Source organism: Enhydra lutris, unplaced genomic scaffold (assembly GCF_002288905.1).
Source record: "Enhydra lutris kenyoni isolate GAN:26980312 unplaced genomic scaffold, ASM228890v2 scaffoldscaffold12, whole genome shotgun sequence".
Taxonomy (NCBI): Eukaryota; Metazoa; Chordata; class Mammalia; order Carnivora; family Mustelidae; genus Enhydra; species Enhydra lutris.
In genome coordinates, this window is record NW_019154096.1 from 23,464,040 (window position 1) to 23,518,197 (window position 54,158).

The 54,158-nt window shown below is 41.2% G+C and overlaps 2 protein-coding genes across 3 annotated transcripts; both read left to right on the forward strand.

The window, feature by feature from the left end:
* Window positions 1-2,706: 2,706 nt before the first annotated feature.
* Window positions 2,707-14,408, forward strand: LOC111144985 (ATP-dependent RNA helicase DDX50-like). The gene is made up of 8 exons (XM_022499625.1): window positions 2,707-2,736; window positions 3,553-3,702; window positions 5,533-5,652; window positions 6,423-6,496; window positions 6,721-6,880; window positions 10,823-10,957; window positions 12,108-12,152; window positions 13,914-14,408. The coding sequence occupies exons 1-8, from the start codon at window positions 2,707-2,709 to the stop codon at window positions 14,190-14,192; spliced, it is 993 nt and encodes a 330-aa protein (XP_022355333.1). The 3' UTR covers window positions 14,193-14,408.
* A 6,738-nt stretch (window positions 14,409-21,146) lies between these two features.
* LOC111144970 (DExD-box helicase 21) lies at window positions 21,147-47,697 on the forward strand. Of its 2 annotated transcripts, XM_022499604.1 has the most exons (16): window positions 21,169-21,293; window positions 22,523-22,531; window positions 24,313-24,762; window positions 27,085-27,160; window positions 28,288-28,466; window positions 29,908-30,025; window positions 31,252-31,437; window positions 32,512-32,657; window positions 33,772-33,921; window positions 34,325-34,486; window positions 35,624-35,743; window positions 37,300-37,373; window positions 40,190-40,349; window positions 41,141-41,275; window positions 44,229-44,273; window positions 45,125-47,697. In XM_022499604.1, the coding sequence occupies exons 1-16, from the start codon at window positions 21,216-21,218 to the stop codon at window positions 45,419-45,421; spliced, it is 2,385 nt and encodes a 794-aa protein (XP_022355312.1). In that variant the 5' UTR covers window positions 21,169-21,215; the 3' UTR covers window positions 45,422-47,697. The 2 variants fall into 2 exon arrangements, with proteins under 2 accessions (XP_022355311.1, XP_022355312.1); XM_022499603.1 differs by lacking the exon at window positions 22,523-22,531 and having other exon boundaries at window positions 21,147-21,293.
* Window positions 47,698-54,158: the final 6,461 nt, after the last annotated feature.

Genomic DNA, 54,158 nt, shown 5'->3' on the forward strand with positions numbered 1-54,158 from the left:
AAGTGAGTGAAAAAGAAAAGCATGTAGGTAACCACTAGCAGAGTGGAGGTAGATTTTAGGGGTCCACTTGCTAAAGGCTGGTTTTCCTATGAGCAAGGGAAGTGGAGCAGGTCCTGACAAGATTAGTAATAGCTTTCCATACCTTCCAGAAGAAGGTGGGGGGGGGGGAGAATTCTCAGCTTTGGGCTGCATTCAGCCCTTTATTTTTGCTCCTTTCTCATAGAGCCCAGCACCTTCATGCTTCCTTTTGGCGATTCAGAGCCTCCTGTTTGGTATTCTGTGCCCTAGTGTGGTCACTTAACAGCTATTAGAATTCAATTAAACCAGTTACCCTGATCTTCAGGTTTTAAATCTGTAAGTATCTGTTTTATTCCCTTCAGCATTAGAAATTTAAATGAGTTCACATTTAGGTGTGAATGTCTGAGAGCTTCTTCTCTCATTGTTTTTGTTTCATATGTTTTGTGGGCAGTGCTTAGTAAGTATGTTTAACCATATTTTTTTCATATTAGTAATGTGCATCCACTGTTGAAAATTTGAAAAAAAATAGAGAAGCAAATGAAAGAAAATAAAACCATCCATAATCACATCACTCAGATAATTACTGCTATCATATTGTTGTGTAGATTTCTGAATCACTGTAGGTGTGCGTGTTATGTATGCATACTTTTTGAAATAGAAATTTTCCCCCAATTTTATGAAAATACTACATTTTCTACATCAGAGGAAACTGGTCTGGCAGAATCAATATCCAAACAGAACTTCACATTTCCAATCAGATGTATATACGAGACTCATTTTTTTCCCACTTGTTACTGAATTTTATACTGATAACTAGATTTAATACAGTCCTTTGGCTGCCTTTAAGCCAGAGGGAACCTTTGCATGCTTCCTCTTAGATTTTGGCCTTATGCCTGTGTGCAGGTATATTACAAAGGAATTTACATAGTTCATAAGCCTTGATAACAATTTTCTATTAAGTAGCGTTGCAGGCTTACCCTCTTATTGTTAATACAAATGCACCTGTACTATTTTTAGCAGTATCATGGCCGTATCAAAGAGGTTCCTTGAGGCAGGGACTGGGCCTTCACTTAGGTACTCCGAGGTCTGAAGTACGATGCTGAAGTCCCAGATGTTAAGCCTTTTTTGTCAGTTGGTTGATTGCATTCATGCTTGCTCCCCCTTATCCCACACCTAATACCAGGATGACTGAATTGCTTTCCTGCCTGGGCATATAGCTAAAATTCATCTCAAGGAGTTCCTTCCTCACCCCTACCCCCAACATGGCCATTTTAAAGGTCAATCAACATTTAGTGTCAATCTGTGTGCCTATGTACCAGGCGCTGTTTGAAATCTTCAGGATACAAAGATGGATAAATCAAGGCTCCTAGCTTAAAGATATCAGAGTATAAGTTAAAACATTGCTTTAAAAAACTGAAACTGTGAAACATCAATAGTTTATGTGAAACATGAAATTTTCCTTTAAACTGTCATTTAAAAATGTGCAGTAAAAACTAATAGTATGAAATACAGAAATAAAACTTAATAGCATTTTCCTTTGATTTCATTTTATGAAAATGATTATATTTTAAGCTGTCTTTCTAAATACGTACAAGTTTTAATAGCTCTCAATTATCGTGCTTTATGTCCTAGGCACTACTAAACCCTTTTCATTCATTATCTCAACGTTCTCAGCCCATGAGGTTAAGTTTGTTATCCCCATTTCATGCATAAGAAACTGATTCAGATTAAGTAATGTGTGCAAAATCACAGAACCAGCCGGTTCTATTTCAACTGATTTCCAAAAATGATATTGTGTGGAAGTGGCTCCCAATTCTTTGGATCATTAGTTCTTCAGAGAAGTTTAGCGACTTTGTCACAGATCATTCAATGGACCATTTTCCCTCAACTCCTTGAATTAGTGTATTGCCCACATATGCAAGATTTGGAGCCTTGTATTATAGAGGTTCGTGTGGTTTGGGCGCCCTTTCTACTGGTCCCAAAGGCGGTTCCGGTGCCTCCCTGTGTCTTCAGAACAGCTGATATCCGTCCATCTCCCACCAGTCTATAAAGTTTCTTGATGACACCTCTTGTGTGTTGTCCGTTACTGGGTCCTAGCCTTGTTTCTCACCTGACATCACAGTGAATGCTCAGGGGATGTCTACGTGCACGAATAAAGGAATGACCAAAGCCCGACCGAATTCTAGTTCTTACCCAGGCTTGTGAGTCTGGGCGTCTCCTCTCAGTGTCATTTCCACAAGGTGATCAAGCATACACACTTGCCGCGTCTGCGCGTGAAAGATCTTGCAAACTCCAGCAATCTAACATAAAGCACTGAAGAACACCACGTAAAAGCAACAGGTCATTTAACAGGCCAGGGCTAGGGAGAATCAGCGGTTGCCAGCCTTTGCGGTTCCTCCCAGTCCGAGCTTTCAAGTCCGGGAGCGGTGAGCGGGGAATTCACCACCATCCCTCACCAGGTGGAGCAGCCACTACTCTTCGGCGACCACGTGGGCTCCCGCCTCCCTGGGACTTTCTGCTTCCGCAGGAACTGCTTTGCTACCGGAAGTGACGAAGGTGGGCGCTCCAAACGGGTGGTACCGTCTCTTCCTCTCCACGCGGTGGACCTGACCGGTCGGCCTCAATTGCTTGCGCTGAGCGATGCCGGGCAAACTCCTCAGTGACGCGGACTTGGACTCAGACACGGCCATGGAAAAAGTGGAAATACCGCGAAAGCAGGTGAGAGGGTGCCACCGAGGGCCTCGGGACCCGGGACGCTGAGAGGAGCTGGGTACGGAAGCGGGGTGGGGTGCCGGGCTGGGAGCCCGTGGCGCGCACGCGGACCTGGCGCGGCCGGAGCCCAGCGTGGAGTCGACCGCAGGAGTGCCAGGGGGCCGTGCCTTCCGCGGGCGGGGGCCGAGCGAGCGGCCGGGGCGGTCTGGCGCTACGCTGAGCGCCGCTCGCACGTGGTCCGGGAGTTTGAGTGCCCAGCAGTCGGGCACTCGGATGTGCAGGCTCTGTGCAGGCTCGGGCCCCACGTTGCTGGCTCAGGCCCTGACCTGATTCTGGGCTTGAGCGTGTGCGGAGGGAATTGTCGGTCAAGGTAGGGACTGAAGCTTTGGACTAGGCATAGCCGCACTTCAGTTCCACCTGCACACGTGAGCGGCGTCTGCAGTGACGCTTGAGTGGTGAGGGAAGTACAGTGTTTTCCGGCCAGCAGCCTTTAGAACATGAAGTAGTCGTCTTAATGTCTACGGACCAGGTTTTCCCGTGGAAATATAAAGATGTGTTGCGGTGCTGAGTGTACACCGTATTTTTGATAGAGGTCGGTAGTGTGTAGTGGTCTTAAGTTACTTTGATCGCTGTCTACATCTTTACTGTTACTTCCTTAGTGATTCAACTTGTGACCGATTCTGTTCTGAGATAAGGTCAGTCAGTGAGAGCAAAGATTGTCCCTGAACTCCTATGGTGCATGACTTAGAATTCCCTTTCCTTGGCTGTGCATGGGTCTTTTTGATGGAGAGCTTTTACAACAGCAATATTTTGGCGTTGTAGGAAGCGGGGGAGCACAGACTTGTCCCTACAGGTGGAGAGGTCCTGGCTTACCTGCTCCGATTCAGTGAAGATACTCAGTTGTGGAATGCTCAAGTGAAGAGGCACCTGGCCAAACCCCATTACATTCCAGAAGAGACCCCTGGGTTAGGGGTGAAAAAACTGAAGTCTTGTGGGGAGACCAGATTATTTTTCAAATGTTTGAAAGATGATGATGTGGGAAAGAGTACCCTCATTAATGATTTGAGAGCAGAAGTGGGGCCTGAAATTTTAGGGGGCAGATTTTAGCTAAATGTAATAGTCATCATACTTCTGGGATTGGCCTTTCAGAAAGGCTTTAACAGAGGCTACAGCACCTGTCTACTTAGTTTCCATAGTATTAAGTAGTTAACTTTCAATAAGTTAATTATGAAAAGTTGGAAAAAGTCAGACATTTCAGGTAGGCGCTATTGTCCTGGCTTTTGTTTAGTTTGGAGGTTTCACCCATTCCATTTCCTTGTAATGGTGCTTACCCTCCCTCCCCTTTTTTTTTTTAAATTTTCTCCTTTTTTTATTAACATATAATGTATCGTTTGTTTCAGGGGTACAAGCCTGTGGTTCCTCAGTCTTCCACAATCCACAGTGCTCACCATAGCACATACCCTCCCCAGTGCCCAGCACCCAGCCACCCCTTCCCTCTCACCCTTCTCCCCTCCAGCAACCCTCAGTTTGTTTCCTGAGATTAAGAGTCTTTTATGGTTTGTCTCCCTCTCTGGTTTCATCTTGTTTCATTTTCCCCTCCCCCTATAATTCTGTCTTGTTTCTCAAATTCCTCATATCAATGAGAGCATATGATAATTGTCTCTGATTTTGCTTAGCATAATAGCCTCTAGTTCCATCCACATCATTGCAAATGGCAAGATTTCATTTTTTGATGGCTGCATAGTATTCCATTGTGTGTGTGTGTGTGTGTGTGTGTGTGTGTGTATCTATATCTGTCTGTCTCACATCTTCTTTATCCATTTGTCTGTTGATGGACATCTAGGCTCTTTCCATAGTTTGGCTATTATGGACATTGCTGCTATAAACATAGGGGTGCATGTGCCCCTTCGGGTCACTATGAAATTATGTCCTTTTTGATATATTTAAAAAAATTTTTTTTCAGTGTTTCAAAATTCATTGTTTATGCACCACACCCAGTGCTCCATGCAATATGTACGCTTCATAATACCTACCACCAGGCTCACCCAACCCCCCACCCTCTTCCCCTCCAAAACCCTCAGTTTGTTTCTCAGTCCACAGTCTCTCATGGTTTGTCTCCCCCCTCCGATTTCCCCCAACTCACTTCTCTCCATCTCCCAAGGTCCTCCGTATTATTCCTTATGCTCCACAAGTAAGTAAAACCATATGATAATTGACTCTCTCTGCTTGACTTATTTCACTCACATAATCTCTTCCAGGTCCATCCATGTTGATAGAAAAGTTAGGTGTTCATCCTTTCTGATGGAGGCATAATACTCCATTGTATTTATGGACCATATCTTCTTTATCCATTTGTGCATTAAAGGGCATCTTGGTTCTTTCCACAGTTTGGTGACTGGCCATTGCTGCTGTGAAGACCCCCCCCCCCCCGCTTAAATTCTGTTCTTGCTGTTAACCATTTTTTACTGATGCCGTATTAAATTGGTCAGAATCTGATGTCTTAGCAGATGTTAACTTTTCTTTGGATTTGAAGCATGGAATCATGCAGAGGGATTATAAAAAGTTGTCATATGAAGAGCCTTGGGATGCGGTGGATAAATATTTTAAATCCTGTTTTATCCAAATATTCAGCATAAAAGGATGTTGAAAGAGCACTAGGTTTGAAATAAAAATGTTATTATTGGTAGTAGCAGTTTTGTTATTGTTAGCGTTATTATTTCGTTGTTGGAATGACTACTGGCCAGATTTTTTTTTTTTTTTTTTTGCCAGATTTTAAAAAAGTATTGCTTCTTTTATTTTCAGGATGTTGAGTCCTATATTCATCGTTCTGGACGCACAGGTAGAGCTGGCCGGACAGGGATTTGCATATGTTTTTATCAACCCAGAGAAAGAGGTCAACTAAGATATGTGGAACAAAAAGCAGTAAGTAGAGTTAAATTATTTCAGGCTTATTATCTAAATGGTGCCTTAGAAAAGAGCTCTTGTTATATTTGTTTTCACAAATAGATGCTTATAACTTTTCTCAGTTTAAGCTGCATTTGGATGTGAAGCATGTGGAGAGCTAAATTTATATGAGCTGCAAGACTTTGTTTTGATACAGCTTTTATTGTGAAGACAGAAGAGCTGACTTTCTCATTTTTCCCTTGAATTTCTCCCTTGATTCTAAAATCAGAAGCGCATTGTGATTTCAGTATCTCATAGTCCAGTATTATAAAGGGGTGACTGCCATAGTCTTGGTGTATTTTTTAAGATGATATTGAGTTAAGGTAAAAACGGCCAGTTTCTGTAAGAAATTGTATACGTTTTTTGTGGCCTGTATTTTTTTTGTGTATGTGATATTTGACATTTTCCCCTATTTTCATGATGTGTGTTTTTAAATGCTATTTCGTCTACTTTGTAAAATGAGATAGGGTAATAAAAAAAAGTTGATAGAGGTGATCAGCATCTTTTTTCCTTTTTTAGAATCAGCTTTATTTTGCAGTGAAATTTCATGACTGTAACTAAGGGCAATTAAATTTTTTTTTCTCTTCCTAGAATTTGTAATTGATGATTTATTAGAAAAAGCAGGTCTTTTGATCTACTGGGGCTTGAAATCTTTAAGTCCAAGAAATGGAAATTCAACAAACTATATGAATTTAGGAATTAATTGTAAAGACTTCCATTTTTCTTTAATGTAATTCTTTCATTTTCAGGGAATTACTTTTAAACGTGTAGGTGTACCTTCTACAATGGATTTAGTTAAATCTAAAAGCATGGATGCCATCAGGTATGCTTTCTGACCTTGCTGAATAAGTTTTTCTTTTGTATTAGGCTATTCATCTTTAAGCTCTCCTAGTTCAAATATCAGAAAACTTAATCACCAGTTTTACCAGCAGACTTTAAGTTATATTAAAGTACGAAAACGTTGCTCTTTCTTTTCCCATTCATTCTCTTATATTTAGTTTTTTACCTTTGTCTTGACCAAGAAAATCTACTCTTTTTACACCATAGGTCTCTGGCTTCCGTTTCTTATGCTGCTGTTGATTTTTTCCGACCATCAGCTCAGAGATTGATAGAAGAGAAAGGGGCAGTGGATGCATTGGCTGCAGCATTAGCCCACATCTCTGGTGCATCAAGTTTTGAACCACGATCTTTGATCACCTCTGATAAGGTAGAAATCTATGAGAAAATCATGTATGGTTGAGAAAAGATTAAAATTGAACCATAGATAATCCCTCTATCTGGAGAGAAAAACAAGAGACTTTCACTTTGCACAGTACTGTGTTAACTGAAACTTACACACAAGACCCTATTCTTTATTTTGTAAGTTGCCATGGAACCATACAAATCAAAGCATAGATTCTGTGCATAGATAAACATAAATCCAAGCATCGATTCGGCACCATGCAAAGTTAGGATTACCTGTATATATGGAGGGGCTATGTGTATGGGGTGGGGTGTGTGTGTAGTGTGATACCATCTGACCTAGCCCCTTGTTGGTTAGTATCAGTTGTTAAAACAAACCACACCAGACCCATTGGTTGCAAGTAGTTCAAAGACTTACTACTCATCAGGGTATAAGTGAGGAGAGTCCCTGGATGGCAGGACCACTCAGCAAGAAAGCTCTCTGATGTTTGGGTGGGGACAGAGATTGAGAGGAAGAGGGAGAGTTGGTGAAAGAGGAGAACAAAAAGGTCAGGGCAGGTAAACTTGCATGTGACAGTTTGGCATAGTATGAATGAGCACATCGGGGTGGCTGATGTTTTCCATCTGGCAAGTGTTAACAGTTTAGTCAAATGTCATTTTGCTGGGAGTGACTTCATGTGTCCCAACTCTTCCCTCCCCCTCTCCATACACTGTGTATCTTCTTTTTTTCTTTTTTTTTTTGAGAGAAAGAGGGAGACAGAGAGTCCCAAACAGACTCTGTACCCAGAGCAGAGCCTGATGCAGGGCTCCATCCCATGACCCTAAGACCAAGACCTGAGCTGAAACCAAGAGTTGGATGCCTTAACCTACTGAGCCACCTAGATGCCCTCCCCCCACAGTGTATCTTTATTTTTTAATTTATTTTATTTTTATTAAAGATTTTATTTATATGAGAGAGAGAGAGAGCATGAACTGGGAGAGGGAGAAACAGACTCCCTACTGAGCTGGGAGCTCAATGTGGGACTCAATCCCAGGACCTTGAGATCATGACCTCTGAGCTGCAGGCAGACATTTAACAGACTGAGCCACCTAGGTGTTCCTCACACTGTGTATCTTTAAAAAAAAACACCTGGATCTTCAGGGTTGTGAGATTGAGCCCCATGTTGGGCTCTGCACTCAGCATGGAGTCTGCCTGTCTTTATCCATCTGCCCCTTGACCCCTGTGTGCTACCCCCATGCATGCACTTGTGCATGTGCTCGCTTGCTCTCTCTTTAAATAAAATCTTAAAAAAAAAAAATCAGGATCAATTCAAGTTCATATGCTACATTTGGTATTACGTTTCTCTTAATCTGGAACTGTTTTCCCATCATTTTTATTAATTTTATTAATTATTTGAAGAATATAGGTTAGTTGTCTAGATCAGAGTCTAGAGTTTCTTATCTGGGTTTTTCTGGTTTTCTTTTCTTCATACATCTTTAACTTTTGCCTTTATTCAGCCTCCCCTGTAAGCTGGAAGTAAAGTGAAAGCTTGATTTTATATTCAGGTTAAACAGTTTTGGCCGAAGTACCCTATGGGTGATAATGTACTTTATACTGTGTAACATCAGGAGGTATATAATGTCAGATTGTTTTAGTACTAATAATGCTTAGTTTGATCACTTGTTTATAATGGAAAGTTATATTCCAATTGTAAAGGTATCTTTTACACTGTGTAATTAGTAATATGTGGGGTAGTGCTTTAGCAGTGAACAAGTACCCTTTTCCTAATAACTCACCTAATACTTTTTTTCTTTTAAAGATTTTATTTATTTATTTGACAGACAGGGATCACAAGTAGGCAGAGAGGCAGGCAGAGAGAGGGAGAGAAGCAGGCTCTCTGCTGAGCAGAGAGCCCAATGCGGGGCTTGATCCCAGGACCCTGGGATCATGACCTGAGTGGAAGGCAGAGGCTTTAACCCACTGAGCCACCCAGGCGCCCCTACTTTTTTTTTTTTTTTTTTTTAAGATTTTATTTATTTATTCGAGCGAGAGTGAGTAAGAGAGAAAATACAAGCCACGGGGAGAGGCAGAGGGAGAAGTAGATGCCCCGCTCCATCCCAGGACCCTGAGATCATGACCTGAGCCAAGGCCAGACGCTTAACCAACTAAGCCACCCAGGCGCCCCTACCACCAAATACTTAAGAAAATACTTAAGCCTTACCTTTTAGGAAAATACTAAGATAGCCTTTAGAGCCAAAAAGTACCTAAGAGATCATTTGTTCCCAACCCTTATCTAATAAAAGAATCCCTCTTTGGCAGATGGGTCATCTAACTTCTGATTAAATATCTTAAAAACTCTATTAGTGGGTTTGAAATTTTCTTTTATAGTCCAACCAAAATCCAAAGCCTTTACCACAAAGGTCCTACAGGGTCATCCCCATGGTACTTCTCTGACCTCATCTCATCACTCTGCCCGTGCTTGTTTTGGCTACCCTAACCTACTTGTTACTTGAACATAAATATACTTCCACACAAGACCTTTGCACTTGCACTGTTTCAGGTGTTCGTTCTTTGTACCACATGGCTTCCTCCTTCACTTTATTTAGGTCTCTTCAAATATCACCACATTACAGAGGTCTTTCCTGATCACCCTGTATAACTAGCTTACCTTTCTTTCCCTTTACTCTCTGTTCCCTTGCCCTGCTTTATTTTTCTTTATGATGCTTATTACTATTGGGCATTTTATTTTATTTTTATTATTTTATTTTTTAAAATAATTTATTTATTTGACAGAGATCACAAGTAGGCAGAGAGGCAGGCAGAGAGAGAGGAGGAAGTAGGCTCCCTGCAGAGCAGAGAGTCGACGCTGGACTGGATCCCAGGACCCTGAGATCATGACCTGAGCCGAATGCAGAGGCTTTAACTCACTGAGCCACCCAGGCACCCATCTATTGGGCATTTTACATATTTGCTTATTCATTTACTGTCTATCCCACCTCATCCCCACCAACCCCACCCCCAGCACTAGAATGAACCTGCATGAGAGAAAGGACTATTTACTGCTGAAACTATAGCACTTACTATAGTCTCTGGCACATACATAGAGGACACTCAGTAGGTATTTGTTAGATGAGGGGCTTCTGGCTGGCTTAGTCAGTAAAACATGCGACTCTTGATCTTGGGGTTGTGAATTCAAGCCCCATGCTGGGTGTAGAGCTAACTTAAAAAAAAAAACAAAAAAAAAACCAGAACAGAATTATTAGATGAATCCCTTCCTATATCTTCTTCATGTTGATCTTTTTGTTGTCTGGTGAAGTTTTATAGAACAAGCAATTTTTAGATATGTAATAGTCCTTTAAAAGTTTAGAGAGATTTATGTCTTCTTGTTTTTCCACTCAAGTTAACTTTGACTCTTTCAGCATTTCCTCGGTTTTCACTACTTTATCTTTTCTCTGATGCTCCAGTTATCTCTTAAAGCATGATGGTTAGAATGAAATATATAGTCTTTACAGAAATACAAAGAAGAATGGTTCTTTCAGTGATCTGTAAACATTAGTCTTCTATTAATATAGTTTTAAAGAAGTTATTTTTGGGACCCCTGGGTGGCTCAGTCGATTAAGCATCTGCCTTCAGCTTAGGTCATGATCCCAGGTCCTTGGGATCGAGTCCTGCCTCAGGCTCCCTGCTCAGTGGGGAGTCTGCTTCTCCCTCTGCCTGTGGCTTCCCCTGCTTGTGCTCTCTCACACACACACTCTCTCTGACAAAATAAATCTTTATTTTTAAAGAATTAAATCTCTAAAGATTTAAAATGTTAAGTAAAATCTTTATTTAAGAAAAGTTACTTTTTTTTTTTTTTTTGGCAGCCACGTTATACTGATGGCTCATGAGAAATGTACAGTGAAGTCATGAAGGGCTGCAGAGTTGGAACTTCATTGTCCTCTTGCTGCTGCTTTTTTTCCAAAGATAATGTGACTTTTATTTCTTAAGGGGTTTGTCACCATGACTCTGGAAAGCCCAGAAGAAATAGAGGATATCAGCTGTGCATGGAAAGAACTTAACAGAAAGCTGAGTAGTAATGCTGTGTCCCAAATTACCAGAATGTGCCTCCTAAAAGGAAATATGGTAGGTTTTTCTAGACAAGTCAAAAGCTTCTCAGTCAGCTACTGTAAATGTCTCTAAAGACATTAATTCTTTGTTTAAAAAGATTCTATTCTTTCCTTTTTTTTTTTGAAGTCTAATTGGATGAATAATGCAGTTTTCTCTGAGTGATAGTTTGTTTCCTCTTGTAAATTTGGCGGAGTTATATAAGTTACCCCTTTGGGTAGAAAGCTGTAAATCATCCTGCTTAATTTGTGTAATAACCAAGTTATCTAAGTTTCTGCTCTTGGATACATATTGTGTGATTGTGTGTGGTGTTTTATTCCATGACTAAGTAACTTATGATTTCAATAGCTAAACAGCTCTATTACTCAGAGAATACTCAATATTGACTTTTAAGTGGCCTGCTCTTGGTTATTAAAGAGGATAATTAAATAAATTAGTATTTTAATACATTTTTGAAACAGCAAAGATTTCTAATCTTAGTGACTCTGTTTCTTTAATGGATTGAAAAAAGATACTATATTTATTCTTCTAAATTTACTACATAGGCTTATTCTAACCTAGAGTTTGTTTATTAGATTGTTTATTAGAAAGAATCATTTCTTTCAAAGTTTACTATTACCACAAGAATGTTTTGTGGCAAGAGTGAGACAAATATATGCATGAAGAAAAAAATGTGGAGGGGAGGGAAAAATAAAACAAGAAACTTAGGCCAAACTAATTGCCATAGTTGAGAAGTAAATTAACTTTCAATTTATTGGCAGCCAGGACCAAAAAAGAAACATCATGTTTTATACCATTCTTATTATCTGATAAACACTGCAGCTCTTCAGGATAGAAACTTTCCGGTACTAAATTTTTCAAGGAATTTATACTTTAAACATTATAGTGTCAACAAGAACTTTTATAGAGAACACTCTAGATTCTAGGTAGTAGTAGTAGTAGATTCCTATTAGATATTGTGTTTACTTTTCAGATTTAGAAAATACAGTAAGCTGCTACTCTGTGTCATGCATTATTATATGTTAGCTGTTTTAATCTTGTAAACATTCATGGGGCGTGCCCTATCTTTTCTTTTTTAGCTTCTATAAAATTACCACCAAGTATTAGTGTATTGGTAAAAAATCAACCCATCTGCATTTGAATAAAAATGTTTTCATTTTGCTTTTAGGGTGTTTGCTTTGACGTTCCCACAACTGAATCAGAAAGGTTACAGGTATTTTTAAAATTTTATGTTAAATTGAGTAGGTTTCTCTAAAAAAGAGGAATTTTTAAAAAGTGACAATATCCTTATGATGTCTTAATCAATTAACATTCCTTAATGTAATATATCTAGTCTATATCATAATTTAAAACATTTTTTATTATAAATAATTTCAGATATAAAAAACAGAATTGTGTAATGAATATTCATGTTCCCATCACTCAGCTTCAACAATGATCAGCTCATGGCCAGTTTGTTTCGTGGTTTCATGTCACTTCCATCCATTTTCCCACTCTCCTATATGTATTCTTTTTTTGCCCCCAAATTCAGCTTTGATTTTCTCTTCCATATTATACTAGGAGAAAGTGACAACAATATTTTATTTAATGCTTAAATAAACTTAAAAATTCCAGTATAGTTAACATGCAGTATTATATTAGTTTCAGGTATTCAGCACTTGCATATGATACCCAGTGTGCTTAAATAAGTTTTTATAATTTTTTATTTTACACAAAATAAGATTAAGACAAAAACAAATACCATATGACTTCACTCATACTGGAATTTCAGAAACAAAACAAATGAACAAAGGAAAAAAGAGCCAGAAAAAAACAGATCTTTAAATATAGAGGCAAACTATTGGTTGCCAGAGGGGAGGTGGGTGGCAGGTTAGGTGAAATAGATGAAGGGGTTTAAGAATTGTATGTGTTCTTTTGAAACAAATTGTAGGTATTTTATCATTTCAACCATGAATATTTCCATATACCTAACTATTAGGGGCACTTTTTTTTTTTTTTTTAAGATTTATTTATTTATTAGAGAGAGCGTGCGATCAGGGGGAGGGACAGAGGAAGAGGGAGAGAGAGAAACCTCAGGCAGACTCCCCGTCGAGTGTGGAGCCCAGCTCGGGGTTCGATCTCACAACCCTGAGACCATGACCTGAGCCGAAATCAAGAGTCGGTAGCTTAACCACCCAGGCGCCCCTTGACAGGGTATTTTAATATTCACTTTCCTTAGCAACTCATGATCACAATGAATAATAGTTAATTTAGCAGGACATAATATAGTGATGCGCTTATGAGCGGCTGATTCACATAATCTTGAGTTGTTTACTCTGATACCAAAGTATTTCCAGTGGTTACATATTTTCGACAGGTTTTTAGTCCCCAGCATTAGCTCTCACTTCTTGCTTCTGTCACTGTAACCACTGAAAGCCATGCACTAATTAATGGCCTGTTTGTTTCATGCCAAGAAAACAATGCTCTTTTATTTTTTTAATTTTAATTTTTAAAAATATTTATTTATTTGAGAGGGAGAGAGCATGTGAGAGTGGGGGTGGATCAGAGGAAGAGGGAGAGAGAATTTCAAGCAGACCCCCCCTGAGGGTGGAGCCTGATGCAGGGCTTGATCTCATAACCCTGAGTTCATGACCTGAGCCAAAATCAAGAGTTGGATGCTCAACTGACTGAGCCACCCAGGCGCCCCAGTGTGCTCTCTTTTAAAATGTATAAATTGAGTATGAAATTATGAGCCTCAAACTGAGCCTGAGAGTTTCTCCTAAGACTAAAATTTAGGAACTTTAATGAATGAGCTTCGAATATGTTTTTGTTTTTGTTTTCTGGTTTTCAGTTTTGTTTCAGATACTTTGAATTTAAATGGATAGGTGGCCTTTAGCTAATAGATGATGGATATTAAAAAAGAATCTTCTGTACTCATATGCTTGCTTATGGTTTCCATTTTGCATTTATATTAATCCTCTAAATTCCCCCACAGGCAGAGTGGCATGATTCAGACTGGATACTTTCATTGCCAGCCAAGTTACCTGAAATTGAAGAATATTATGATGGAAACACATCTTCTAACTTCAGGCAGAGGAGTGGCTGGTCAAGTGGCCGGTCAGGCCGGTCTGGCCGGTCAGGTGGTCGATCTGGTGGCCGGTCAGGTAGACAGAGTCGACAGGGAAGTCGGTCAGGAAGTCGACAAGATGGTAGACGACGAAGTGGGAATAGAAATCGATCAAGAAGTGGGGGCCACAAACGGAGTTTTGACTGAGTATTTGATAGTTAAGCTACCAGTGTGAGCTTGCCTATTTCTGCCTAATCATGTACATATCCACCCAAATTAGGTCATCATAGTTGAGGTATGTGTCTGCTCTTTGCAAAGAAGTTGGTCATATTTTTTTAAAAAGTATTTCACAAGAATGGTTGTAAACAAATCTACTTATCCAGTTATACCTTTGAATAAAAAAACTCCTTTTATTGTCTCTTTTCACTATGCGTTAAGAATTCTGTCAATGTAATCTTCTACAGGTTCTTCTAAGACATAACAGTTAAATTAGTCTTAAAATTTCTCGCATTTTGCAAAAGGTAGTGTATTTGTATTCAGATCATTCCTTCCATAGGATGTGTAGTAGAAAATAAGAAATCTCTTCTACATTAAAGGGCTATAGAAACTGGTGACTTGATTGGTTAGGTGTAGTGTTTAAATTCTATATATAGTTCACTAAAAGTGTGTGCAAGCACTGTACACTCAATAATTTATTCACCGATAATGACTGAAGTCAGTGTGCCTATCACTATGTTAATTATAAGGGATATAGTGGTGCACAAGGCACAGCACTATCATTAAGGAACTTACAGTCTAAAGACAATCAAGCAATTACGAGTGAGATTAACATCTAAAGGGTAAAATAGGTAGGTATGGAATGCTAAGGACCTATTTGGAGAGTACCAGACCAGTCTTGGAGATAGAAGGGCTTAGAAGTTTAAAAAAAGAAAAAAAGGTCTTAGAAGTGGTGATACCCAAAAGAAGTTGTTAAAAGTATCTGTTGATCTAAGCAAGTATGTGTATGGTGGGAAGAAGAGTTTAGAAGAGAGGTTTGCAGGCAGGGAGAACAGCATATGCAGGTATCCAGAGCCAAAGAATACCATAGGAAGTCTGAGGACCTACAGTTAAGTGTGGTTTGCATATGGCAGACAGAGGATGGGAATAAGAGAGAATGATTAGTATTTAACAGGGACCAGATCTTAAAGGTCTTGTGTGCATTGTTAAGAAGTTTAAACATTCTCTTGAAAAAAGATTTGAAGTAAGGAGTAACATGATGAGATCTGTGTTTTAGAAAAGATGACTGGCTGCACTGAGACTGGATTGGAGAAGGGCCAGACTGGCGGTCAGGAGGCCTCTTAAGATGATGTTGGAGTAATCCAAGGTAGAGGTGACGTTCTGCACTAATGTCAGGGAACATATTTTGACTGATAAGAACTGAGGCATTTGAGAGCTTATTACTTGTCCAGAATCAGAGCTGGATAATATGTAGTGGAATGAGGATTTAAACCCTGGTAAGTGTTGCTTCTGAACCAGCATTCTTAACCGCTGTGCTAAATAGCAGCGGTGATATTGAGAAACATGGATCGATTTCCAAAGTTTTGTTTGGTTTTCACGATTTTATTTATTTATTTGACAGAGGCATAGCAAGAGAGGGACAACAAGCAGAGGGAGTGGGAGAGGGAGAAGCAGGCTTCCCGCTGAGCAGGGAGCCTGATGCGGGTCTCAGTCCCAGGATTCTGGGATCATGACCTGAGCCGAAGGTAGATGGCCAATGACTGAGCCACCCAGGCGCCCCAAGATTTCCAAAATTTTTTGTTTCTTTTTTTTTTTTAAGTTTTCTTATTTTCTTTTCTTTTTTTTCTTCTTCTTTCTCTTTCTTTTCTTTTCCTTTCTTTTTTCTTTTCTTTTCTTTTTTTCCTTTCTTTTCCTTTCTTTCTTTCGTAATCCCTACACCTAATGTAGGGCTTGAACTCAGTGACCCCAAGATCAAGAGTCACATGTTCTTCCAACCAAGCCAGCCAGGCCCCTCCAAAGTTGTAGGAAATAAAATTGTTAGGACTTAGTGCTTGATTGAACTGGAAGATAAGAGAGGTGCAAAAGAATGAAAGAGATTTTTGTCACTGAGATAAGGTAGTAGGAGAAAGAACAAAGCAAGGGGAGGGGGGGTATGGTTAGTTCAATATCAGATATATTTTAATATTGAATAGCCCATGAGATAATAAAAGAAGATTTAAGAGGAGATAAAGAGTAGTCAGTTGGATTTATAGATTTGAAGGAGAGACATCTGTTCTCAAGGTGTAAAGATTTGGACATAGTTTTGAAAAAGGTTAATTGTAAGAAAAATTTAAAAAATTAAAAAGGTTAGTGTAGTTAAGGCAGTGGAAGAGATTATCTAGTGAACATATAGGAAGAAAAGAGGACTAGGGAGGAACTCAGAGACAGAAAAATGTATTTACTGCATAGCAGAGGAAGGGAATCCCATTACCATCAAGAAGAGGTGAGAAGGCAGCAGAAAGCCCAGGAGTATGAGGCTTTCCAAAGAACCAGAAGATGAACCTGAGATGCCCACTGGACATGTGACATGGGGAGCAACCATATTAATAAAGTATGGAGAGTAGAAACCATTTATCAGTGGGCTCAGCAAGAAATGAGAGAAATGAGAGAAAGCACTAGGGAGAGCAAATATGTCTTCCAGAAATTTAGCTGTGAAGTAAGGAAGAATAAGCTAAAGCTGGATGTAAAAGAAAGGACATGAGATGACAGTTTTTTGTATGTGTGTGTTGGGGGAGGATGAGGGAAATCAGAGGATGAACTACTAATATGGGAAGGAGTTAGAAAGGAGGGATGAAGGGAAAGAATATATGATGGAGCAAGATCCTATGAAGACCTGGAAGGATGAGCTTTAAGCACACACTGGAGATTTTGATCTTAGGTGGTAGAAGCACATCTCTTAACATTTTGCCAGGAAGAAATGTTTATCATGTAGTTGAATTTGCAGATGTTAAGGTAAAAAGTTGACAGATTCCTGCCTGGTGTCTTTTTTTTTTTTTTTTTCCCTGTGGTATTCTTTCATGGTCGTCTGCTGAGGGTGGAGAGAAAAGTAGCAGGCTCAGAGATCTGAGGAGATGGGAGAAATGCTGAGGCAACAGCTGTAGAGCAAGATGGAGACCTTACTAGGCAAACTGGTGTTAACAGGCAGCTTTGAGGGTCTGGGTGACATTAGAGACTGAATGTGTAGTGGCAGCAATTAGAGCACTTGAGGGATTTCCTGTGGTGATACTCAATATTCTGTTGTAGGGGTGGAGATGGGAGATGATTGATCTAGGATTGGGGTTTGCTCTGGGACATGAAAGGATGACAAGGTGGATATATTAAGGACTCTGGCAAAAGTTACTGGAGTAATGGGCTATGGAGTCTAGACTGCCTCAGAACTGAAGTGGAGGTGGAGTTGATGACAGGGAGAATGTGGAAGGGACGGGGGACTGAAGGTCACTGAGAGCTGTCTGAATTTGAAATTTCAAGAGTGGAGCACTTCGGGACAAGACAAGTGTCGGGTTTGGTAGTAGGCTGAATGGGGGTGTAGGTCATTTCAGTTGAGATGGTCAAAGAACAGAGAAGCTAGCGTGGGTGGTTTTATGGACAGTGAAGTCTCCAGACCGAGGAGGGAGGGGAAGAATAAGCCAGGTGCCAAACTATCAATGAATGGTGGAGGTTAGGTTACCAGAATGAGGACCCTTCCTCATAGGGTGATATTGCCACATGTCCTCAAAGGGACAAGGGCGTTTACATGATACTGAAGGAGTATTAGTTTGGAAATGGTTTGGAGGAGAAGAAGGCAGTAATACCAGGGTACACGGGATGTAGGGAATGAGCAACATATGCATGGGAAAGTTGCAGGAGGAGTATTTTTCAAGAAGGGCCAGATTGCAGTTAAGCCGGGGATTTGTGGGGAGGACTCAGTTCTAGATAAGATTAAGAAAGGGAGAAATTTTGATTATGGGCAATGGGGTTCCAGATAACTTTCTTTGGGGGAAGAAAGTCTCACCTCTGCATCTGAGTAGTAGTGAGCTCTGGATATGTATGAAAGGTGAAAGGGGCTCCATTCCTACAAGGGTGCACGAGTACTGGTAATTTAGTCTGGGTAAGTCGTATACCTACAGTGTCCCAGGCACTGTGTTTGGGGTACAAAGGTAAGGTGTGTCTGGTCTCTGGCCTCAGGAGCTTAGAATCTAGTGAAATCAATGGACACATAAACTTAGGTCCACGGCAGTGACTAAGTGCAATAATTTGAGAGCTCTACACAAGGGCACCCAGCCCAGTCCAGGAATGGGGGTGGGAGTTTACAGAAAGCTTTCTGGGTGTGATGATTGAACATGAATTCAGTCAGGTAAAAGAAGTGGGAAGTGGGAATGGACATCCAGGAAAGGCACAGAATAGCTAATAAAACAAGGTCTAAGTATGGGGAACCATAAGTAGCTCTCATTGCTGGGATGCTGGCTCTGAGGAAAGCAGTGATGAGAACAAGACAAGAGTCATATCTTGCAAGGCCTTGTAGGCCTTGTTTAGGACAGACATTGAAGAGTGTCAGGGAAGTGAGTGAAAAAGAAAAGCATGTAGGTAACCACTAGCAGAGTGGAGGTAGATTTTAGGGGTCCACTTGCTAAAGGCTGGTTTTCCTATGAGCAAGGGAAGTGGAGCAGGTCCTGACAAGATTAGTAATAGCTTTCCATACCTTCCAGAAGAAGGTGGGGGGGGGGGAGAATTCTCAGCTTTGGGCTGCATTCAGCCCTTTATTTTTGCTCCTTTCTCATAGAGCCCAGCACCTTCATGCTTCCTTTTGGCGATTCAGAGCCTCCTGTTTGGTATTCTGTGCCCTAGTGTGGTCACTTAACAGCTATTAGAATTCAATTAAACCAGTTACCCTGATCTTCAGGTTTTAAATCTGTAAGTATCTGTTTTATTCCCTTCAGCATTAGAAATTTAAATGAGTTCACATTTAGGTGTGAATGTCTGAGAGCTTCTTCTCTCATTGTTTTTGTTTCATATGTTTTGTGGGCAGTGCTTAGTAAGTATGTTTAACCATATTTTTTTCATATTAGTAATGTGCATCCACTGTTGAAAATTTGAAAAAAAATAGAGAAGCAAATGAAAGAAAATAAAACCATCCATAATCACATCACTCAGATAATTACTGCTATCATATTGTTGTGTAGATTTCTGAATCACTGTAGGTGTGCGTGTTATGTATGCATACTTTTTGAAATAGAAATTTTCCCCCAATTTTATGAAAATACTACATTTTCTACATCAGAGGAAACTGGTCTGGCAGAATCAATATCCAAACAGAACTTCACATTTCCAATCAGATGTATATACGAGACTCATTTTTTTCCCACTTGTTACTGAATTTTATACTGATAACTAGATTTAATACAGTCCTTTGGCTGCCTTTAAGCCAGAGGGAACCTTTGCATGCTTCCTCTTAGATTTTGGCCTTATGCCTGTGTGCAGGTATATTACAAAGGAATTTACATAGTTCATAAGCCTTGATAACAATTTTCTATTAAGTAGCGTTGCAGGCTTACCCTCTTATTGTTAATACAAATGCACCTGTACTATTTTTAGCAGTATCATGGCCGTATCAAAGAGGTTCCTTGAGGCAGGGACTGGGCCTTCACTTAGGTACTCCGAGGTCTGAAGTACGATGCTGAAGTCCCAGATGTTAAGCCTTTTTTGTCAGTTGGTTGATTGCATTCATGCTTGCTCCCCCTTATCCCACACCTAATACCAGGATGACTGAATTGCTTTCCTGCCTGGGCATATAGCTAAAATTCATCTCAAGGAGTTCCTTCCTCACCCCTACCCCCAACATGGCCATTTTAAAGGTCAATCAACATTTAGTGTCAATCTGTGTGCCTATGTACCAGGCGCTGTTTGAAATCTTCAGGATACAAAGATGGATAAATCAAGGCTCCTAGCTTAAAGATATCAGAGTATAAGTTAAAACATTGCTTTAAAAAACTGAAACTGTGAAACATCAATAGTTTATGTGAAACATGAAATTTTCCTTTAAACTGTCATTTAAAAATGTGCAGTAAAAACTAATAGTATGAAATACAGAAATAAAACTTAATAGCATTTTCCTTTGATTTCATTTTATGAAAATGATTATATTTTAAGCTGTCTTTCTAAATACGTACAAGTTTTAATAGCTCTCAATTATCGTGCTTTATGTCCTAGGCACTACTAAACCCTTTTCATTCATTATCTCAACGTTCTCAGCCCATGAGGTTAAGTTTGTTATCCCCATTTCATGCATAAGAAACTGATTCAGATTAAGTAATGTGTGCAAAATCACAGAACCAGCCGGTTCTATTTCAACTGATTTCCAAAAATGATATTGTGTGGAAGTGGCTCCCAATTCTTTGGATCATTAGTTCTTCAGAGAAGTTTAGCGACTTTGTCACAGATCATTCAATGGACCATTTTCCCTCAACTCCTTGAATTAGTGTATTGCCCACATATGCAAGATTTGGAGCCTTGTATTATAGAGGTTCGTGTGGTTTGGGCGCCCTTTCTACTGGTCCCAAAGGCGGTTCCGGTGCCTCCCTGTGTCTTCAGAACAGCTGATATCCGTCCATCTCCCACCAGTCTATAAAGTTTCTTGATGACACCTCTTGTGTGTTGTCCGTTACTGGGTCCTAGCCTTGTTTCTCACCTGACATCACAGTGAATGCTCAGGGGATGTCTACGTGCACGAATAAAGGAATGACCAAAGCCCGACCGAATTCTAGTTCTTACCCAGGCTTGTGAGTCTGGGCGTCTCCTCTCAGTGTCATTTCCACAAGGTGATCAAGCATACACACTTGCCGCGTCTGCGCGTGAAAGATCTTGCAAACTCCAGCAATCTAACATAAAGCACTGAAGAACACCACGTAAAAGCAACAGGTCATTTAACAGGCCAGGGCTAGGGAGAATCAGCGGTTGCCAGCCTTTGCGGTTCCTCCCAGTCCGAGCTTTCAAGTCCGGGAGCGGTGAGCGGGGAATTCACCACCATCCCTCACCAGGTGGAGCAGCCACTACTCTTCGGCGACCACGTGGGCTCCCGCCTCCCTGGGACTTTCTGCTTCCGCAGGAACTGCTTTGCTACCGGAAGTGACGAAGGTGGGCGCTCCAAACGGGTGGTACCGTCTCTTCCTCTCCACGCGGTGGACCTGACCGGTCGGCCTCAATTGCTTGCGCTGAGCGATGCCGGGCAAACTCCTCAGTGACGCGGACTTGGACTCAGACACGGCCATGGAAAAAGTGGAAATACCGCGAAAGCAGGTGAGAGGGTGCCACCGAGGGCCTCGGGACCCGGGACGCTGAGAGGAGCTGGGTACGGAAGCGGGGTGGGGTGCCGGGCTGGGAGCCCGTGGCGCGCACGCGGACCTGGCGCGGCCGGAGCCCAGCGTGGAGTCGACCGCAGGAGTGCCAGGGGGCCGTGCCTTCCGCGGGCGGGGGCCGAGCGAGCGGCCGGGGCGGTCTGGCGCTACGCTGAGCGCCGCTCGCACGTGGTCCGGGAGTTTGAGTGCCCAGCAGTCGGGCACTCGGATGTGCAGGCTCTGTGCAGGCTCGGGCCCCACGTTGCTGGCTCAGGCCCTGACCTGATTCTGGGCTTGAGCGTGTGCGGAGGGAATTGTCGGTCAAGGTAGGGACTGAAGCTTTGGACTAGGCATAGCCGCACTTCAGTTCCACCTGCACACGTGAGCGGCGTCTGCAGTGACGCTTGAGTGGTGAGGGAAGTACAGTGTTTTCCGGCCAGCAGCCTTTAGAACATGAAGTAGTCGTCTTAATGTCTACGGACCAGGTTTTCCCGTGGAAATATAAAGATGTGTTGCGGTGCTGAGTGTACACCGTATTTTTGATAGAGGTCGGTAGTGTGTAGTGGTCTTAAGTTACTTTGATCGCTGTCTACATCTTTACTGTTACTTCCTTAGTGATTCAACTTGTGACCGATTCTGTTCTGAGATAAGGTCAGTCAGTGAGAGCAAAGATTGTCCCTGAACTCCTATGGTGCATGACTTAGAATTCCCTTTCCTTGGCTGTGCATGGGTCTTTTTGATGGAGAGCTTTTACAACAGCAATATTTTGGCGTTGTAGGAAGCGGGGGAGCACAGACTTGTCCCTACAGGTGGAGAGGTCCTGGCTTACCTGCTCCGATTCAGTGAAGATACTCAGTTGTGGAATGCTCAAGTGAAGAGGCACCTGGCCAAACCCCATTACATTCCAGAAGAGACCCCTGGGTTAGGGGTGAAAAAACTGAAGTCTTGTGGGGAGACCAGATTATTTTTCAAATGTTTGAAAGATGATGATGTGGGAAAGAGTACCCTCATTAATGATTTGAGAGCAGAAGTGGGGCCTGAAATTTTAGGGGGCAGATTTTAGCTAAATGTAATAGTCATCATACTTCTGGGATTGGCCTTTCAGAAAGGCTTTAACAGAGGCTACAGCACCTGTCTACTTAGTTTCCATAGTATTAAGTAGTTAACTTTCAATAAGTTAATTATGAAAAGTTGGAAAAAGTCAGACATTTCAGGTAGGCGCTATTGTCCTGGCTTTTGTTTAGTTTGGAGGTTTCACCCATTCCATTTCCTTGTAATGGTGCTTACCCTCCCTCCCCTTTTTTTTTTTAAATTTTCTCCTTTTTTTATTAACATATAATGTATCGTTTGTTTCAGGGGTACAAGCCTGTGGTTCCTCAGTCTTCCACAATCCACAGTGCTCACCATAGCACATACCCTCCCCAGTGCCCAGCACCCAGCCACCCCTTCCCTCTCACCCTTCTCCCCTCCAGCAACCCTCAGTTTGTTTCCTGAGATTAAGAGTCTTTTATGGTTTGTCTCCCTCTCTGGTTTCATCTTGTTTCATTTTCCCCTCCCCCTATAATTCTGTCTTGTTTCTCAAATTCCTCATATCAATGAGAGCATATGATAATTGTCTCTGATTTTGCTTAGCATAATAGCCTCTAGTTCCATCCACATCATTGCAAATGGCAAGATTTCATTTTTTGATGGCTGCATAGTATTCCATTGTGTGTGTGTGTGTGTGTGTGTGTGTGTGTGTATCTATATCTGTCTGTCTCACATCTTCTTTATCCATTTGTCTGTTGATGGACATCTAGGCTCTTTCCATAGTTTGGCTATTATGGACATTGCTGCTATAAACATAGGGGTGCATGTGCCCCTTCGGGTCACTATGAAATTATGTCCTTTTTGATATATTTAAAAAAATTTTTTTTCAGTGTTTCAAAATTCATTGTTTATGCACCACACCCAGTGCTCCATGCAATATGTACGCTTCATAATACCTACCACCAGGCTCACCCAACCCCCCACCCTCTTCCCCTCCAAAACCCTCAGTTTGTTTCTCAGTCCACAGTCTCTCATGGTTTGTCTCCCCCCTCCGATTTCCCCCAACTCACTTCTCTCCATCTCCCAAGGTCCTCCGTATTATTCCTTATGCTCCACAAGTAAGTAAAACCATATGATAATTGACTCTCTCTGCTTGACTTATTTCACTCACATAATCTCTTCCAGGTCCATCCATGTTGATAGAAAAGTTAGGTGTTCATCCTTTCTGATGGAGGCATAATACTCCATTGTATTTATGGACCATATCTTCTTTATCCATTTGTGCATTAAAGGGCATCTTGGTTCTTTCCACAGTTTGGTGACTGGCCATTGCTGCTGTGAAGACCCCCCCCCCCCCCCCGCTTAAATTAGATACATCTCTTTTACACATGGAGTGATATATTGTGGGGTTTTATAGATTTTTGGTTCGTAAAGTGTCTCTGTAAATTCATTTGCACTTGTCAGATAACTAAGACAGGTATTAATGGATCCCTGTTTACCTGTACGGGAATTCTAGCAGAGAAAGAAATGTGTTGTCCATCTGTGGAGGTATATGGCCTTAATACTCTATTAGAAATAAAATGTACTTGATCACTTTCTGTAGTCATAGATATGTAGTTTAGAGCCTTGAGGATCCCATGAGCCACCCCAAATCCCCTATGAAAGCTTGACAACTTATTTAACCAACATGAATTGAATAGATAACAAGAGGCATTCTTTTCTAAGATGATGAAATCATTGATATACATGGTACTTATTTCCAGATAGCTAAGAAATGATACTAAAAAGCAGTGTTTTGACTTAATTACAAGGTGAAAGTACAGATGTTGAAAAATGCCCCCAAATTGTGTTCTTCATAATTATGTGATCTTGAAATAATCCAGAATTGATGTGTCCTACAAATGTATACATGCTTTGCTCAGTAGTTTTATTTTCTTTATTAATTTTTTTAGAAAGGTAGAAAAGAGAAGCCAAAATCTAATAAGACTGAAGAGGCAACAGAAGTAAAGGAAGAAATTATTTCCCCCAAAGCTAAAAAAGTTAAAAAGAAAGCCGAGTCTAATGAGGTTGACTTGAGTTCTCCTAAATCCAAAAAGGCAAAAAAGAAAGAGGAGCCATCTCAGGATAATATGATTTCTCCTAAAACCAAAAGTGTGAAAAAACCAAAGGAGACCATCGAAAAGAAAGTTGTTTCTCCTAAAATCAAAAAGGCAGTAAAAAGTGAAGAACCTTCTGAAGAAGAAATAGATGCTCCTAAGCCCAAGAAGATGAAGAAAGAAAAGGAAATGAATGGAGAAATTAGAGAGAAAAGCCCCAAGCTGAAGAATGGATTCCCTCATTCTGGACCCGTCTCCAACTCCAGTGAAACCCCAGGGGAAGAAAGTAACAGTGAAGTAGAGCAGGTAGGTTGTATTTTAGTGTGTAGAATGTATCTTTCATTATTGTTTCAGATAAGCAAGTAGATAATTGCTAGTGGTTTTATTTAAAAGTGGGAGAGGGAGGGGCGCCTGGGTGGCTCAGTGGGTTAAAGAAAGCTTCTGCCTTCGGCTCAGGTCATGATCCCAGGGTCCTGGGATGGGCTTCCCTCCTCTCTCTCTCTGCCTGCATCTCTGCCTATTTGTGATCTCTATCAAATAAATAAATAAAATCTTAAAAAAAAAAAAAGTGAGTGAGGAGTGCCTGGCTGTCTTAGTCAGTAGAGCATGCAACTCTTGATCTCCACTCTTTTTGGTTTTTGTTTTTTAAGATTTTACTTATTATTTTAGAGGGAGAGAGAGTGAGTGTGTGCTAGCGGAGGGGAGGATCAGAAGGAGAGGGAGAGAGAATCTCAACCACTTTACCCCACTTACAAATATTAAATATTTTTATGCTTTCATAATCCATCATATAAATGTTTAGAAATCACTTAATTCCGCTATTGGACATTTAGATTTTTTACTTTCGAATAATGCCACAGTGACCACTTTGTCATAAATGTTTGTTCCTTATTTTCTGTGGATGGATGTGAAAGATGTGGCTGTGGAAAAGAGTTAATGACCTGTGCAGCAGTACAGTAGTCCCCCCACCCGATCTGATGTCTTGCTTTCTTGGGTTTCAGTTTCTTTTCTTTTTTTCTTTTCTCTTCTTCCCTTTCCCTTTTTTTTCTTTTTGAAAATTTTATTTATGTTAGAGAGAGATACAGTAAGAGCATGAGCGGGGTTGGGGGTTTGCAGAGGGAGAGAGAGAATCTCAAGCCAACTCCTTGCTGAGCACAGAGCGGAGGCAGGGCTCCATCTCCTAACCCTGAGATCATGACTTGAGCTGAGATCAAGGTCGGATGCTCAACCAACTGAGCCACCCAGGCGCCCGCTCTCCAGGGTTTCCATTACTTCCTGTCACCGTGTTCAGGAGCAGATGGTTCTCTTCCTGACACACTGTCAGAAAAGGTTAATAATGCCTGCCGTGGCATGGCGATGCCTGTGTCATCCACCCCACTTCATCTCATCACTTAGGCATTTTATCAGCTCACATCATCCCAAGAAGGGTCCATGTTGCACAAGAAGATACTTTGAAAGAGAGACCACAGTCACATAATTTTTATTATGGTATATTGTTATAATTGTTCTATTACTATTGTTTCTAGTCTCTTACTGTGCCTAATTTATAAATTTATCATGGGTATGTATACGAGGGCATATGAAGAAGCATATGAGAATTTGTTGCCAGCTGTCTTTCTATTATAAGAATGGCCAAAGGAAAAGATGTCCCAATTCATCTTTCTTTGTTGCTTATATTTGCTGTCCTGTTAAAAACTAAGCAAATTTACCCTATGTTGAAAAAAACTCTGCCCCTAGTGTGGGGCTCAGACTCATGATCCTGAGATCAAAAGTCACATGCTCTATCCCCTGACCCAGCCAGGAGCCCCTGACCAAGCTTAAAATAACTGAAATCAGTCTGTTCCTGAAAATAGTAATCAGACTAGAAATAACAGTAAAACAACAGAAATCTCTGAAACATTTGTAAAGCAAGCTATGTATTTGTAAACAATCTATGGGTCAAAAAGGATATCTTAAGGGAAATGTAAAAATACAGAGATTTTAAAAATATTTTTTAGTTATTTATTTGAGAGAGATAGAAGGGGAGAGACAGAGAGAGAGAGAGAGAGAGCCCAGGTGAGCACCAGCAGGTGAGCTGCTGAGGGAGAGGGAGAAAATGGAAAAACATGCTCCCGGCGGAGCAGGGAGCCCAATACAGGGCTCCACCCCAGGACCCCACATACATAATTGTTCTATTATTATTGTTGTTAGTCTCTTATTGTGCCTAATTTATACATTTATCATGGGTATGTAAAGGAAAAAACATAGTATATATAAAGGTTTCATACTCCTCTGACGGTTTCAGGGGTCTTAGAACAAATACCCTGTGGATAAGGTGTTGGGGGATACTCTATATTGTTGCTGTGGGTTGGCAACGGAATAGTTCTTGGTTGAGACTGAATCTGCCTTCACTAGCCACACATAGTATATGTACAGTATGTATTTGCTACAGATTTTTTTTCCTTAGGGTTTTACAGATTATATTTCTTTTCAGATCTTGATTTACCTACCAGAGTTTCTGTGCCTTTTTGGTTGACTTACAGCAGATGTTTTAGAATTGGTTCTTTTGTTTCTTTCTCAGAAGGCTTCTCAATGATTACCTGTAGGTGTGAAGTTACTGATTTCTTTCTGTGGCCCTTTCCTTGATAGGAAGTACCTGTGGAACAAAAAGAAGGAGCTTTCTCTAATTTTCCCATATCTGAACAGACTATTAAACTTCTCAAAGGTAATATTTTTGGGAATATTGTATAATGTTAGAATATTTATCTGGAAGTACTCCACTGTTTTTGTTGAGATAAAGGACAATATATGCAACCATACAATGCAGTAGATCTGTATAGACAGTGTAGGACTGTACTAATGATGGCTTTGCTGCCCTTTTTTTTTTTTTTAAGATTTTATTTATTTGAGAGAGAGAAAGTGAGAGAGCACTAGTGGAGGGGGAGGGATAGAGGGAGAGGGAGAAACAGATTCCCCACTGAGCAGGGAACCCGATAATGTGGGGGCTCTGATGCAGACTCAGTCTCAGGACTCTGGGATTATCACCTGAGCCAAAGACAGACGCTTAACCAACTAAGCCACCTAGGCGCCCCTCCTTACTGCCTCTTAAATAGGTGATTCAATTTTATTCAAACCAGTATGTGTATTCAGAGATGTGAGGACTGATTGTACTGGTGCAAGTAAACGGTTCCTGCCACGTTCATATTTTCTTTTTATCCTCTCCACATGGTGAGACATCTCTTCATGATACCAGCCTTGGCCAGCACTCAGCCTGGCAGTGTGCCCGTGACTGAGCTAGTTAGTCACAGACGCTTGAGTAGGTGTTTCCTGAATCAGGTGTGGCATAGTCTGGACTGCAGAGCACCTGATCTGGGGGTTTCTCTTGACCTATGGATGAGATTCATGACAAGTGACTAAACTCTTAAAATAATATTTACTCTAATTTGGTGCTTTAAAGTTTGTTGATATTCTTTAGTCCAGCAGATTCTTCACTACCAGAATGCGTTGGAACCTGACTTTGTAGATTTTTATTTTATTTTATTTTATTGATTTTTTTTCTTCAAAGATTTTATTTTTTTGACAGAGACAGACACAGCAAGAGAGGGAACACAAGCAGGGGGAGAGGGAGAGACAGGCTTCCCGTTGAGCAGAGAGCCCGATGGGGGGCTCGATCCCAGGACCCTGGGATCATGACCCAGGCCGAAGGCAGACACTTCATGACTGAGCCACCGAGATGCCCCTGACTTTGTAGACATTGAACAGAAGGTAGAATTCCTTAATTCTGCAGGACCAGAAGCATGGTCGGGATTTTAAGAACTGCAGTGTCAGATAACATGGTTAATTTGTTCACAGCCCGTGGGGTGACCTTCCTGTTTCCTATACAAGCAAAGACATTTCACCATGTCTATAGTGGAAAAGACTTAATTGCACAGGCACGGACAGGAACTGGGAAGACATTCTCCTTTGCCATCCCTTTGGTTGAGAAGCTTCAGGGAGAACTGCAAGACCGGAAAAGAGGCCGTGCCCCTCAGGTAACTATCTTTAACGTAGACCCCAGGCTCCATATCTGCACAGGAGAAAAACTTTTTAGGCATTGCTTACATCATATACTATAGTTTTTTATTGGGTTCTCCTTAAAATCTTTTTTTTAATCTGTTACAGATTTTTATTTTAAGTTAAAGCAGGATTGTTCTTTTAAGATTGTTGGCCACAAACCCTATATATTTAAATACTATAATCTGCCCTATGGTTGTGATCACCTGTATTATTAATGCTTATTGTGTTCCCTTTAAACTATTAGATGTCCCTGGGGCTTACAGGTTTGCTCAGGTGTCTTTGACCATTTTTACCTAGATGGTGAAAGCAATTTTAGTAGACAGGCATGACTAGAAGGAGGCATACATCAAGAGATGAAGAGGCCAAGCTTCCTTGTCAGGATGGTACTCGTTGGGTTCATTTCTGGAGAACCTGGCATTTGGCAAACCTTAACCTCACTGAAATGCCTGTGTGTTCCTCTTGGTTATGGGTTCGTGCACTTGACTTTCAGGTCCCGCCTCGCTTGTTTACTGGCCTGCCACCCCTCATTCATTCATTGCTTATTGCTCTAAACAAATGCAGCGTTAAACAAATGACTTATTCCAGCACTGGGAATTATTCCAGCTTGGCACATAGTGGGTATTCAGAAAATAGCTGTTGGATGAATTATCTGATGAATCTGTGAATATTCTGAAATCATACTTGTTTCATGCTGTTACCATACTTAAGGATCTGTAGTAGTTTCATATTGTGTGTCCTGTTGGGTCAAACTCAGACTGCTCTGGGATTCAAAGCTCCTCACCATTTTGCTCTTGCCTTAACTCATCTTTGTTCTACTTTCAGTTTACTATAGTGTAGAGGTTAGTCTATTGGTTTTGGAGCCCAACTGTCTGATTTTAAGTCTAGGCTTTGCTTCTTAGCTTTTTGGTTCAAAATCTTTTGTGTGTTTATTGTAGGTACAATTGTACAATACAATTGTAGGTGGGTCAGTAACTTGTGAGAATTAAGTGAGAATAATGCACAGTAAGCATTTAGTAGAGCCTGAGATGGTAAAAGCTCAAAGAATAGTTAAGGTTGTGTCATCAGCAGTGTTACTCCTTGCTCAAGTTGTTTCTTTCCTGGAATGCTATTTAAGTAGTAGCAGCTCCAGAAAACTCCCCAGTTCCTTGGGCCTGCTCTGTGCAACCCTCTTGGAGCATGGCATGCTGGGGCCCTATGTCCCTTGGGGTTGGTAGGATCACAGACTTTTCTTCTGAGTGGATTTGTCAGGGACTGTATTACATTTATGATCCTTCCCCACACAAAGTACATTGTGAAGCATATAATAGATTTTTTAAAAATACTTGGTAGGATGAGTTGAGCCTTCTTGTCATTTCCAGATTTGTGAAGAAATACTGCATAGTACTTTGAATTCAATAATTAGTTTTTCCTTTCCAGGTGCTGGTTCTTGCACCCACGAGGGAGTTGGCAAATCAAGTAAGCAGAGACTTCAGTGACATCACAAGAAAGCTGGCAGTGGCTTGTTTTTATGGTGGAACTCCCTATGGAGGTCAGAGTAAGTAAATCCAAAAGTGAGGGAAGGAAAAATGCCAACCATTGTTGGATGCCCTGGTTGGATTTCTCAGACCTCAACATCTGGCTTTCCCTGGTTTAGTCATTTTTCTTTGTCATTATTGTTTAAAGATGATCCAGAACACGGTCATAACACGATGATGTGTCAAATCCCGCATATAGATACTTGGATTTTTGTATTACTTACCTATGTTTATCTAAAGGCCATAAAGATCTGTTACTGAACCTAAGAGGATAGAGTCCATTTGGGCCCTTGGCACTAGAAAGTCACGATTCAGAGTTACTCTTTTTATCTGTCAAGGACGGTGAATCTGCCTCTTCTGGGGTCTTTGTTTCTTTCTTGCTGCAGGTGGGCCTTCTTTCTTCTGGGCCCAGGGGCCAAATGTTGCAATGTAGGCTTCTATTGAAGGACTCCATTACTTAACCAATTCAAGATCTTGAAACTTCATTATGTAGAGCAAATAAATAATTTCATGAAAGGATTTAAGGCATTAAAAATGTTGCAGTTGGCACGTAAAGCTCATGATTATTTCTTCTCAGCTTTGGTTAAATGAACTGGGCTTTGGCATCAGAAAAGTCTATGTTTGAATCTAGACTCTGCTCACAGTGTAATTTTAAGTTCAGGGTGTTTGATTTTTCTGCACTTGCTCATGTGAAAAAACAAGGTTACTAAACTCATCCGGTAATGGTATTGAGAGGTTTGGCTAATGTATATAGAGTACCCAGTGTACCCCCTGGACTGTAAGGACAATTCAACAAAAAGCTGCGTCATTATCCTCTCACCTCATTATACTGGACTCCATTTTCCTGACATCTCTAGACCTTCTGGAAATACTTGCCCTTCTGCCTGGTCTCATCCTCTCCATACCTGCTTACCTTATATAAAGTTCTTTAAGATCCTCGTTCTCACTTTGTTTGTGAAACCTTGGCACTTTCCACCACCGAGGAAGTAATTTCTTTCCTGGTGCTTCCATCCTGCACCCTGTGTTTTTCTGTTATGTCACACAATTCACTGGACTGTCACTTCTTACCTCTTCCCCCTAGATTATCTTGAGTTTCCCCTTGAGTATCTTTATCTTTGATATTTAGCGTATTACCTTGTGTTTTTGGTTAATAAGTATTTTAGAATAAAAATGTATTTAACTGGTACCCCGGACTAATAAAAGGACTTAAAAACCCAGCATGTTTTATCATTGATGTTCTTTATAGTTGAACGCATGCGGAATGGGATTGATATCCTGGTTGGGACCCCAGGTCGAATCAAAGACCACCTACAGAATGGCAAGCTGGATCTCACCAAACTTAAGCATGTTGTCCTGGATGAAGTTGACCAGATGCTGGATATGGGGTTTGCTGATCAAGTGGAAGAGATTTTAAGTGTGGCATACAAGAAAGGTAAGCTCCAAATTCAGGGAGCTGCTGGAAGGGCTTAGAGGAAGAACGGTGATTAAGCAGGCTTCTAAAAATGTTAAATGAAACCTTAAATTGGGGAGTGACTTATTTTATTTAGGAAAACTTAAAGTTTTTAAAAATCATGATTTATGACGTATCTATAATGGGGACAATTTGGGAAAGTAAGAGAAGAAAAATTTCATATCTGCCAGTTGGTGTGCTTTGCTTTTGGTTTCTTTGTTCCTGACTTTGTACTATCGTACATATGTGTGTATGTTAATTTTAATTTTACTGTACATATAAAAATTTGGTATTAACACTCCCATGAAGAGGTTGTGCCATGATTTAATTCCATGTATATATTTTAATTTTGAGATGATACAAATAATTCTGCTTACAGATGTTTTTATGCATATAGCATCCTTCATATCTCAGTGTATGGAATTTGTTCTTTAGGATGGGTGTCCAGTAATGGAATTACTGAGTTTAAAGGTATAAATAGTTCGTGCTTCTCAATGTACATAGTTAATTTGCTCTCCAAAGGATTCTATCTACTTAAACCACCATTTGAAATATATGAAAATGCAGTATTATTCAAAGAGCAAACTTAAAAAATAGAGGAGCTTTTTAGTACCTGACCTTAAAGAATGAATAGGCTGAAACTCTAAAGACTGAGGAGCTGCTGGAGAGTATAGATGAGTATAGAATCTATTCTGGTGTTTATTGTAGGATGTTTGCTTAGTGATCTAAACTGGGTGGTTACTGGGCTTGATGAACAGGTGTTTTCCAGTTATATCTCATAATAGATAGATTTCCCTCATGGTTCATGAAGGCCAATGGTCAGGAAGCAAAATTACTTTAAAGTACCTTTGGTGTTTCAAGTCTCCTTCACATCAATGACTTGGGCAGTATTTCTTTGCCCATTAGGACTCTATGTCTTTCATTTTTATGTCCTCAATGCTTGGTGTGGCCTCCCATGGTCGCTCTAGCATGTTGATGGACTCTGGAAGAACTGGGTGAGGTGGAATATGGGTAGGCTGATTTCGGGTTATTCATACTGACTTTTTCCCCCCAAAGATTCAGAAGACAATCCCCAAACATTGCTTTTTTCTGCCACTTGCCCTCATTGGGTATATAATGTTGCTAAGAAATACATGAAATCTACATATGAACAGGTGGACCTGATTGGTAAAAAGACCCAGAAAACGGCAATAACTGTGGAGGTGAGTGATTCATTCAGCTGCTAGAGTTAGTAATAAACTGTATGTCATGTTTTCCCTGTGTGATGGTATTAGGACTGGCAAATATACACTGGTTTCCAGATAAACACTAAATCCACGTGAAGAGCCAAATAAAGATCTGTTTCTGTTTGAGTTGTATGTGGTATGTGTGTTTTCTAAATTTCATAATCTGATAGTCTGCCTTCAGAATCTTTTGGAATCTGTATCTGTCTGAATTATGTAAGTAAAAAGAAATTACACCTAGAACTTAAACACTCTGAGGGCAGCAGAGAAATCTAATACTTTGTGTTAAAGCCGTTTTCATTTTAGGATCCATAGAATAGAATTCCTTTCATCCAAGTAATAGAGAGACCTACAGGCTAACAGACTAACCACATTTTTAAGTGGAGAAAAGGACAAAACATTCAGAAATTTTTCTCTTGCCAGTTACTTGGTTTCCTGTAGGAATCAAGGGAATGATGTTTCTTTTTCTTCATTTTCCTAGTTAGTTCAGAAAATGGAGGAACCAGGAGCTCCTTGGTGTCTCAGTCTGTTGAGCACCCAACTCTTGATCTCAGGGTTGTGGGTTCAGGCCCTGTGTTGGTCTCTGTGTTAGGCATGGAGCCTACTTGAAAAGAGAAAGAGAAACGAAGGAAGGAAGGGAAAGAGGGAGGGAAAAGAAAGGAAATAGAGAAACCAGAGAAAGGGGAAAAAACTCTCTGCTTTTTCTTTTCTTTAAGATTTATTTGTTGGAGTGAGTGAGTTTGGGGGCAGGGTGGGGGAAAGAGAAGGAGAGAGACTTCATGCTGTGGGCTGAGCCCAGTGTGGAGCTTGATCTCACAACCCTGAGATCATGAACTGAGCCAAAACCAAGAGAGAGACTCTTAAAGGAGTGTCCCCCCCACCCCTTTAAAAAGACTGACTTTAGAGAGAGAGAGAGACGGCTCTCTGCTTCAGTGGTTTGTGTGTGCGTGTGTGTGTTGTCCCTACATGGTGGTGGCAGTGGTCTGCTCTAGTTAGGCTTAAAAATTGCTTCTAGCCGCAGTAGCATTGAGCGGGTGATTTCAGGGTCCAGGTAGGCGTCACTAAATACATCTTTTTTTCCCTCTCTCATAAGCACCTGGCTATTAAGTGCCACTGGACTCAAAGGGCAGCAGTTATTGGGGACGTGATCCGAGTATATAGCGGTTTTCAGGGGCGCACTATCATCTTCTGCGAAACCAAGAAAGAAGCCCAGGAGTTGTCGCAGAACGTGGCCATAAAACAGGTTGGTTCTTCCCCTCCCTTTCCTTTAGGGAGGAATCATCTTTCAACTGATACATTACAGTTGCCCTGGTTACATGTTAGAGCTCACCTGATCAGTCGGTCTCCTCTCACAGGTGAGGAAAGGGTGGCTCACACCCAAGGCTACATGGGCAAAGTAGGTTTGATCACTCTTGTCTGGGGTCCTTCATCTAGTGAGTATAGCTGGACATTGATTTAATGACCACGGAGTGGGAAAAAATTTGAGGTTTGTCCATGTCAGGGACATGTTTTTCCCTTTGCTGTATTTTCAGTGGAAGTATCACCAAAATACAAAGATCAAATATCTTTACAGGCCTGATGTGTGATGCTAATAGGTCCTGTATTGTTGCATCTGGTGTTCTTAGGCCAGTTTCTTTCTTTGGCAGGATGCCCAGTCATTACATGGAGATATTCCTCAGAAGCAGAGAGAAATCACTTTGAAAGGCTTTAGAAATGGTGATTTTGGAGTTCTGGTTGCAACCAATGTTGCCGCTCGCGGGTTAGACATCCCTGAGGTTGATCTGGTTGTACAGAGTTCTCCACCAAAGGTAAGTGTTCTGTACTACGATTTTACTGTGTTTTGGGGTACTAAAACAAAGAGGAGGCTGTATCACTTACTTTCATGTGGTGAGTGATAGCTGTCTCTTGAGTGCTGGGATGCTACGGTGATTTTCAGAACAAATCTCTTCTGAGGTCCTTCCCTCAGAACTGACTGTTCAGTGGAAGCATGGCCGGTGGCCACAGGTTGGAAAGATGGTTGCTGGTTGGAGGGAGTTTTGGTAGGCTCATGCAGGGAGTGTTTGAGTGGACTTTGAAGATGGGTAGGGCTTAGGCAGGGTGGGGATAGGATGAACTCATGAGCTAGAGGATAGCGAAAGGAAAGAAAGGCCTGTAGTTAATAGTCTCCGTGGTTAGAACTGCTTGGCTTTGTGGGTGATGGGAACTCTGAGGGAGGGCCCTGAAGCATGAGTTATGTGGTGAGGACAGTGCTTCGTGTTGATAAATGTTGGTCTGAAGGAGCCTGTTCTGTTCCTGTCACTTCCAACATGAGGATCCCCACAAATTGGCAGATTCCTCAAGATTAAAAGGTTGTTTACAATGATAGAGAAAAGTAACCTGATTACTCTGGAGGCTCCAATTCTTACAAAGGCAGTCCGATGGGTTTGTGACACAGATGCTGTTTAAAGGAGCCTCTTGAGCTGTGCTGTCCGGTACGATGGCCACAGCCACGTTAGTGGTCAGGCTCTGGGAATTGTCGGAATTGATGTGTGCTTGAGGTAGAGAGTACACGTTGGGCTTTTTTTATGTTTTAAACTTTCTGTTATGTACACTGGATTTTGAGGACTAAAAAAAAATGTAAAATATCTCGGTGATAAGCTGTTTCCTGTAGATAGCATGTTGAGGTGATAAAACTTGGAGATATATTAAGTTATTGATTGAAACTTCTAGCGGATTACTAGAAAATTGAAGATTGAAATTACATGTGTGGTTCTGTAGCATAGCACTATGTAGATGCCTTTTGCAGATTTGCCCATAGGTTAGGGACCACTGCTACAGAGATTTTAAAAATTGTGACAATTTTTTACTTTAGCAATGGTGGGGAACCACCATACTTGCCTCTGCGTAGACCACTCAGGTCTTTGTCTTTTTTTGTTCAGTGTCACTCATGTATTTTACTTCAATAGGACGTGGAGTCCTACATTCATCGTTCTGGGAGGACAGGTAGAGCTGGAAGGACGGGGATTTGCATCTGCTTTTATCAGCACAAGGAAGAATATCAGTTAGCACAAGTGGAGCAAAAAGCGGTAAAACTGTTTTCTTAGCCTTCTTTCAGCAAATGTCGAATTGAATTCTAAAGTCAATCTTTGTTTTTTTAATTCAGTTTACATTAACTTTAAATTGTATGTATTTCTAGCATGTGGCCATAACTGAAAACTTGTAGGTGCAATTGTTGTTGTTGTTTTTCTTTTTAAAGATTTTATTTATTTATTTGAGAGAGAGCGAGAAATCGCACGAGGGCAGGAGGGGCAGGCAGAGGGAGAAGCAGACTCCCTGCTGGGCAGGGAGCCCTATGCGGGACTCGATCCCAGGACTCCAGGATCATGACTTGAGCCGAAGGCAGTTGCTTAACCAGCTGAGCCACCCAGGTGCCTGCATGTTGTTTTTTATACACTGTCCTACAATATAAAGCCCATTTTGAAACATGTTTGCATTAGAAAGCAGTGGTTTTGTTTTCTCATATTTACAATTACTTGGGCTATTTTTATGTTTGAAGGCAGTTTTCAGACAATGATAACATGAACACACCCCAGATAGTTTAAATCCAGATTAAGGGGTTATAGGAATTGCTTAAAAACCAAAAGGATCGGGGCACTTGGGTGGCTCATTCCGTTAAGTCCCGGACTCAGGATTTCGGCTCAGGTCATGATCTCTGGGTCCTGGGATTAAGTCTGGTGTTGGGCTCAGTGGTGAGTCTGCTTCAGGATTCTCCCTCCCTCTCCCTTTTCCCCTTTGCCCCCCTATCAAATAAATAAATCTTTAAAAACAAAACAAAACAAAAACACCAAAAGGATAAATTTAAAATGGGAGAGAGGAGACTGATTTTTCTGACAGATTAATCTCTCCTCTTCCCCTTGAGCTGACTGTACTTGGTGACTTGCTAAAGGAGCAGGAGGCAGGCACTTTACTGTGCGGAAGGCAGGCAAGCACTCCCCGGCCAGGGTGATTGTGGTTAACATCAGGGATAAGCATATGCCTTGAGAATGATGTGATGAGACCGCATTTGCCTCTGGTTTTCTTCCCCCAAACCCATAATCTCAGTCTAAGCATGCAAAAAACCAGAGACAGCCTCACAGTGAGGGACAACATTTTTCAAAATACCTGACCAGCAGTCCTTAAGATCAGCACTACTTAAAACTGTCACGGGGCATGAAAAATAAGAAAAGGCAGAAACTGCCACAGATTAGTGGAGACTGAGCACACATGATACCTGATGTTGTGGTGTCACTGGAACAGAAAAAGGACATTAATAGAAAAGCTAGTGATATGTGAATGAACTCTGGAATTCAGTTAATAGTGATGTGGCCGTGTTGGTTTCTTAGCTATGACAAATGTACTGTAGTAGTAATAATAGGGAGACTCTGTGCGTAGTGTACAGGAACTCAGTGGAGTAATACCTTTGCAACTCTTCTATAAATCTAAAACCGTTCTAAGATAAAAAAGTTTATCTTTTTTTTTTAAAGTTTATCTTTTAAATGTGTAATAAGTATGTTTGGTAATATAAAAAAATTGGGGGATTTAATCTCAATGGAAACAGTTGATGGCCAGATGGTACATTAAACTATGGCTCATTTTCTTGTAGGGTATTAAATTTAAGCGAATAGGGGTTCCTTCTGCAACAGAGATAATAAAAGCTTCCAGCAAAGATGCCATCAGGTACGTTTCCAACCACTGCCGTGGTCTATGGTAGTGTTTACTCCATTTATTGCCTGACTTTGTGCAGTAATGAGATTCAGTCTTTTGGATTTTATTTTATTTATTTCTCAAAATTATTTACAACCTACTTGTTATACTCACACTGTGCTGAAGTAAAATTCTACAAAATAAAAATCCTAACTTGTACTCATCCCTACCCAATCCTGTTCACCAGAGGACACCACTACTGATAGTTGGGTTTGTCTGGGCATTTTAAGGAAGCGTACATTAGATATGGTGTGGATGCTTCCCATGTGGCGGTAGAGTTTAGGGCCGGAGATTATATTCCACGTCGTCATCGTTCTAGTCCCCCAGTTGGTAGGAACGAGTTGATTTTTTTTTTTAAGGTATCGCTGGTTGGTGAAGATTAGATTAACTAGCAGTGTTTGTCACTGGCATTGGGGGCAAGAGAACTATTTGGTGAGATTGTGCTACAAGTTGAAGGATAGTTAGTTGTTTAGCATCTCTGGCTGTGTGGTATATTCTGGAGGGGGTGTGTGGGCTTGGTATTATGAAAACCAGGAGGTGCTGACTATATTCCAGTGTTTCCAACTGGTGACCTATATTCCCTGCTTAAGAACCACTGAGTCCAGGGGTGCCTGGGTGGCTCAGTGGGTTAAAGCCTCTGCCTTCGGCTCAGGTCATGATCCCAGGGTCCTGGGATCGAGCCCCGCATCGGGCTCTCTGTTTGGCAGGGATCCTGCTTCCCCCTCTCTCTCTGCCGCCTCTCTGCCTACTTGTGATCTCTCTCTGTCAAATAAATGAATAAAATCTTTAACAAAAAAAAAAATGAACCACTGAGTCTGAGCATCACTTTTCAACTATTTTCCGTAACTATTATAAATATGTGTAATGCTTATCTTAAAAAATAGGGGGAGGGGGCGCCTGGGTGTCTCAGTCCGTTAAGCAGCCCACTCTTCTTTTTTTTTTTTTTTTTTTTTTTTTAATTTTTATTTTATTTTTTCAGTTTTCTACGATTCATTGTTTATGCACCGCACCCAGTGTTCCATGCAATTCATGCCCTCCTTAATACCCACCACCAGGCTCACCCATCCCCCACCTCCCTTCCAAAACCCTGTTTTTTTCTCAGAGTCGTGCAGTCTCTCATGGTTCATCTTCCCCTTTAATTCCCCCCCATTTTCACTTTTCCTTTCCCTCTCCTAATGTCCTCCATGTTACTCCTTATGCTCCACAAGTAAGTGAAACCATATGATAATTGACTTTCTCTGCTTGACTAATTTCACTCAGCATAATTTCCTCCAGTCCTGTCCATGTTGATGCAAAAGATGGGTGTTCATCCTTTCTGATGGAGGCGTACTATTCCATTGTATATGCAGACCATATCTTCTTTATCCATTTGTCTGAAGGGCATCTTATCTTGGCTCTTTCCACAGTTTGGCGACTGTGGCCATTGCTGCTATGAACACTGGGATACAGATGGCCCTTCTTTTCACTACATCTGTATCTTTGCGGTAAATACCCAGTGGTGCAATTGCAGGGTTATCGGGTAGCTCTGTTTTTAATTTCTTAAGGAATCTCCACACTGTTTTCCAAAGTGGCTGCACCAACTTGGATCCCACCAACAGTGTAAGAGGGTTCCCTTTTCTCCACATCCTCTCTTAATCTCTGCTTGGGTCTTGATCTCAGGGTCATGGGTTCAAGCCCTGCATTGAGCTCTGCACTGGGCATAGAAATGGGGGAGTTTATGATTAGAGGAAATGATAGACATTGGCATATTAATTAATAACTCAAGAAAGGTCTCCAAAGGAGAATAATATAACTCAGTAATTTTCAAGTTTATTTTCACATGGCCTATTTATTTATTTCAAAAGATTTTATTTATTTATTTTGACAGAGAGAGGAGACAGAGCCAGGGAGGGAACACAAGCAGGGGGAGTGGGAGAGGTAGAAGCAGACTCCCCACTGAGCAGGGAGCCTGGTGTGGGACTTGATCCCAGGACTCTGGGATCTTGACCCAAGCTGAAGGCAGATGCTTAACAACTGAGCCACCCGGGTGTCCCTCACATGGCCTATTTAAATAATTCTGTAGACAGGGTTCCTTGTGACACTAGATAAGGAAATTTGGGGTTAGGTGGCCAGGAAGGAGAAAAGAGACAAAATGCCAAGAGATATCTTGTAGAGGGGCAGCCCTTCCAAAGGAGGCTGCCTCATCTGGCCTTGTTTATCCTTGTCCTGGTTGACCTCCTCTGAAGATGTGACATTTATTATCACCAAGATAATAGTGACTCTCTAACAAATGTGTATTCTCATAAAAAGTTCATATCATTTTTAACATGATTTGGAAGTCTTTTTTCCTTTTATTTCAGAATGGAAATAGCTGTAGTGTTTTCTGGTTCTAAAAGGAATACGTGCTTATTATAAGAAATGTTCAACATTTATTAACAACACTCTCAGTGGCAGCATGGACTTACTTCTGTTGTATCTGTTCCATGGTTTATTTAATCAGTCCGTATCGATGCACATTTTATGCTCTGTATTACAATTAACACTGGTGAACATCCTGATATTTGTTCTGTTATTTTCTTGGGTTGAAACTTTTTTTTTAATTGGATAGTAAAGTCAGATTAGACATAATCAAAGGAGTGGATTTATTTGTACAGAAATGTGATGATTGTCCGTACCTCGCATCAAAATGACGTGTTAGAGATTGGAGAGATTTGAAAGTTCCTGGTTTATCTTGAAATGCTGTTGCCTTGAAAGTGCAATCTGTCCACTTCTGTCCTTTCTCTTAACAAATACACTCAATCACACCATAGGCTTTTGGATTCTGTGCCTCCCACTGCCATCAGTCACTTCAAGCAGTCCGCAGAGAAGCTGATAGAGGAGAAGGGAGCCGTGGAGGCCTTGGCAGCAGCTCTGGCCCATATTTCAGGAGCCACGTCGGTGGACCAGCGCTCTCTGATCAACTCAGACGCAGTAAGACTTCCTGTCACTCTGACCCTTGGTGTTTGAGTGTGAGCAGGGTTTGAATGGGTTCAGTTAGACGTCTCAGTTGTTTTAGCTTTTGTATGAAGATAGATGGACGTAAACAAATCCCATAAAGATAGAAGGTAGGTTCGTAGTTTTCAGTGTCTCAGTTAAGGGGGATGACATTGAGTGTGGACGGGCATGTGGTTTCTTTTTGGGGTAATGAAATATTTTGGAATTCTAGATAGTGGTCATGGTGGAAACCTTGTGAATATACTGAACTGTATCCTTCAAAACGGTGAATGTTATGGTGTGTGGATTACATGTCAATGTTTTTAATCCTGAAAGAAAAACCCCAACCATATAAACACATAAATGCATATGATACATTTAGCCAATCTCCCTGGAAACTTAGAAAGATAAATGCTTTTTTCCTTAAATGAATTTTTTTTTTAAATGAAATTTTTGAGACAATTTTAGGTTTACGTGTAGTTTTAAGAGATAACAGAGAGAGGAAGAGGAAGATCCCTTTTACACTTTGCCTAGTTTCCCCCTCATAGTAACATCTTGCAAAGCTATAATATCACAGCTGAGTTGGTACTAACATTGACACAATGCATCCATTTTATTCTGAGTTCCCCAGTTTTACTGGTACTAATTTGTGTGTATGTGTCAGTGGAGGGGAGGTATAGGCTTTTAGGAAGAACTTTTCTGGAAATATTTTAGAAACATGAGGGTAATTTTTTTTATCAGTTAGGTTTGCTTTTGAGACTGAGTTTTGTTCTCCTTTCTTCTGTAAGGGCTTTGTGACCATGATCTTACGATGCTCAATTGAAATGCCAAACATTAGTTATGCTTGGAAAGAGCTTAAAGAGCAGCTGAGTGAGGATATTGATTCCAAAGTGAAAGGAATGGTTTTTCTCAAAGGAAAGCAGGTAAGGAACGTTGGGGCCTCTGTTTTGACCTTGCTTTGGTTCAGTAGCTTAATGTGGTTGATAAAGCACCGAATGGAGGCTTCTCCCTGTTCTGTGAGGTGCTGCATCTTTCTGCTCTCTAGATAGTCTTCTCCAAGCATGTCATCCATGACCTTCAGTTGCCACTAGGTCACTGACCGCTCCCCCATCTGTATCTCTACCCTGGCCTATGCATGGCATGCCGGACGTGAATATCCAGCTGCTTCTGTGACGATTTCTACCCAGCTGGGGTTATTTGGCAACTGAAAGTTATTCAAAATTGAATGCAAAATCTTTAATTCAAAGCTGAAATTTAAAATCTTGGCTTTCCGAACCTGACGTTCTTTATTTTGAGTCCTGCTCTCAGTTAGTGGTATGCATAATAACAGCAGTTCCCAAACATTTTGGTATCCTGACCCTTTTATGTGCTTAATAAATGTTGGGGATCCCAAAAAGCTTTTATTTTTGTGGGTTATATCTGTTAATGTTTACAGTATCAGAAATTAAAACTGGAGCTCTAAAACCTAAGCCTGTCGTCCCATTAGCCATCAGAGCAGTGACACCGTCACATGTAATACAGTGTCTGGGAAACCCCGCTGGGTGCTTGTGAGAGGAGAGTGGTGAGGACACCTAACATTTTCATATTGTCACGAAAATAGTTTTGACTTTGTGGAACCTCCCTGAAAGATCTCAGGTTTCCAGCACTCTGTGGACTGTATTTTGTGAGCCACTGGCCTAGTGAACCAGGTCAGGTGTATTGTCAGCTGGCTGCATGTCTGTGTTCATCTTCTTAAGCCACTCCACGTACTGTATGAGTTAGTCTCAGCTTTCACATGGAGGTTAGGGGTCTCCACGAGCTGGCTTCTGCTCCCCTGACCAGCTTCCTCTCTGTGTCCTCACTGCCAGTACCCTCTCCTCCAGCCATGCCAAGCACACCTTGCTTTCTGTCATCCTAAGTGTAGGCTCAACCCAGTGTTTACAGTCTCTCTTTCCCCCACGTTATCCTTTACGACGTGGCTTGGCCCTAAGTCTCCCTGTGAAGCTTCCCTGGCCACATGGTGGAGTTAGGCCATCTTTATCTGTACTTCAGAGTCCGTAGGGCATGCCTTTATTGAGCTAAATCTTACCTTGCTGTGTTTGCTTTCTGACTGAGAGCCTCAAGAACACTCTGATGTACTCATGGGCAAAAACAATATTCTAGTTATCGTTGTACTCCAGTGAGTGCCTGGTGTTAAATACTTAGTAAATATATGAAGGGGTGCCTGGTTGGCTCAGTTGGTAAAGCACGTGACTCTTGATCTTAGGGTCGTTAGTTCAAGCCCACGTTGGGTGTAGATATAATAAATAAATAAACAAAAAAAATAGATGAATGAAGAGTCCCACTCATTGCAGAATCCATCAGTATCTCATGTTACCTGGGGTTATAATTGGATAGAAATGAGGTGTTCCTCACAAAATATTTTAACTAAAGGCAGCCAGGAGGGAGGAGTGCCTGTGACATGCAGGGTAGTTCAGTTATATTTGTGAAAACCAAGAAATAGGATCTCCTTAATTGGAGGTGATGGCACTGCTACTGTCCTATAAAGTGTTTTAACTTTTTTTTTTTTTTTTAAGATTTTTTTTTTTAGCGGGGGAGGGAGTGGCACCTGGGTGGCTCAAGTCAGTTAAGAGTCTGCATTTGGCCACAGGTCATGATCCTGGAGTCCCAGGATTGAGTCCCACATCAGGCTCCCTACTCAGTAGGGGGTCACTTCTCCCTTTGCCCTTCACCCTGCTCATGCTCTCTCTCTCTCTCAAATAAATAATTTTTTTTTTTGAGAGAGAGAGCATGAGTTGGGGGAGAGGAAGAAGGAGAAGGAGACTCCGCACTGAGCAGGGAGCCAGATGTGGGACTTGATCTCGGGACCATAGGATCATGGGCTGAGCCAAAGGCAGACACCTGACAGACTGAGCCACCCAGATGCCCCTAGTTTTTTTAAAAAACTTGTTTAGGGGCGCCTGGGTGGCTCAGTGGGTTAAAGCCTCTGCCTTCAGCTCAGGTCATGATCTCAGCGTCCTGGGATTGAGCCCCGCATCGGGCTCTCTGCTCAGCGGGGAGCCTGCTTCCTCCTCTCTCTCTGCCTGCTTCTCTCCCTACTTGTGATCTCCGTCTCTCAAATAAATGAATAAAAAATCTTTAAAAAATAACAAAATAAAAAAAATTAAAAACTTTTATAGCAGGATGAATTGTGAAAAACTAGAAAAGTAACAATAGAAGATAATTATTTGGGGGCTCCTGGGTAGCTCAGTTGGTTAAGTGTCCAGCTCTTGGTTTCAGCTCTGATCATGATCTCAGGGTCATGAGATCAGCCCCGCTTTGGGCTCCCTGCTGGGTGTGGAGCCTGCTTAAGATTCTCTCTCTCTCTCCTTCACCCATTCCCCCCTCCCTCCCTTTCTCTTAAAAAAAATCATTTATTTTTCTACTTTTAGTAGGTCATCCTAAAGATACTTTCTTATGGAAGGCAGCATATTTTAATGTAGACCATTGGTTTTGGAGCCATACTGACCAGATTTTTAAAACCTGCTCTGCTTATGAGCTGGGGACCTTTGATAAGTCAGCCTCTCTAAACCTCTGTTTCCTCAGCTCTAAAACGTAGCTAATGGCTGCTTGAGGAATTAGCAAAGTGTGATAGCCAAGAATGATCTCTGGTCAGTTCTGAGTCATTTTGAGTCCTTTTTTGAGGATATTTGAGTCCCAGATATTCTTGGGTTTTTGCTGTTGTGCCTTTGGGAGGTATAATTTATTGATCTTATTCTAAAGTTTATCAAAAATTAATACTGGGAGTCTTTGTTTCTGATTTTTAATGTTAATACCTGGTCTTTTGGAATATCACTTAATGTACATATACAGTTCTGGTGAAAGGCTGAGTTAACTTGCATTTGTTTTGATTTTTAGGGTGTTTGCTTTGATGTCCCTACTGCAGCAGTAACAGAAATACAGGTATTCTTATCTCTTGGATTTTGAATATTTAAATTATAAAATGTTCATTACTGGGGCGCCTGGGTGCTTCAGTTGGTTGAGCATCTGACTCTTGACTTGGGCTTGGGTCATGATCTTGGGGTTGTGGGCTTGAGCCCATGTAAGGCTCTGAGCTCAGAGTCTGCTTGGGATTCTTTCCTTTCCCCGCTCCCCTTGCTCATGTTCTTTCTCAGAAGAAAAAGAGGGAGAGAAAGAAAAAGAGGGAGAGAGGGAGGGAAGGAAGATCTTTTTAAGAAAATGTGTTCATTTCTGAAAATACAGAATAATGGAAAGAGAAACAAGAGCTCTAGTCCCTTTTCTAAAAGACAATTAGAATTAATGAATTTTAGTATTTTTTCTCCTAGCCTTTTTACTCTGATAGTTTTCTTACTCAGCCTGCCTATTTTCCTTCTTTCCTTTCTGGTGCACAACATCTAGCTTTTTTTCCCTGTGTATGTTGTATGGGGCTTACATAGACATTTTTTAAATTCCTAGATCTTCATTCAGTACTGTTGTGAGAAATGGGTTTATATGTGGTTTATTTGCATGTTTTACTCTCTTATTGATAGCTATGGATACCCGGGAGTAATTGAATTGAATAAATGATACAGTGATGAAGGTACCTCTCATAGTGAAACTCTCTTACACTGCCAGGACTGGCTTTCAGGCCATGAAGGTGGTATTTTTTCTAACCAGTGACCTTTTAAATACTTAGGTTATCAGTCAGGTTTTTCTTTAGAGAAAAAGCAAAAAAAAGAAAGGATTTTCTGTTGTTTTTTTAAATAACTGAATTCAGTAAAAGAGCAGGTAGAAAGACGACCGTCTCTCTGCAGGAAAAATGGCATGATTCACGGCGCTGGCAGCTCTCGGTGGCCACGGAGCAGCCAGAGCTGGAAGGACCACGGGAAGGATATCGAGGCTTCCGAGGGCAGCGAGAAGGCAGTCGAGGGTTCCGGGGACAGCGGGAAGGCAGTCGCTTTAGAGGACAGCGGGAAGGAAACAGAAACTTCAGGGGACAGCGGGAAGGAAATCGAGGCTTCAGAGGACAGCGATCAGGAGGTGGCAACAAAAGTAACAGATCCCAAAACAAAGGCCAGAAGCGGAGTTTCAGTAAAGCATTCGGACAGTAATTTGAAGTAGAGGATTTATGCAGCAACATGGAACCGAACACTCATTTTCCTACAAGGTGAAAAGCACATGGGTTTCCTTCCTGACCACTTGCCTTGTCCCCATCTCTCCCAGAGAGACAAGCTTTGTGGAAATTATTTCATCTGATGATAATCACTTATAATGATTGCAACTTCTGTATCCAGTTTCTTTTTTGAAAAGGTGTATGAATTCATTTTTATTCTGATACATTGTCTCTAGATTATAAGATAAAAATCAAGCATGTGTCGGCCCATATTTTTAAGTTGACCGTCTCTATACTTAAATGGTGTCCTTCCCTGGATACCTGTGGGGAAGGCTGCGGTCTCTGGAGAGGCGCTGTGCGCAGTCCAGCCTCGGCTCTGTAATTGGCATTCCTCAGCCCCCTGCCTGCCAGTGACTCAGTGTTCCTGTAGCCAGCCTGTCTTCGGAGAATTAGTCCTGAGCCATGTTTGGAGGCAAGGTTTCAAACCTAGCTGGTAAGTAATGCATTTTATGGCAGCACATGCTCTAAGTTTGGAGGATGGTGATACATTTGATGGGAGACATATAGGTTAGCCATCCTTATGTATGTTTTGATACATTTTTAACTTCTTAATGTAAGGTGTGATTCATGCTTTGGTGAATTCTTCACAGATTTTATCTATTTATATATGTATATATAGAAAATATTTTAATAAAAAGCAAGTGTCTTTAAGGAATTCCAACTGTAGTAAGAAGGCTCCAGAACTTTCTTTGTAAGTAAAGATGCTGAATAATATAGGCGCTCAATGACAAGGTACTCCACTTCCTATTGGAAGCTTAACATTATTTACCGAGAAGGAATTAAGGGAGTGGGGGGCAGAGATTTGCATCGCTGACAAGAGTCAGGAAACCACCGAAAATATTTTTGACCTGTGAGAAGGAAACCTACATCTCTGAGAGCAAAGAGAGGAGCAAGTGAAGACACATGATAAAGCATTCTTTTCCTGTTAAAAACAGCAGGTCATTAACGTTTCTAGAGATTAACTTCTATTGGGTAAACTGGGGTTCTAGGTAGAATGATCCAGTGTGGTTTCTCAGTGGCCTAGTTCCTATAACCACTGTATAGGACCTGTTTCTGTAAGACTGCTATTCCATTGAAAGGTTTTAGCTGCTTGGAGACTTCCTTTTAGGACAATCTCTATGTGGTTATTTTAAGTTGTTGCTTTGAGGGAACTGAAGAACTTAATACAGCCCCTTGCCATGTAACTCCAAGTTCTCAAATATTACTTCCTCCAAACTTCTGCACAGTGCAGGAGCTCAAGAATGGCATTGTTTTCTTGCCTTAATTCCTAGAAATTCTGTACTGAGAATCTCAGGGAATAAGCTGATAGGAGAAGTTAGAATACATGGCTGGTTCTGTTTTCATTTGATTACATTTGAACAATTGAAATCTTTTTAAGCCCTGCTTTCTCTCACTGGATCGGGTTTTTTTTAACCTAACTCTGTGTGACCTTTGCAGTAAGGCATTCGATAGCCAGCTCAACTCTCTGATGCTTGAGGCGGTGTGTCCTTACTCGGGACTTCAGTTCTGTCCCTCAGTCCTGGGATGTTTCTGTTATTTTCTTGATCAACTTGTCCATTTTACCACTTTTTCCTCCACACTCCTCATGGCTTCCTATCAAGCCACAGGGATTCAGGAGAAGTTGATGACTGACCAACCACATGCTGTGTAGATGATAATTTATTAGATTCTGGTTTTGCTCAAGTACTGAGCATATTTTAATAACAACCAAAGTATTTCAGTTTGGATAGGAATGGATAACTTATCAAGCAGATAAGGTATGGTACCTGTTTTTTAGGAAGGAGCAGTTAAAATCTTGATGTGGATTATGGATTAGCCTACAGAAAAATATTCAGGCAGAAATCGAGAGTAAGGGGAAGATTCATGAGAATTTCACTTCATACAAAGAATACATGGATGTTTCATTAAGTGAAGCTGAACTTTCTCCTGGATCCTGGAATCCACACCATATTTATAAATCTATAATCCCACTATTACTTGATTTTAATGGGCTTGTTAGCCTAGCTTGGGAAGTGTGGTTTTTACTATTTTCTACAAAGAAAATATTTTCCAATGTATCAAACTCAACGAACTTTTAAAATACGATCCATTTTTACATTGGAGCTATCTGTGCAACAGTTTCTTTACAATTGTACATAAAATGCTTTTTCTGTAAAATTGAGTTAATGTATAAAATACTGCTTTATGCCAGAATAAAGATACTAGTATTTCGTATGTATGCTTTTGGTGGCTTTTTTCCTAAAATTGAGACTTACCGTGAAAGAAAAAATTTTTAACGACTTTATTTATTTATTTGACAGAGAAAGAGACAGTGAGAGAGGGAACACAAGCACTGGGAGTGGGGGAGGGAGAAGCAGGCCTCCCACTGAGCAGGGAGCCCGTTGCGGGACTCAATCCCAGGACCCTGGGAACATGACATGAGCTGAAGGCAGACGTTTAATGACTGAGCCACCCAGGTGCCCCTGAAATTTTTAAGAGTAATTAAATTATGAGTGTAAAAATCCAAACAGGAGAAAAAGTAAATTAATAGTCACTACATATATAAACCTTTTTTGTGAGCATCTCTTCCAAGAATTCATTTAAAATTTTGAATCATTCAGTTTTGTGAATTGCTTTTTCCTTGTCTACATGTGCATGCTTTTCAGTAAGTACGGATCTTAAAACGTTTTTGATGACTACATGGGATCCCATAGTATGGGTATGCCACTTTCTATTTATTTATTTAAGGTTTTATTTATTTATTTGACAGAAATCACAAGTAGGCATAGAGGGAGGCAGAGAGAGTGGGGGAAGCAGGCTCCCTGCTGAGCAGAGAGCTCGACAGGGCTGGATCCCAGGACCCTGAGATCATGACCTGAGCTGAAGGCAGAGGCTTAACCCTCTGAGCCACCCAGGTGCCCCGCCGCTATCTAAATAGGACTGTAGATGACCCATGTTAGTTATTTACAATTTCTCACTATTATATATAAATAACTCTAAAATGAATGTCCTTGTGTAAATCTTTGCCTGCTTGTCCATCACCTGGAAATGCATAAGACCTCCCTGGGACAAAGCTTAGGAAGCAATCCTGAGGAACATTAATACTTGAAAGACAGACATTTTCATTTCATTGATTCCTTAGAATAATTCTGTTTTCCCAATGGTAACATTTTTTTTTTTTAAAGATTTATTTATTTATTTGACAGAGAGATCACAGGCAGAGAGGCAGGCAGAGAGAGAGGAGGAAGCAGGCTCCCCGCCGAGCAGAGGGCCCGATGCGGGACTCGATCCCAGGACCCTGAGATCATGACCCGAGCCGAAGGCAGCGGCTTAACCCACTGAGCCACCCAAGTGCCCCCCCAATGGTAACATTTTATGTAAACATAGTACAAGGATCAAAACCAGGGTATCAACATGAAGGATGTTATCCTATAGACACTTCTTCACACCTTGCTGTTTTTTCCTTAATGGCATATTCTGGAAATGACGTCAGTTTATAGAAATCTTAACTCTTTTCATTTCATAACCACATCGTACTCCATTGTGTGGAACACTGTAGTTTATTTAACCCTTTTCTTCTTACTAACATACGGGCACGTAGATTGTTTCCAGTATTTTGCAGTTAAACAATGCTATAGTGGGGAACCTTGCGTATATGTATTTTCATACTGTTGGAGGTGTATCTTCAAGGTATATTCCTGGAAATGGGATGGCTGGCCAAAAGGTAAGTGCATATGTAGTTTTAAAATTTTATTTTATATGTAGTTTTATTATATGCTGGCAAATTTGCCTCTAGAGGAATTCCTACCTTGCAACTTATTTTGTGTAGAAGCCAGGCCATTTGTTCTGTAGGTTCTGCCACATTCTGAATTTTGCTGATGCATCTCCATCATTTAACAAGGTCCTTTCCCGCCCCTGTATTTAGTGTAAACTGATAATCAGCTCTAGAAGGGTACACAATGTCTATTTGTTGCTCTGTCTTTTGATGTTAGCAGCAAAATATCATTTCTGCCTACATGTATAATTTCATTGGGATTCTTGCAAAATGTTTATACTCTATCATTTCTTTTTCATTAGCTGGAATACCTCTAAAGAAGGAAACTTGTCTTAACACTTGGTACCCTGAATACTATTCCTACAGAAAAGGCAGATAAGTGCTTGATTCTTTCCACTTATTTTTTATGAGACAGCAGGGTAAGGGGCAGAGAGAGAATCCTCAAGCAGACTCCCCACTGAGTGAGGAGCTGGACTTGGGGCTTGATCTTATAACCCTGAGATCATGACCTGAGCTGACATCAAAGAGTTGGATACTTAACCGACTGAGCCACCCAGGCACCCCCTTTCCCTTTATTTATATACAAATTTTCAAAAATTATAATTGGTTCCCTAGCTCTCTCCAAAGGTGGCCAGTAAATATATCATTTTTAGTGTTGATTCATGATAATTTGGTGGATTTTAACATACTTGATATGCTTTTTTATTTTTTTTAAAAGATTTAATTTATTTATTTGATAAACAGAGATCACAAGTAGGCAGAGAGGCAGGCAGAGAGAGGGGGAAGCAGGCTCCCCACTGAGCAGAGAGCCCGATGCGGGGCTTGATCCCAGGACTCTGGGATCATGACCTGAGCCAAAGGCAGAGGCTTTAACCCACTGAGCCACTCAGGCGCCCCTTGATATGCTTTAATTGATGGCAGTTATTTTACTGATGTTCAAATTGTTCAATTTTTGGCCAGCAAGAGCCTCTTTCTAATCTGGTACCTTCTCAGTCCTTTTGACTTGACCCTCCTAGTCTTTGGTAGTTTCTTGATTTCTGGTGTGACAAGACACCTGGACGCATCCTGCCCCAAAATCAGAATGACCATTTCCTCCAAGGAATTGTGTTTCCTTGTAATAGGAAATGCTGGGGCCCCTCGGTGGCTCAGTCAGTTAAGCATTGGACTCTTGATTTTAGCTCAGGTCAGAATCTCAGAGTCTTGAGATTAAGCCCTGCCTCCAGCTCTGAGCTCAGGGAAGTCGGCTTGTTCCTTCCCACCTCACCTCCCCCTTCACCCCTGTGCTCTCTCTCTCTCTTTCTCTCTCTGTCTCTCAAATACATACATACATACATATATACATACATAATCTTTAAAAAAAAAAAAAAAGGAAATTCTGTTTAGGGCCTGCAATCTGGAAACTGAGACTTACATTATGTCCTATATTATTATTGTTTTTTTATCTGACTCATTAAATAGCTTAAGTTTGTTCCCTATTGTTGTCATTGTTGCTATTATAAAAGTGATCCTGGGGCCTCCTGGGTGTTGCAGTGGGTTGAGCGTCTGACCCTTGGTTTCGGCTCACATCCTGATCTTGGGATCATGAGATCCAGCCCTGGGTCAGTCTTCAGGCTCCGAGCTTAGCGCCAGTCAGCTTGACATAGCTGTCTCCCTCTCCCCCTGCCCCTTCCCCCTGTGTGCACATGTGTGTGTGCATGCACTCTGTCTCTCAAAATAAATCTTTAAAAGTGATCTTTTTCTTCACGGTCTCGTTCCCCCAATGAAAAGTTGTTGATTTTTATTTGTGAGTGGCCTGGCCTACTTACTGAACTTCTTTAGTTTCCGCGTTCACTTGTTTTACTTCACTTTTTCGGGAAGACAATCATACCTAATTTGTAAATAATAATTTCCCCATTTCCTTCCCAACCATTATCCCTCTTATTTCATTCTTTTGTCCGGCTGCATTTTCTGACACTTTCAGATCAATGTTATATACTAAAGATGATATAGTTACACTGATGTCATTAAGGAGTTTTCCCTTAAGTGGGCTTTCTGATGTAAAAGACAAAGAAATTCATGAATTTTGTTTTTGTTGTTTTCTTTGTTTTCTGAAGTGTGGAGGGACAGAGAGAGAGAGAGAGAGAATCTCAAGCAGACTCCACGCCTAGCACAGAGCCAGACATAGGGCTCAATCTCACGAACCTGAGATCACAGCCTGAGCTGAAATCAAGAGTTGGATGCTTAACTGACTGAGCCCCCCAGGTGCACCAGAATTAGTGCTTTTAGTGTGGAGCTTTTACTACAATGAAGGTAACTGGTAGACATTAGCTGGGCCAAGCAAGTTAAGTCCCTTTCACTACAGATGCCTTCTACTTTTCTGTCTCTGTTGTCACCTTCCGGGAGACAGAGCTCAGCTCACTGCTCTGTGGTGAGCCGTGCTCTGCTACCCACTGCACACCTTTCACAGAGATAGCTTTCAAATGTTTCATGGGGCTCTTAAGAATGCTCAGCCCTCAAAATACCTCTGTACAAAGAAGACCGGGAAAGGGAACATACTCCCTCTATGGCAGCCAGAGTTCTATTGCAAATTTCCTACTCTCATGTTTTTGTGTTTTTTACTATGTCTATGTAAGGATTTTCCAAAAATCCTCATTTTAGTTTTCATCTGGGTGTTCTTCCAGTTAGATATGTAGAGGTCAGCACCATGGGTCATGGAGGTTTATCTTTTGAGCTCCTACTCTGACAGCATAACATACTGATTGAAAGTGTGGGCCCTAGAGCAAAACTGCCTACGTATGACCTTGGTAAATTATTACTCTCAATGGACCTCAATTCTCAATGTGCAGAAGGGGAATAATAATAGTTGCTCACAAAGGTGTTCTGGGGATAGATGATTTTTTCCCCCAAGTTTTTATTTACATTCTAGCTAGTCAACGTACAGTGGAATATTAGTTTTGAGAATTAGATGATTTTAATATATAGAATGTTATTTGGCTTGTGGTAAGCAATTAGCGACCTTTATTATACTGTGCCAGTTGCTTTCCTATTCATGAACAGCTAGGTACCAAGCACCTACTATGATTATTACAGCGGTTTCCTCACCAGTCTTCCTGCTCTTTCTCAGTCCCCCATCCCCCAGTTGTTTTAAAAATAATCCTGTAAGTCAGATTTTGTCACTCTTTCAAAACCATCCAATGGCTCCCATCTCACTCAGAATAGCCAAAATCCCTACAGTGGCCTTAAGAGCCCTACATGATTGGGCCCACATTGCTTCTCTGACTTCATCACCTACTGCCCTTTCCATTTTCTACCCCAGGCTCTTTAGAAATCTTCCTGTTCCTTAGACACACCAGATACATTCCTATGTCAAAGCCTTTGTGTTTGCTCTTCCTCTTTCTGGGATATACCTCCCTTAATGTCTTGATGGCTCACTGTCTTACCTTCAGACCTTTACTCAAAAGACACTCCTCAAAAGGACCTTTCCTGTTCAAAAATAACAACCTTGCTTCACCTGCTAACACTCCTTATTTTCTCTTTTGTTTCCATGACACTCATCTTCTGACATTGCTATGTAGTTTTTGTTTTGTTTTATGATTGTATTTACTTACTTGACAGAGAGGGAGAGAGCACAGCTGGGGGTACAGCAGGCGAGAGCACAGCTGGGGGTACAGCAGGCAGAGGGAGAGGGAGAAGCAGGCTTGTGGAGCGGGGAGCCGGATGTGGGGCTGGATCCCAGAACCCTGGGATCATGACCTGAGTGGAAGGCAGATGCCTAACAACTGAGCCACCCTTGCACCTTTGCTATATGGTTTATTTAATATACTGAATGTCTTTCCCTATAGGAGGGCAAGACTTTTGTGTTTTTAACTGCTGGATTCCCATAGTGCCATTCTCAGAGATGCTGAACATAAGAGTTAAAGTGGTGTGGGAGGGAGAGGGGGCATGTGAAGAGGAAGAGAATGAGTTCCGGTTTCAACATACCGACATACAGTGGAACATTCAGGTGTGGTGGTTCCAGCAGGGAGATGGACATTACAGTCTGAAGGTCCAGAGAATCATTGGGCCTGGAGACACAAGTTTTTGCAACAGAGGCCATGGAAATGCATAAGATCTCCCTGGGACAAAGTTTAGGAAGGAGTCCCAAGGAACATTAACATAAAGGATTGATTTTTTTTTTTTTTTAAAGATCTTATTTATTTACTTGACAGAGATCACAAGTAGGCAGAGAGGCAGGCAGAGAGAGAGGAGGAAGCAGGCTCCCTGCGGAGCAGAGCCCTATGCGGGGCTCGATCCCAGGACGCTGGGATCATGACCAGAGCCGAAGGCTTGAACCCACTGAGCCACCCAGGCGCCCCAAAGGATAGACATTTAATTTCACTTCTTCCTTAGGATAAGTCTGTAGAGATAAGTAATAGTATCCCTTAAGTTTTACCGTTAGAAACCTGAAGGTTAGAAAAGTTATCTTGTCAGTTAGAAGCAGAGCTGAGAATCAAACTATGTGTATGAACTGCTAAAATCCGCGCTGCTCTGTGTATCTCCAAGCGCACCCCCGAGCTGGATAGCGCCCAAAGGTTAGCACCTCCGCCCCGCGCCTTCTACCCACATTTGAATTGCATTTGTCTTCATAACTTATGGAATGGAAAAAGCCACGCCTCAAGTGGCTTATCACAGGCCTGGGACTTCTGTGTTACTTTGGGAAGTTGTACGCATACCTACAACCTATTTCAGTGAAAACATCGGTCGATCACAGGGCTTTTTACGTAGTGAATGCTTTCACTCAAGAAGCTACATATTAATAATAAATGAGTCCTTGTTACATTTTCATCCCGTCACGTGCTAGGTTACATACGAATATCAGCAGGCTTCCGTCATTCAGATTAAACCAACTAACGGGAGTAGTTAGGTATGTTTCTAACGTGTTCGGTTAAAGGCAGCGGATACT

Excerpts from the sequence above, each read along its gene's own strand:
- LOC111144985 (XM_022499625.1), top strand. The coding sequence starts at position 2,707 with ATGGAAAAAGTGGAAATACCGCGAAAGCAG. Across the intron at positions 6,497-6,720 it reads AAAAGCATGGATGCCATCAG|GTCTCTGGCTTCCGTTTCTT; the intron begins GTATGCTTTCTG and ends TTTACACCATAG. Across the intron at positions 10,958-12,107 it reads GCCTCCTAAAAGGAAATATG|GGTGTTTGCTTTGACGTTCC; the intron begins GTAGGTTTTTCT and ends TTTTGCTTTTAG.
- LOC111144970 (XM_022499604.1), top strand. The coding sequence starts at position 21,216 with ATGCCGGGCAAACTCCTCAGTGACGCGGACTTGGACTCAGACACGGCC. Across the intron at positions 33,922-34,324 it reads AGAACGTGGCCATAAAACAG|GATGCCCAGTCATTACATGG; the intron begins GTTGGTTCTTCC and ends TTTCTTTGGCAG. Across the intron at positions 35,744-37,299 it reads CACAAGTGGAGCAAAAAGCG|GGTATTAAATTTAAGCGAAT; the intron begins GTAAAACTGTTT and ends ATTTTCTTGTAG.